The sequence below is a fragment of the Clavelina lepadiformis genome, chromosome 3, assembly GCF_947623445.1.
Source record: "Clavelina lepadiformis chromosome 3, kaClaLepa1.1, whole genome shotgun sequence".
NCBI lineage: Eukaryota > Metazoa > Chordata > Ascidiacea > Aplousobranchia > Clavelinidae > Clavelina > Clavelina lepadiformis.
The window spans coordinates 17,474,363-17,529,361 of NC_135242.1; the positions used below are offsets into that span (position 1 = coordinate 17,474,363).

General features: G+C 39.4%; 2 protein-coding genes across 11 annotated transcripts; one reads left to right on the forward strand and one right to left on the reverse strand.

The window, feature by feature from the left end:
- Positions 1 to 10,594: 10,594 nt before the first annotated feature.
- On the reverse strand, positions 10,595 to 54,661 carry LOC143449285 (myosin-binding protein C, fast-type-like). 10 transcript variants are annotated; one of them, XM_076949416.1, is made up of 31 exons: positions 54,524 to 54,661; positions 54,295 to 54,426; positions 53,596 to 53,733; positions 53,347 to 53,391; positions 50,877 to 50,918; positions 50,336 to 50,584; positions 49,816 to 49,864; positions 49,675 to 49,728; positions 49,482 to 49,511; positions 49,042 to 49,217; positions 48,710 to 48,862; positions 48,484 to 48,588; positions 48,205 to 48,281; positions 47,962 to 48,075; positions 47,732 to 47,845; positions 47,319 to 47,435; positions 47,097 to 47,244; positions 46,833 to 46,966; positions 46,073 to 46,289; positions 45,494 to 45,598; positions 45,145 to 45,333; positions 43,899 to 44,011; positions 43,524 to 43,728; positions 38,720 to 38,808; positions 38,166 to 38,358; positions 37,043 to 37,187; positions 33,211 to 33,362; positions 32,590 to 32,799; positions 32,063 to 32,185; positions 13,290 to 13,371; positions 10,595 to 10,871 (listed from the first exon to the last, which is right to left on the reverse strand). In XM_076949416.1, the coding sequence occupies exons 1-30, from the start codon at positions 54,543 to 54,545 to the stop codon at positions 13,328 to 13,330; spliced, it is 3,684 nt and encodes a 1,227-aa protein (XP_076805531.1). In that variant the 5' UTR covers positions 54,546 to 54,661; the 3' UTR covers positions 10,595 to 10,871; positions 13,290 to 13,327. The 10 variants fall into 10 exon arrangements, with proteins under 10 accessions (XP_076805531.1, XP_076805530.1, XP_076805532.1 ...); XM_076949415.1 differs by having other exon boundaries at positions 10,595 to 13,371; XM_076949417.1 differs by lacking the exons at positions 10,595 to 10,871; positions 13,290 to 13,371 and adding an exon at positions 30,750 to 31,562.
- On the forward strand, positions 15,166 to 27,170 carry LOC143448912 (uncharacterized). The gene is made up of 4 exons (XM_076948846.1): positions 15,166 to 17,124; positions 23,927 to 24,096; positions 24,185 to 24,736; positions 24,848 to 27,170. The coding sequence occupies exons 1-4, from the start codon at positions 15,300 to 15,302 to the stop codon at positions 26,552 to 26,554; spliced, it is 4,254 nt and encodes a 1,417-aa protein (XP_076804961.1). The 5' UTR covers positions 15,166 to 15,299; the 3' UTR covers positions 26,555 to 27,170.
- Positions 54,662 to 54,999: the final 338 nt, after the last annotated feature.

Consider the following 54,999-nt stretch of genomic DNA (forward strand, 5'->3'; position numbering starts at 1 on the left):
CTTTTTTGGAAAATGACGTTAGTCTGAGGTACAGGAGGAAGTATTCTTATCGATGTCGTTAAAAATCAGTCACGCTCACTTTTATGTAACCTTGATGTGTTGCGCGAAACCTTAACGACATGGCAGGGCCGTCTCATAGCAGATAATCTTCGACCTGTCACAATTGTAGTGCAATGTGACGTCATTAAGTAAAATGTGAAAGCCGAAATGTTAAACTTTGATCCAAGTTAACTCACTGTGGTTTATGATGCAGCCGACTAGAGGCTGAAACAACCGATAACCGGCTGGTGAGTTCCGCTTCACGGGCGATTAATGAGGATTTTATAGGAGCCAGCTTAATCTTTTTTCATGATAAGACTGCACAGCCACATATAGATGGTGCTGCGGCTTGAACGTGTATTCCTGTATCGCGACTTGGTAAATTGAGCTATACATTCCCCTATGGTGGACTTTATCCAACCGCGAAACAAAGTTTATGAAAGGTGTCGTGTTATGTGCAAGTGCCGCATATATGCACCGTAACTACTTGAACAAACTACTTGCTGATATCCCTGCAAACCGTCGAAAAACGTTTTAAAAAACCTTTATCCAAATAACCTGGAGGTTGATTATACCCTTAGCTGAGTGGAAATAAGCGGATTACCTCATTGAACGTGGGTATTTGGTTTGCAATTAGACGTTTGCACTCCGTAGAACTGATATATCGAGTTTCAAAATATTTGATCTCAGCTACCATGCACGGAATTATGCTCAATTAAACCTTACATGGCGCCGCATCGTGGAGTGCTAGTGAGTTTGATCAAAGCCATTTTCGATACTTATTATTACGATTATGACTTGTTTAACTACGCTTGTTTAGACATTAATTTTGCTTTAAGTGAGTAGGCAACGGCCAGTCCTGTCGATGTTATGACATACTTTCGAACTAAATATAGAGACTATTTAACTGAGTTCTGAGTTTTCCATTACCATTTAGGTTTTCTTCATCAGAATACATTCCATAGCCGAAAGTAAACGATTACGTCACAGGTCACATGGTTGATATAATAAGAAACTAAATTCCGCTTGACGTGTTGCATATACTCCACCTTTACTAAGCTAAAACTATTCGAATTCTTGTACCTAACGTCTATCCATTGCTATGATGACATGGAAGACATAATGCGGACCATTAAGTGTTTCACGTGTAGTGATGAATACTGAGGTGGTCGCAGAAACCTTCGACAAACAAAACAATGAACGCAGACAGATTCTTTCTGATATAGCTGGAATTTAAGGAGCTATTCTAGGGATTTGGATATGGGCAGATCTTTGTTCCAAGAAAGCGATTGTTTAGTTCCTTGACACGTTGACAATCGAAAGTAACCATATTAATCAGCGCAGTGATCTTTGATAAGTTGTTCAAATAAGCTGTTTACTATTTAAAGTTCGATAAAAATAGTTTTCTAGAAAGTATAAACAATTAAAATTCATTCATCCCAAATTGCCAGTTAGTTGTCGACCGTGCAAAAATTTATTGCTTGTTTCTGGTTCGTTATCTTTTTCAATCATATAAAAATAGACGCGAAAGTCAAAATTTGAAATTAACCGGAATCTAATTGAAGGCCTTAGTCATCATTTGGTCATCCGGAACATGATAAACGGTATAAGGCCTCCCTTGTCACGTAAGATAACGGCAACCACCTTGCAAACTTTATCAAGTATAGCATGATAGGTTTAACACGACTTTCTCGTTAACTGCCGACCTTTAACAAACAATAGAAGGTTGTCAATATGAAATACGGTAAATTGGTGTGTTCATTGTTGAAATTTGTACTTTTACCTGGATTTATTCCTAAATTTGTGTTACGTTTTGAATGGCGTAGATGACGGACGTGTAAATGCAAAACTAACGCGATTCGTGTATGTTTCTAAGATAAAAACCTTGAATGCATGAAAAGTAAAAACTAGAATTTCATGAAAAATGTTAAACATTTAGTGCACGACTTGCTGTCATTGTACACAATCCTGCCTATATGAATGCTTCGATCTGTAAAGGACTGATGGACACTTCAAGTTACACGCATCCATCACAGTCACGGTTTCATTGCACGCAAACGTTAATGTCGTAGATGCATTACCTGCTAGCATAAACTTCTAAACAATCATGGCGTTCGTGTTACTCGCGATAAACCAAAGTAAAAGAACGAACATCAACTAACATAGAAGATCAGACAACAAACGGCGATTTAAAGGGGGCACTTTTTGTATAAGTTTTTTGTTACATAACACTTACAGCTTTTTATCCTGAACATCAGATGTCCTGTTTCATGTGATAAGTCATTTGCAGCTGAGTTTCGTGTCAAACATGCATTCTAGAAGCAAGCCAAAGATACAGAAGATACATCCATCGTACATCGCTAAAACGAAGGAAGTCATTAGTGACACGCGATCTAGTCATGTGATAGAGTTGCCTGAAAGTTGCCCATAACGACCAGAGGAAACCGCGGGGACAGGATGCGATTTATACCGTCATTTGACATTTTCTACTTCAAATGACTTTAGACTTGAACTGAAATGACTGAAGATATGGCGAATATCACAGATTTCTATCGGATTAAAAGCCAAGATAAGTGAACAGGATCCTAAATCGTGTAACGGCTCCCCAGGAAGTGGTGCAATAAAACCCGGACACCATTCAAAGGCGATCGAACACGTTAGACGCGATGGATGAAAGCGATTTAAGATAACTGACTAAATCTTTGATAAATCTGTAACTGAAGAAAAAAGGAAGTTGGCATCCGCATCTTTGGAAACGAGGAGTAAAGAAAAAAGATTGTTTATCTTGTTCTTTTGAGCCCCTGGCGTAGGAAAAACACGTAGGCCTATTTACTGTTACGACCCGGTATAATTGGGGACGTCGCATTTCGCTCAATCCAACAAGTATGCAAAGTATTGGCATTTAATACAGCCCTGATAATTCTATCCATTTCATCACTGGCTGATATGAATGACTATTCAATTCCGGTTATGTAACTTGACTTGAAAGTATTAGAATGATGATACGATATGCAGAACCGTTTTATAGATTTTTTGCTAATTATAACTCAAAATGTGTCAGCAATCCGAAAAGAGATCTATGTTTTACAAAAAATAGAAATTATGGAGCTAAATTTGGTAATCTACAATCTAAGTTCTCCTTATCAGGATATTGAGTTTCACTTGCATTCCACGACGAAATTTCATCCTTTGCATATTTAGGTGCGCCTGAAATATTTTTAGGATAATCCGATAAAATTTATCCGAAAACATCAACAGATTGTCAAATGGAGTGATCGGAGAAGAGCGTACGTACGTGCTCAAGAAACTGATGGTAAAAGGTAGAATATTTTAAAGACTGGTGATGAGTACTGCGTGGCACGATGGAACATATAAGCAGTCTTAGATTTAGAGCATGTTGGCTGTTTTGTTTGATGGTTGGCTCAATCCACAATGATAACATTTCATATATCTATATTACTTGATGACAAAAAAACTCTAACGCAAAATCTGAAAAATGAATAAATAAAATTAGTACGGTTTAACAACTGAAGTCTTAATACAAAGCAAGCGAGAAGAAAACGCGCGATCCGCTAAGTGCATCGCTACCTGGGGGCGGCCATCTTCGAATCAGGATAAACCTGGCCGATATGGTTTCGCTGAGCTGACGGTATATTTTTATTATCTTCTAGATAAACAGTTAAAGTAACTTGGTTGGCAAATGTGTCAAAGGTAGAAACAAAGTGTCAATTCAAAGTGGATTGAAAATCTCTTATCTTCTAAAATCGAGTCGTGCAATGCACTACATCATGCCACAAAGATTAACCGCAGGCACTTTTCCCAGTGCTTACTTGTAATGGACCGACAAAGCGTTTGAAGTCCTCTTGTATGCGACTGTGATCGGTTTATGAAACAATAATCTTGAAAAAGAGATTTGGTATGTTGATAAAGCATCCTACAGCAGCATATCGAAGATGCAGATCGAATCGCGTGTTTTCCATCTTCTTCAAGATATCCCCACGCCGTGTAAAGCGATAACTAGCGGCGCGGGCACAATGTAATCTTGCATACCCATCTCTTCCCTTCAAACTTCTATCTTCAAACAATTGATTCAGCTCTCCATCCTCCAGCTGATTGACGTGCAATGGATGCGAAGACATGGATACGATACGAACGCAACCATCAAAGAATTATTTGATTTATGGCAATCACAAAAGTTTACAATCGCAATCGTAGGCATAGCTTGGTTTTCTTATAGTTTCTACAAACATTTACGATTACATCAACGGTTACTGGGTATGAAATTTGTTATGCGCATAAATTGATTTTGGTTATTGAGGCTGTTCCTATAGTTTATGTTTTCGCCAAACCCTTTGCTTTTTTGAACATATCCACAGAATAAGTTTCTAGCAGGATTGATTACAAATTCCATTTTTTTGAGGTAAACGACAAGACAGCGACTAAACTCGTTGGACTTAAATCCGCATTGTACGGACCTCACATAGATTGCGACTGAGGCTATTGTGGTAAGACAGTCGGCATGTCTATAGGCCGAATTAAGTAAGTCGTATGTAGTGAGGTTATCTGTTTAATGAAAAGCCCTGGATTTTGTGTCCTTCATCTGTTGCCATTGTGCTTGCGGAAAAGGAAAAGTTTCTCCTATACAAGGTTTGCTTTAACAATTAACAACCTAACACTAGATCCACTCAAGAACTTTGTCAAGCCTTTTTTATTCGATAACGCTTTGTTTGTTGACGTGTTACCACAATCCACCATCCGGCTCAATCGCACGCCTATATTGTGTCAGCCCATGCGCTGGTCGCCACGTTACTTTACATTGTTGTGCTACTGCGCACGGGAAAAGATCTGACGTGATTTCAATGTTTTGATGTTATTGGCTCGACTATGTTTTCTGTTTACTTACACAACAATAGATGCACTTCAAGCTTTCATTTTCTAAGCAACAGCTGAAAACAACTAATAGACAGGCTTTCGATATATCTTTCTCCATTCGTCTGAGGAAAACGTTAACTCCAAAGTAGTAAATACTCAGTATGTGAATTACGAAAATCCTAAGAAATTCAAAAGCTTGCTTAACAGTTTAGCAATGTATTTAAAAAACGTTTACCCAGCACTTAAGTTCAAGTTGTAGGGTACAATCACTCGAAATCTAATCTCCTCACAAACATTGATTGGTAGAAAAATATAGGCTTGGACCGAGTCAATAGTTCAAAGTATCAACATGAGAGTTTCTTTAAATAACTTGTTAAGCTAATACTGTCTTGTGTTTGTAATGTCTCCATAGTTTTCGGCAACAGGCAGAACAAACATCCATATGGCGGTTGTGTTTTTACAGGAATAGCGCGTTGAGGCAAAGTTTTAACGTGTATCAATTGGCTTTTCAAAACGTCTTTCGAGTAAGGTTCCCGAAGAAACATTTCTTTTAATGGCGTTTTGGAGCGTGTACATAGGAACTGCAACAAATATTTGTAGTTAAAATTTCCCATTTCAATTTCATCTTGGTATGGCATAGGCATGCCGCATAGACTATAAAAGTACTACGTGCTTGAATACGTTACGACGATTTCGTCAAAGGGTTTGTGTATACATTGCGTTAAGGGCGGGTCCGAAAATTTCCCATATAGTTTTACCTCAAAACGGATGTGGAAAAAAAATTTAAGACGATCAAACTGTCATCTAGTGTCACTATGGCTGTAAGGGGTTAGTAACAATTGGTCTGCGCTTAACTGTTGTGGTTGCCCATCAGCAACACACGTCAGGCAAAATGCAAAAGTTCACTCTAATAAGCTTTCGTCACGTGTTATTCGGCGTTAAATGAGCCAGACTTCTGTCGCCTTCGCCACAACATTTAGCGCGTTTCAGCACCTCACTATAACAAAGATGTATACTTAGCGCAGTAATTATAAACCCTCTTGACGTCATTTCGTGGGAACAAAGGAAAGAGCAACATGGCAGCAACCGGTCAATGCTGGTTGTGATTTCTGGCTGGATTTTTATGTCACCCTTATATCTATATTCAAGCTTTGTCGAACGCTTTCTTGTTTCAAACCATCTACCTACCATTTTCTCTTAAATTATTTCCAGTTATAAACAATCAAAGCACGGCGGTCGTTCGGCGCGAGAAAAAGGGTGAATGTACGTAGGTCGTGGAAGCTAATCTTTTAAAGTGAAGAATAGATTTATTAGCATGCTAAAAAGATTGACAACATGGGACGAAACAAATTTAGAAAAACTGATTTCACGCGTCATTTTCAAGCACCTTATTGTTTGACTAAATTTGTAAAAAGCCTTATCACGTCACGAATTCCCTGTGAATTCCCCACAAATCCGTTATTGGATAATTAGTCGTAGCGGCAAACATCAGCAATTATTTATCAAAGACTCTAACGCATTTAGAGCTATTGAGCGGTTAAATGCCGTTAAAGGTGTGTCAGATATTCCACGAAAAGCAATTAACCACAAATTTCTGAATATTACTCTTTGCGTTATGTCTTATAAAGGAAACTGCGGAATAAGTCTTGGCTTGACAAAACGAACTTTGTCAATTGCTGAAAAAATTTAGAAAATCATTTTTGCAAATTGTACATAAAACAGTCATCTTTTCGAAAATGTATCTAGCCACAAATCTGTTTTCATTGATCGCGAATAAACTCCTCCAAAACTGTAAATTGGTAACATTAAACCGCTGAAAGGTGACGTCAAATGAAAGAATGCGGAGGCAGATGTTAGTCGTGGTCTCATTTCATCTCAAACGAACTTCGACTGTTCGAAATCCTTTGTATATGTGTGTGTGTCCGTTAAATCCGATATGTTAAGCCAGGTCAAAGATTTGGGGTTTCGAGCGTGTTTGTTGCATGTTTCCAAGAACTCGTCTGTTGGTGAAATTTACTTTTTAACCTATTTTCTTAACTCAAAGCGTTTGGTACGAGCCATGACGGTATCACAGCGTTCGCTGAATCAACATTGGATAAAGACGTGCAACTCAAAACAGTAGCAAGGGACCTGAAATAAGGTCTCAAATATCCAATAAGGTAATGACGCCCAACATTGCACAAACAACGATTATTAAACGAATAGTCACACACGTCTGGTGTACAACTGTATACGTGCTCAACAAGTTGGTGCAATGATATGAAATATCACGTGTAATAGAACGATGTCAACTATTAATCAGTATTATAGGTTCTCCAATAAAACGACCACAGTTAAAAGCGATTTCATTCCAAGCAAAGCATTAACAATCTACAAAGTTGCACATAGCATTAAAATTAATAACAATCTGTCGTATAGTGTGAACGACTCATACACTAATTTTGATTGTTCACAACTTATTTTCAGCGTGCCGCGTTATGCTTTGTTTCACAGTTTACAAGAAAGGTCGCTTTTTCTAATACAGACAACACATAATAACATGAAGATAAAATCAAGGTAAAAGCTAAGCCTAGACTGTATGCCATCCTTCACTCCGAGCACACATTGCACGACGTTACATAAATTCCACAGAGTCTGATTTGGCGAGTTTTACATGTTCCTTCTACGAATCTATAGTATGATATGCAAAATTGGAGGTTTGCGATGAGCAATAAATCGAGAGCCAAATGTAACATTGTTAAAATTTGACAAATGATGAATTTACTGCGCCAGTTAGCTCCTTGGAATATTGATTCTACTGCGAGACAGACTGTAAATTGAATCTCTTTCCGTGTTTCGTGTAAGTAGGCTCAAGTTTTCGACACCCTGTCTCCAGCCTTGCGCAATTAACATGTTCTTTGTTGGGGCACACACGGATATGCGGAGGATTCGTGTCGTAGGCAAAACAATAGTCAGTTTATTAACGTGCTTTACTACAAACTAAGGTCTTATTATCTTGGTCTAATTACACTGCGTAGTCGAACGGGGCTCCACACATGAGTGAGTTGGCTCTCCGTTGAAAAGATACATTTGTCTGGACGCTGTACGTATAATGTTTACTGTAAATTATTAGCGCAGTCATAATCATGCTGTTAAATAGAGTACACGATTTGTTTTTGCTATATTCTCGGCGAAAAACTGAATTCGCCGGCGTCAGGTCGTTTGCGCTCTAACGATCCGCTCCACACTTCGCAAGCGACAAAACAGTCGATGCGTGAAAGACCCAAGCCTGCCATGTGAAAGACTGCGTGGGCAAGAAGTTCTTGTTTGCTGTGAAATGCAACTACCGTGGACGACTATGCCGCATGTCACATGTAAGGCTTTTATTACAGGTGATGTCGTGAGAACATTCCGCTCCTCACTAGACTGCCATTTGAAACAAATTTGTATTTGTATTTTTACAGCTAATTAATGCTTGGCTGAGTATATCTCGACTGTATTTACCAAACATTCTGTTGCTTTCTGAACACGGTAAAACAAACGTCAGTTAGCTTATGACCACTGTTAGTTATATTTAATAGATTTTGTCATTAAGCTTGTTTACGAGCATGATGTAACGTACAGGTACCTTTAATTTCCTAGAAAAGCAAAATTTTAAGTTTAATTACCAGTTTAGAGGTGGCAATTAAATCCTATATTTAATAACGTTCGCTTAAAATGAATTGGAAGTATCTGGTCAGTAAATTTTGCTTTAAAATACTCCACCACAAAGCACTTTAAAACCAGATTGCGTCACCATGTCGCCACTGTCGTCGAACTCGTATAACGTAGCGGTGCCTACGCGTATCCTGACATAAATAAAAGCAATGTAACGTGAACTCCCATTTTGCGCTACACAAGCTTTCACCGTGCTGGTCGGGAAAAGACAACTTTCTTCTTTCACCGATGGAAATTTTCTGCAGATCATGCCACCCAGACCCGAATGACGTAAGATGCCCATGCGCCGCTATTCATTGTTTATTTTCCGTAAAACACGATGCATGGGGCGTTTGAGTTCGCGATGAATGACGTATGACGTTTCTCAAACTTTAATTTTTTCATTTTAGATAACCCGCTAAACCGAAATTGGGAGCCGTTTAACTAAACGTTTTTGCCTGAACTCGAAAGCATCAGATAGAATGTCCTGCCTTGATCACTTGAGCAGAGACGTTCAAGTGGTAGTTGTCAATATGGATGGTGAATTCGACTTGTCAAAATATCAGCCTATGCTATAGTCTTACTAAAAGCAACAGGAAGGGATTTTAGCGTTCCTTCAGGCGTAGAAGTTTCAGGGAAGGTTAATCTTCTTCACAATTTTAAATTGTCTTTGCTATCTACATTGTACAACCACACACAAAAAGAAACATGTATGTAGAAAATTCAAAATAAATAGAGCTTGCACGCTTGCATGTCTCAGCACATATTGGAGTACAAATATACTCAGGGTTGCCATCGGTCTCAACTCAAAAATAAGGACGACTAGGAAACGAAAGACGAATACCATCTTAAACAGTGCACAACAGGAGAAAGCAACCAATGTTCCTAAAAAAAACACTATCTGCATGTTCTTAATTTTGGTATCTCTTTGGTACAATATGGTATACTAAAGGTGTCAAAATGCCCAAAATACGAACCTCTGCCCTAAAAATAAGGAGGCAAATGAAAATAAGGATATTTCTTAGAAAAAAATATCATATTTTCTAAGACACGGACACTGATATTTTCTAAGACACGGACAAACATATTTTCTAAGACACGGACCTTTAAAATAAGGACAAATCTTAGAAATAAGGACTGTATGGCAATCCTAAATATACAGTATGTCTCCAAAGCTACATATCACCAAATTATACGTTGACAAAGAATGGTTTGCATGAACGTGTTCGACCCGTTATTTACTTTACTTTAATATGACGCAGATAGCCGATACCGGGCTGTGACACCAAAATTATATGAATCATGCTTTTCTCATATACCATTAACTTATTTTCAAACGACTTTACTCCGGCAGAAAATATACATTTTTAGTGTAATTGAACACCTGCTTATTTGTAGACAGTTAAACGAAGTAATACTTTTTCCCCGTTGACTGTTACAAATAAGGTAATCGCACGTTTACTTTAGTTACGGGTTTAGGACATTTGGCAAATGAGAAAGTGCTTTCAGCAGTATCAACGTAACTAAACCACGCCACTATAACCAAAAATATTCTGCAGGATATATGGGTCATTTGTATTACTCACTACCATGACACGCTTTAAGGATGCGATCAATGCAGTTTCAAATGGAGTCTTACCCAGTAAAATATCCCATAAATTTCAAAGGTTCAACGCTTCACTTGGAAGAAGATTAATGTTACTCGGTGTTAAATCTGGAAGGCTATTCGTGCGTGTAGCCAAACAGGTCGTTTTAGTTCGTAGGCTATATAATTAACCGGCATGGGGGTAATCCTTTATAGACAGGGAAATACAACAAAAGAAGCCCAAATGGGCACTTATGGGTGAAAGGAACCATGTTCCAAGGTTCGCTCCATTTGCACCTCCTTGTGAGGTTTATATGCGTGAGCGGAACGTCAGTAATGAGAAACACCTTGTAATCCGGATGTTTTACAAGATGAAATGCTTGATTCTTACTGTGCGTTTAAATAACCGACTTTCAAACGTGCTCAAGTCGAACGATGCATCCTTTATTACCAACATGAGCGCAGGTGCGTAATTAAGTAGTAGAACATGCATAATTCATAATAAGAAGTGAGCAAACAAACGTAGGTAAACATTGAAAATGAAAGGGCCACCATGAAAACCACTGGGATTGTCCTTCCATTCGTTGCTGTTTTAATTGCATCAAAACACCGCAGAATTCCTCAAGTTAGCGAGGCCAGGGTAAAGTTTGCTAATCCTTCGTCGCGACGCCATATCGTTAAAGACTCATTCGTAAGAATTCTGTCAACACATTCGGTTACCCTTTATTCATATCGCACAAAGCGAATGGGTATGATTTAGGTCACATCATATAAGATTTTTATCCAGCGAAATTTGACCTGTAATGAAGGTTAGGTCGCATCTTTCGTAGAATCATTGGGTCAAATTGCTTACTGGGCACTAACTGCTTTGAATAATTGCAACTAGGAACGGTCGTCAGACAGTTTTATTTTGCCTATAAATTGACAACTGTCTTGAATTGACTTACACTTTTGCAGTGTATTTGTATATCTAATCTGGTTCTTGCTGATCCAGGCCAGGATAACATTTACTTTTCAGCCAACAATTTTTGATAACGGAAATTGCGAAGAAGCTGCACGCAAATTACAAGCTCTCTGGATTCCTAGCTATGATCGCTTGCGAGAACTTATATACAAACATGCAAATTGAATCTGCTGTAAGACACCGACAGTATTTATACTCTTGCATAGAAACCGTTTTTTATTCTTCCTTAGAATCGCAATCTGGGCGGTTTCTAATCGAGGGCCCTTTTTATAATCAAGTAAATATGGTATTACCTATAGTGAATGTTTTTCAGTGACTCAAACGAGCATTTAAAATTGTATAAGAAGTTAAATGCGATGACATAAACAACAGCATGCTCGAGTAATTAGCATCGTGACATACAAACGATGCATTGTGAGCGACTATAGGGTCTTTTGTCCATTCGCGATCTTCTATCTTTCAACACGTGGCAAGCCCTGTTTCTTTAACAGCATGTTGCATCTTGCTGGGTGATGAGTGTATCGGTCAGATCGATGAGAAAGGGCACTGTGAAGTGTGCCCCATATCGGGTTACAGACTCTTTGTGGGTTAGGGCATAAACAAGGGACCTAGGTTACAACATTTTCAGCATAATTGTTTTATAACGATAATCAGTTTTCAACATACATATCTTGGACTCAAGGGACGCTATATCAAATCTTTAAAATCGAAAAACAAATATTGTAGTACTGCAATCGGCAAAATGACTTGGAAGACACTGACAGTTTCTATCATTCTCGGGTCCACCAGCGACAATAAGCAAGTTTAGGTTCCAATTAATGATGAAGATATCGTATCAGTTTATAACCGTTTGAAAGTTCAGTTAATTAATCGGCAGTTAACGTTTAAACGTTTTGTATGTCTTCAACGTGTAACAAAGTGTTCATGTGATGATCGTTAATTAACGTGGTGAAACTTTCGAGAAAATCGTTCTTCAGAATATGACCAACAGTATTCGCATCAAAAAAGATAGCGAGTCCACACCGTAATTATATTTTAGATTAAGATAACAGATGGACTTCGCGCATCTTTGTCATGCATAGCAAGTAGTTGGATTCCCGGGAAGGAACTTGAATGCGCAATACAAAAGGAATCTAGGGAATTTCTTGTATGGCACAGATTCCGCATGCTACTTCAGCATTCAGAGAATTGGTTTGAGTAGTAGACAGGTTGCCAAAGTCGGCGTTTAAGCAAAAATTACAAGTGAACAAGTGATTGCGTTGAAACATACGCAACCAGCAGAGAATTGACGTCATGGCTATTGATAATTGAAGGCTGCTGAAACTTGCGAAAGACATCTCGCTGCGCTTATCACTGAGTGGATGACACGTTAAATCTAGGAAGATTCTAAGAGCTTACCAGGTAAGCTAGCACAGCAGCATACAATAGACCTTGTTAGCACATAACTCTATTTATTTGTTAGTAGCAAGACATCTTGCCTGTAGGAGCATCGAATAAAAAGGGTTCTATCACGCTATCTAGGCACAACGAAGCTCTGCGACCCCATGCCACGGCAAAATTTATCCGTTGATTGATAGCTTTGGTGGGTAAATTAGGGCGGTTCGCCCCATAAAATCTGAGCACGTCCAGATTTTTATCCCTAAATCGCATAATTGTGAATGATTTTGCATTTTCTACAGGGAGAGCCGACTTATTTCTTTCTAAAATTGCTCGCACAAACCCTTGATAACGCGCTTATCAAATCATTCATTATAAGAATGAGCGGTATTGTAATTCCTAGTTGGTGCAGGTTATTTGTCGCGCAATTATGACGTTAATCCATTTTAAAGGCGGGTGCGACCTATAATTTTGATAATTCGTTATTTGCAGTATTTCGCGCTTTGACGCCATACAAGGTTTTAAGCACAATGCACTCTGCACTCGGAAAAAAGATGTACGTAGGACCCATGCAACTTAGCAAGATAAACCATAGTAATGATAAAATAAGTTTCAAAATATTAATAGAGATGGTGCTGATGTATGATGCTGATAAAATACTATTAGATACAAGGAAAAGAGGCACTTGTAAGGCACCTGATAATAGTAAAACAACCACAAAAAATCACGCTCAGTGACAATTTGTCAAAAGTTCTAAGGTTTATGGTGTATTCCTACTTTGATCTGTACTTTTCACGAAATACAGGACAGTACTCTTACTTCCGCTTCCGTTGGTAATGGTTGTTCACAATCCAAAAAACTGAAAATCAACAAATAATTTGCATTAGACAGTGACTCATTAAAACAAACGTCGCTTCGCGTCGCTTAAGGTAGTTTAGGGGCTCAGTCGCTGCGATTATTATCAGTAGAAAGTAAAAGCGATGTGATTGCTTTTCCGTTGTAAGACAAAGGCAGTAGTTATCATCATTAGGAAAACGATCGAAAAAATTGTCTATCCCGCTACTGTTATGCACGGCTTACGAGGGGAACGGTAATTATTGTCGTTATGACAGGACTGCTTTCAGTCGTCGACGACCATTTGCACAACTTCTATGCGGGGCACGATAATTCGCTCCCATATGCTGCTCTAATTACATTTGACGATTGAGATCGCAGCGGGTCGTCTTCAAAAAAGGCAAGGTTGATGTGTGGATAAACCTAACCACACATCGTAATTACGATTACTACCGTGAAGTGAGAATACGGCTTGCAGACTGTCAACTGGCACCCGAATGCTTTAGTAGGAATTACAACTTTTTGCAGCGGTAGTACTGAGTGAGTGGCAGCGTGTGATGAACTGATGACTATCTCCAATCAACATTATTGCAAGCAAGGTCTGGAATCAGCTGAATTTAACTTGTATTTTGACAAACCTTGTTTATTGACCGTTAATAACTTGAGTTCTTGGTTTATTACGGCAAATGTTTTGTTTTATGAATTTATTAAGGGATATATGTAAGGTCGGTTAGGTCAATGCCCGTTTATTGTCTTACTTATACGTCTACGCTCTACTTACTCATACGTCTACTGTTCCATTGTAATTTAGCTCATCGTGGATAGTACGTAATTTGAAACAGATTTATTGGCTACTGTACACAAGACGTTGAGAGCGGAGAGTGGAAAAAACATTGTTGGCAAAGATATCTTCCGTCTTCAGCAAATACAGCTCGAAGTTGTGGTTACAAAAATAAACGTTGTCAAATAAGCACAAGAATACTGAACCAAGCAGTTAAAAACAGTAAGTTACGTAATCAAATAAGGTTATCACGCATCATGATGATGTATTACTTAATAACACAATACTTTTATGTTTAAATATATGCTTGTAGAAACGATAATGTTTGAAAGGATTGTTCACCTGCCAAGCTGTAAATCGCAATCGTGCAAAATTTATGCGCTAGGCGACTTTCTAAAGAGTGATTATGACATTGGTAGTGCTGGAGACGAGGAAAAAAGGCAAATGAAAACTGAGAGAGCAGTGGCGAGGGGGAAAAAATTCTCCAGCTAAGTTCACAACAAATTTGCCAAAAAACGATTCACTCGTCGTCACTCGCTTGAGAATGAGTAGTCGGAGTTATATGTAGCTGGAAGTTCAAGCCAAAAATGACCTAAATCCACCATGAGGCCTATGTTAAGAAAGTGCGAGATAAGACAGACTAGAGGCGGCGCGAAATTAAATTTTCACCAATTCCGCTGATGTCTAAAATTTATCCGTCCTTCTGGAAAGGATCATACAATGGTAAGCTACAACAGCCCAAACTAAAAGCGTGCAAAGAGGATTAAATTTCGCTTGAAGTCAGAAATTATCTCAATTCAAATTATTGGTCTTCGATGCGCCCGACCTCACTTGAATGGATTATTTCAGGGCGAGAGCAAAAAGTTTGCGCAGATAGAAGTGAGAAGTCTGGCGACAATGTTATTATTTTTGACGATGGTAAACCCTCGTCATTTATGTAAGCAAGGTTTCATTCAACGTAATTATTTTGTTTTGAAGAGCTCAGATATTTCAGTTAGAATTTTTAGCAAAGTCGTAATAAATGGTTTACGTATAGTAAGCTCAAGTTATTGTTTTTATTGCAGAGCTTTGCTATTTATCACTTCATATAGCGTTTTATTTCATGCTGTTTTTACGGATATAAACTGATCAATCTGTTGACTATTTGCTGATTATTTGAAACTGATAACAGCATGGCGGCAATCACAGTACGCGTGGGCCGCGAAGAAAAAGAAATTTCTGGACTTACCCGCCGGACTACTTGCTCGGATGTACTGCAAGCTTTGTTGAAAGACAGGCAGCTGGAGAGCAATGTCGGGGCAAAGAATGGCGACGATGTGGATCTGGTCGTCACAGATTTGAAATCGCTCAAAGAACTCGCCAAAAATTACGTTATCATCGAAAATTGGAGGGGCTGCGAAAGGCCCCTGCCCCCACAGACTCGCATCTTAGCGATATGGTATGCATGGGGAAAAGAACAATGTCACGTCAAATTCTCCGTGAAGAAAGATAAAAACCGTTACCGGGATAACTCGCCTCACGTGAGCATCAAAGACGAATCCCCAAGCCAGTACAAGAACTTCATCAACATGATGAACAATAATGAACAGCAAAACAACCAGGCCGAGAATTCCCATTACACGCATAACATTACACATGAGCAAAAGCGACGCATACTACGCAGCATGATGCAATACCACAGGGCAGTGCTGATTCAACACTCAAAAGAGACCACCGATGACAACAACAACGCTGGGAAACCGTACAAAAGTTCTAATTGTGGGGAGCGGACCTCGGCCGGTGCAGGGGAACGAAACTCATCATCTCGGCAAAAGTCAACCGAAACCACCAAGGTCACCTTCACACTCAGCGAAGAACAGTTCGTCGATGGCGTCATTACCGGACCCGATTGTCTCCTTCATCATGATGGAAAGAGTAAATTCATTCGCTCCGTTCTCGATAACAAAGAGTTCAACCGCGAACATTGCACTTACCGAAGACCTCATCACAGAAGACGTTCTTTGATGCTTGAAGATTCGGATGGGCCTTCCGATCAAAACGCAGTTCTCTCCTTGCCTAAGCGTCAAGTCAATCATTACCCCTACTGCCGCAAGTCTCGAAGGCGGTCGTCGCGTCGACGCCGGCATCGCAGTAAAACACATGGGCGACACGGCCGGGTGTCCAAGTCATCCAAAAGACATAATAAATCGCAAGGAGGACGATACAGTACAGATGACACCACAACTACGACCACATCCACGGGTACAGCGAGTGATGCATCCGACCTTGAGCTTGATTCCCACAGCCCAGGCGAAGATGCGGACGACGAGAAATCGGTCATGGCCGAGTTTGGAAGCGTTATTGCCCGCCAAAAAGTCGTCGGTTTCTCGGGGTCAATGCTTCAATACTGCAATGCTGCAGCGGCAAGTAGAGCACCGCCCGCAACGGACTCGAGTAGTGCAACAACGACATGCAGTGAAACTTCAAACACAAGTTCAAGTAGCTTTAGCAGTGAAACATCCAGTGGCACAGACTATTTTGGTGAAAGCTATTTTGCCAAGAAAGCGGCAGCCGCTGCAGCAGCGGCGGCAAACGCCAAGGCAAACGAGAAGTCCAAATCTGGAAGCAGCAGCGGGCCTGCTAAGCTTTTCAGAAAAGTAAAGGGTCCCTCACTCACAAAACCCGCTCAGAGCTTGATCGGTTCCTTCAAGAAGAAAAGGCGCGCTCCTCAACCACCAACTTCTCAAGCAAGCAAGTCAACAGACAATGAAAACTGTACAACAAACAATAAATCTTCCTCAAAACGTGCCGTCACTTTTCTGCCTGCCCCAAGTTGTGGTAAAGAGAAGCAAGCTAGTAAAGAAACTAAGACGTCAGAAGACAAACTGATTGACGAACCACTGGCAACCGCATCGACTATCTCCAACGAGAGCAAGTCCACAGACAGCGGAATATCATTACAAGACAACCGATGCTCACCAAAAACTGTCTTCAATGAAAGCAGGAAAGCAACTGATGGTAAGAACTTGAATATCTTTAGGAAAACCTTAGTTGATTTTGTATCACAAATTATTTAAAATACCATGCAAAGTCTGAAGCACTAGTTTGTTAAAGGAAGTATCACAATGTGATTAGTCGTGTTGTAGTTAATGTATAGGTGCTTCCGAACCTCACAGGGTTATATGGTTGCAGGCTTTTAAAAAGAGAAAACTTGGTAAACTGTCGATTAATTTTGATAAATGATATATGGAAAACGCGTGCGATGGAAATTTCGTTATAATATCTTGACTCGAATTGTTTAGTTATTGAGACAGATTTGTATAAGTAATTATGGTAGCGCTGATAATTTCGCACAAATAAAACAGAAACCAAAGGATTATTTGGAGCAATAGTTAATACTTTAATCACTTGCTTGCTCCGACCCGCTCTGTAACAAAAGACCAGTGAAGAGAATTATGCAGAAAACATCTTTTGTAACGAGTTTCGTCTGGCGCTGGATGGCAATTCTATAAAATCTTGTGCGTTTAATTGTCAGCAGACAACAGAAGCGGCTTTTAGAAATCAAAACAAGCTCGCCTGTCTCCCCGTTTCGGCGCCCTTGTATCGAATTTTTTGATCTTTCATGACGTTTAAAACTCTACCTTTGTGGTGTAGAGTTTTGGTGGTGAATCATAGTAGAAAGTTTATATATTTACTATAAAAAGAGCATTTTCTGCATTTCAAGTTTAGCGGCATCAGGTTCGGGTTAATCCGCAAACTTAAGAGCGATGAAAAGGGTTTTGAAGTCGAAAGGTCGGCACACTAAATAAGCAAAAGACGTTGCATTTTCAAATTAAACACGTACTAAAACTCAACCTAGCTCCCCACAAGTCGAACATATAAGCTAATGCAAATGCACGTTCAACTCGCGTTGTTGCAAGCACTCAGAGCCCCTGGAAATCCATCTTATTACTAGTTGCCCTTGACGCTTTGCCAGGTCCAGTTACACACCGTGCAAACGGTAAGCGTGCGTTTTAAGTCTTCGCATTTGAGGTGAGCTGGCTTTATTTGCGCTCAAGCACCCCAGCGAAAATGATCCTTTTGGCCTCACAAACCGCAAACTGGCAATAGGATAGCATTTCCAAGAAGAGATAAGATGGGTTAAAACTCTTTGAAAAGTCTACCAGCTAAACCAAGCTTCTGTTTGAGAATATGTTATGCTTTGGCTTGTGACTTTTATCAATGTGAGACAAATTGACAAACAAAGAAGCCTTTGGTGACATCTAGCGGAACATCTTATACGTTGTACAAAGCGAAATTCTTACAGCTGCTATTTGCTCAATAAATTACCTCGAGCTTGACTGTAGGTCGTGAACTAGTATCAAGTTATTGCTCCGACTAGTGTACAAATTCAGTGAAGCACAGCATTTTTCTTAAAACACTAAACAAGTTCTGTACTTGTGGTTGGCAAGACACATAGTAGAGTGGCTTGGATCAGTTCTCGATCAAGTTCACTGAAAAGATTGAGTGAAACACAATTACACAACAACGATTAACCTTTTTTGAAAATTTTCTGATTCGAAAAGAGCCATGGAAAAGTTTTCGACAAACCGTGGCAGCTAACAAAGCCGCCTAAAGTGTTTATTTGTCTTTTCGAGACAAGGTGCTGTGTTTAATTGTACCAACGGGAAATAACCAACCGACTGTTAAGTTTGACAGCGCAAACTAAATAAACGAAAGCTTTTTTAGAAGAGTTTGTTATAGTGTATCTGCGTTGTTGGTTGGATATGGTACGTAATTGATTACGTTCTAAAACCGTTTGCGATTCACGTGACAAGCAGAGACAAGGTCTAACAGGATCATATGCTGACGTCATACTGTGAAAGCAAGATAACGCTGGCAATGATGGATCATATGTTAAGAGCGGCCTTCGGTAACCATAATACAGAATGAATATACCTCAAAACCATAGTGTGGAAAGTTCTACCAGTAGCATCTTGTAAAAACATTGTAGCAGGATATGTGTAGGCGGCCGCATATAAAAGCGAGAAAGCTACAAGATCATGCTTATTGTTAAGGAATCCAACGCCCAATAAAATCAGCGTCGCCAGGGAGAAAATGGTAAACACAAAGAAAATATTTTCCTAATTCATCCGTAAGCGAATACTTTCGAAATTCGACAGAAGCAGGTTTCAACACCTCGTAGCAACAACTTTAAGCAAAGCGTTTCGTGTCTAGCTTTGCGTAAATACAGGTTGGCATCTCACTAAATCTTTGGCCCATTTTAAGATTGTCTTATCAACATTGTGCCATTTCACACCGCATTACTTTCCAATTAATCGATTTTTTATAAGAATCGTTATCAGCGTTATATTAGCAAAAGCGCGACCTAGGGTCAATATTGAACATTTGTGGTTAGTGTCATCCATGATCCAATCTGTCTCAGAAATACCATATGCAGTTGTGAGATTCACGTTATAAAAGTGTGATTAAAACAAGATACGTGCTAGTCTTGGTACCTACTGGTGGCGCCAAGTTGGGTTTATATTGTGGGTTGGTCTTTGTTACATTTTATTTGCTCGACTTAAATTCTATCTGCGTTCCGGTCATCCCTCGATCCCGGCGAGCACAGAATTAATTCCTGGACCGCGGAATTTGTGGAGTCGTTACACTGTTAGCATTACGGTTTGTCAACGCAATTAGTTTGCCATAGAATTGTTGACACATTAAATGCGAGCTCGCATTAGGTGGGAATTACAGTACTTCGTGGCTGGCACGTAGCGGAAGCAGCTCAAATAGAACGCTAATGAATGGGCGTGAAGTGCTTTGTGAGCGAAATGGAATGGGCAGGTCGCCCAAAAGAACTGTTAACTTCGATTGCGATGCACACTGAGTATCGTACTTTTCGGGTTTGGTACTCCGCTAGGTCGAATGTTAAATTAATCCTCCCGCTGAAAGCCACCGCTTTCATTGCGGCAAAGAACCGTGTAGGCGTAAATACCGCTTTTCTTCCGGTTAATCCCAAAAGTGACACAAAGCGGAAAAAGAAGCACGCGATACGCTACAATACGGTCATCAGTATATCTGCGCTCTTCCGCGTTTGTTCAAAGATTTCATTTCCTCTCATCAAGTGACACGTCTTTCCTATGAAATATTCGTAACCTGGCGCCGACAAGACTATAAAAACATTGAAGTTTTAGAAAGGTATAGTTTACGTGATAACGGTAGTGTTTACTTCGGTTACCTATAGATATTGCGCGATTTTCTAACGTGTTTTCACTTGTCGGTATATTTAGAACACGGAGTAAGCACGTTAGGTATACATAACCGTGCGACAAGTTATTTTGCGCAACATTTTTGTATATCGCGTGCTTTGTAAACGACGTTATCCACACAAGCCACCAATGTTGAGGATTGTAACGTCCTCTGGTCTGCATACTTTCCATATCAGCAATTCTTGTAGTTCGCCGTATCATCGTACGAATTTTCGTCATTTTGCCTGACACGAGAACTCACGTTGTGAGCAAATATTGCTCCCATACCGGTTCTTCTATTAGGTTTCCATAACGCGCTTATCTCCCACGGTAATTGTTGAGTTTTTCTTATCAAACACTGGGCAACTTCTGCTATGACAACCGTTACTAATTTGGTCCCACGCTTCTTCACTACAAGACCAGCGACTTAACCAAGAGAACAGATTTGGTAAGACAAGAAAAGTGATTTTAAACCGGAAACGCTGTTTGGGATCCTGCACGAAACATCACGAACAGATTTTCAGTTTGGTTATGAACGTAATCTTAACCTCATGCGTGCTCTCCCCTATCGAGGGCAACAGCTGGTAAAAGGGGGTTAAATATTGCAATTTAGCTTCGTCGTGGGTTGTCCTTTTTCACAAGGCGGCGATCGGTCTCTCCTTAGACAAAGAGCGCAGCTGCCTCCCCACTTCACTGTGGGAGTGGAAGGAATTGAAATTAATGATCTTTCCGAAGCTGGTGGTCTGGAGAACCGACTAAGTGTTTTCCAAAGAAACATGCGAGTTATTTTAAGAAATAAGAAATCAAACGTAGCAGGCCATTATCTAACTCATAACATTATGATGTTTGGCAAAAGTCAAAGTAGGAGGTAATAGCATGTACCTTACCAATTAACTGCTGGAAGGAACATTTTCATATATCTCAAACTTCATCCAATGTATCATAAGGCTTACGTCGTTTGGCAAATATCATCCAAATGACGTTAGTCGTTTCACGCTTCAACTAAAATTGTATTTGTACCCACATTTGCTTTAGAAAAATGGTATAGCAAATAACTCTATTTAACAGGATCTATTTGAGGTTTACCGATACATTAAACTTCGCCTAAATTACAGTACGTCGGATCGTATTACGTAGCATGTGGATATATTTGGCAAGTTGGGAACTGATGGCCTGAGTGTCATAAAAGCATAGCATCTAAATATCCAATACATTTTAAATGTTAATACTGCAATGGAGCAAATATTTCGCGAGACAGCAGCAGCGTTGTTTGGTTAAACTGCGTTTGAGAATGATTGACGTGTAACCTTTCCAAGATAACACAAAGCGCTTGTGGCAGCTACTTGCTTGCATTAATAACTGCGATCTATGAGATTTTGCTTAAAGTAATACCAGTGACTACGATAACAAGCAAATTGCGCACGCACTGGAAGTTGCCACTTAAATGGGCATTAAACGTTGACGGTTGCAAGAAATCAAAGCGGCCACCCATACACCTTAAAATAAAGTTAATCGACCAAACCCGGATTACAGTCGGCGCATGACACGACCCAGTGTATAATTTGTAAATTTTTCTGCACATAAGAACCAGCATCGGGAAAATTGTTCCCACGCAAAACGTCTCGCATTTTCATTCTATATATTACCAGGCCCGTGGTTTTGAAACGAGCATTCAATAGCTTGCTAGTGACGCATTTCAATGAAAAATCAAAAGAATATTTTTCACCCCTTTAATCTTGCCTCATTGTAGTACAACGATGCGGCAAGTGCTATTTGACGGCGTTTGAATAAGACGGCAAATAAGTCCATAAAAGTCAACGAGTTGACCGTCTTATTATTATCTTGTTCGTGATCTTGAGTTATATTGGGAAATCATATACTTTGTCGTGGCACGCGATTGGGCGTACGAGCTTCACAGCTTGACCGCGGCACGCCTGCCTCAATATTGTGTAGACTGTTGGGCATAATCAAAAGACAGTGGGGAATTTTAACAAGCACCTCGCCAACAAAGCTGCCGATTAATTGGCTTATTAATTATAACCCTGCAAAAAGCGCCAGCTATTTTTTAGTACCAGAGCTTCTTCGATACAAGTGGAGCCGTTTGATTGTTCTGGGTCGATTGTTGACAGCGTAACGAGATGCGAACGCCGCTTGACCTAATATTGTCACACAGTAGACTCCTGGTCGCCGGTTTAATCGTCAGTTTCAAAAATCTATCCACAAGTCATACGGCAGGCGTTCTCTGATCAAAACACCTCCCGATTTTCCAATCAAGCATTCGTGGATTACGTAATGCACAAACGCGGTTATAGTAAGGCTCTTTACATCCGTTAACTATTCACAACCACACCGATTAAGATCATAAATTGCAGCGGCCATTACCGTAATGTACTACATCGCTATTATGCGCTTGTTAACTCCAACAAATACACTAAAATCTGACCTAATTTTTAAGCATTTTGTTGCTGCAAGTTTACAAAAACATACCCGAAACAGTGAACACATTGATAAAATACCAGCAGTGGTAAAATGACGCAATTACAGAAAATTTGCGATAACACACGTGGGATAAAACTTTAATTCTTAAAGGAGTAAAGCTGTTTGTTGTTACGGATACTGTGGTTAGGTCATACATTCCACTTATAAAAGAGAGCTCTTTTCAAGTTTTCACGAAAGGGTTTTGAAGTTTTCCTGCGTTTTATGAGGTATTGTAAGTTCTGATGTTACGGTTGTTGTCGACTCTCGTCGGTATAAATATCAGTGCTTCATATCGAAGAAATCTTTGGGTTGCTACAACACGCCTCAAGCTACCTTCTGATTGACCTATGTACTCACGTCTTCGGCAGCCGTTTGCATAATAGCATCTTGCGCCTTGATCGACAATGCGCGATGTGAAGCGACGAAAAACGATAAAAAGTCCCTTGTAATCCCAGGCCATAAGTTTTCTTTAAAGATTCTATCTAGCACTGCGAAGCTTTTATCAATTTTGCAGACGATATACAAATTGTCTGTTACGGCAAAAGGTGCATATACTGCAAACCGCCTTATCGTGAATTCGTTTGACAGTGAGCTACGTACAACTGTTGCAAACTGACCCAAAATCTCGCTGCCAAACCGCTAAGCCAAGTTTCAGAGAAAGGAATTTAATAGAGAGGAACCGCAAAAGGCCAATTTGAAATATCTTGCCTAATAAAGGGTCTCTAGATAAGTACAAGCATGGATTAGCGGTTTCTATGCAATTGTAGTTCGGCATGAAATCTTAAGCTTATTTCAATCGCAGTATATGTTAGGGCCGATATTGTACTTTAAAAGGTCTACTGCGTCAGCAGCCAACACCAACCATGAACTTTCAGACATCCACATTTCTTTAAATAATTCTAACGAATTTAATTTGTGTTGGGTTCGAAAGAGCATGACATGGTAATGATAAGGCACGAGTTCGATTTATCTCCCAAGTTTTATTTCTCCTTGTGGTTTGGAAGCACCTAACATAGAAAAGGAACGCTCGAAATGTTTCATTTGCACTTGTATATTTGCTAGCACTCTCGTTTGTCTTCTTGCAGTTGATTGGATTCAATTTTTTGCAGATGCAGAAAACCAGAAATCCTTTGAGCAGCTGAAACAACTTATTTTGTCTCAAGAACAAATTCTGTCGTCTAAGTGCAAAAAAGTGACGTCAACGGATGATGAAATTGAAAGGATCGAGGCGCAAGTCCATGCATGGAGAACCCAGGCGCATGGAAAGAATTACGTGCAGGTGAGGCTTGATTGCCGGGCTTTCGAAAAAGTTTCCCAGCACGATGTATCGTATCTTAATGTTCTGAAACAAATTTGATCTTTTGTAGGACACATATCTTTCTGGAATGGGCGATCCCAGCAAAGGGGCCAATGGTTCTTCTGAAAACGGATGCCAAAAATCTTTGTCTTCCACAATGCGCGCACCTCAGTGGTTATCAGAATGCCAAGATGTCCAGATGCTAAGCGAGTTCGTCGACAGATGCACTGAGATTGTAGAGACTCAGATGCGTATTGAGGAATGCAAACGACGCTTCGAAATCGTCCTCCAGGACATGCAGGATGAAGTGTGGAAGGCATCCAGCGACCCAAGTGCGGTAGGAAGCAATCCGCTTACTGCTTCAGCATTGGGATTAATATCGGGAGATGGTGATGCGGATTCTAGTGATGATGAAGCCGGATCAAGATTGGAATCACTTTCCATATCTAAACCAAAAAATAAGGTACCAGCAAGTCCTTCACCAAAAGAGTCCGCTCAAGGAACTTTAGAACTTGAAAGATCGCGAACTGAGCTCGAAGCAAATCTCTACCTCAGCCTTCGTTTGTCGACCGAGCTTGATGAGGTTGAGCAGAGAACTACAGCATCGCAAAGATTGGTTCAGGTAAAAGCGCATTACTTTCTTTGTGATTCTGGTCCATAGCAAGCAGTTAGTACATTGTGCTCGAGTAATTAACTCGGTTTGTGTATTTAAACATTCTATTTTTCAACACAGACGAAAGGTGAAGCACTCCTGACCCTCGTTCGCGATCTCGCCCAGTCAGAAGAAGGAATCCCTTCAGAGTTATGGGAAGAATACGGAGACCTCTTGGTGGCATACGACAACGAGCTTGCGTTGAAACATCATTTGGCAGCTAGTACGAATCCGGACATTGCCACGGGATCTATGTCTTGTGGAGAGACTAACTCCAGCATCGTCGTAGAATCTAAGCCTGATATATCGCTTATGAATGAGCTAAACGAGATTGACCCTAATTCACCGACCACTTCCGCTCTACATCACGCTCTCTCGCCATGGTTGTGGTGCGATCACTGCAAGCACGAACTAGAACAACAACAACGTGGTCACATGCTTCATATCGACACACCGCCCATGTCACCACATTGGCACTCGGCCATACCACCGACCTTTTCCGATCTACCACTGCCTTCTCCTGCAGTTGTTAGAGAGCCTCCAGCGTCTCCCACAAGACCTGGAAGCTCAATGACCACACTTCTTCCGATGCCACCGATCCCGGACTGCAATGATAGTGATTATGAAGATCTGCCCGATATGACAAAAACAAACGAGAGCAACACAACTTCAACTATGATTTCCACCGAAGACGCAGTACCGGTGGTTTTAAGACATCCGAGTGGAAGAAGTCAAGTTCACGCGTCCTCAAATCCCCACCAGGTAAAGGACTACCTATCCGTGCAGCGATCAAACAGTGCGAGTACCACCGATGATTCGGGCAACGCATCGGCCGCCAGCACCAGCAGCTTCGCAAGCACTAACAGTGACAGCGCCAGCACTGATATGGGCAGTAGAAACGGAAGTTGTGATGGTGGAAGTCCGCGACCTCCGTCATTCAACATCGAAAGTCAAGATTCTGCCAAATTCTCACCTTTTTTCGTTCGAGACTCAGCCAAACGAAGCAGTTGGAAACCGAAATTCGTATTCCCCCCTCAAGATCTTAAACCCTTCTCTAAAACCTCTGCCAAATCACCAACAAAAACAAACCAACCCAAAAGTCGACCAAATTTTCCCATAAAGCCATCGGTACCTATTAAACCGGGCACTATCGCGTCTGCACCAGCTTCTCCCGCTGACCTCAAGAGACAAACCCCGCCAATCCTGGCTGACAATGATCGCTTAGCGCAACAACAAAAGCTTTTCCGTCGAAACAGCGGAAGAAGACGAAGTCCGCTTCTCCAGAACAACGTTTTTGAGCCCAGTCAACAAAACGATCAGTTTGGAAAGAGGGGTAGCAGTTTCGGCAAAGGTGGTATACGCGTCAATTCCGTGCCAGCAAATCTCAGTGGGATGATGAAGCAACCGATCGTGCACAATTCTCACTGCGATCTGGCGCACAGAAAGTCGGAGAGTGACGATATGACCACTGTTATGCTGAACAACCTCAAGAATAAACACTTCAGAAACGTGCCGTCTCCGCTCAATCTTCCAACAGTCGGAGTCGCACCTCCAAACATCCGGTCTCCAGTATCCGCTCCTTGTTCTCCGTTTGTGGGACACGGAAAACTCAACATGCGTGATCAACGACGTCCAAACATCCAGTCGGTAACTGGTGACAAAAAGAAAAACAATCCATTCACCACAGATAATATAAACAACTACGATAATGATTCTGACACTGGTTTAAGTTCCCTTCATAGCGCAGATTCCACTGATATGTTGATGTATTCCGAAACGTTGGTTTGAGATGCGCTACGTTGTACGTAATAGGTTGTAGCAATTTATTTTCTTATCATATATATAGCTATTTATTCCAGCGAAAAATGTTGATTAAACTGAACCCCCAAACGCATTAACAGACAGCTAGTTGTTTACATACTGTGATTGCTGGATTAAGTTTCTGAAATGCTGCATGTTCTTGCTAAGCATTTCGGTCCATATTGGTGATAGTGTAAGGCACTTTGCAATTCAAGACGACGTGCGTGCCCGATTTGAACTGACCACTAATTACCTCGCTGCATTTTACAGCAATAATTTTATTCCATTTTTCATTGAAGTGTTACTTTTCCGCCTTGGCTATTTACATTGATCTTTACTTGTCATATCTATAAGAACGTTAATAACATTGTATTCTTTTTACGAAAGATTGTTATCATCCAGTTCCAGCAAAGTCAAGGAGAGCCTTTGAACTGGGACACTTTTCTTATATGTTACACAGTTACGAGACATGCTTTTAGTTTTCTTTTTGTATTTTATATTTCGATTTCCCTTTTTCTGTTAAATGCAGTTATTATTTTATTGTGTTTTGTGTCACGAATTTCACATTGCTCGCAGTAATATCATTAAACAAAAAATGAACTGACATACACGATATTCTGTTTTCGTAGAGGTTATTCAGCAAGGAATGCGCGAAGCCTCAGGACTAACAACAAATTAAGACCTGGCTTAAGACTTTGTAATTATAGCCAAGACATGTCAGGCAGCAGAGCTTCAACAAACTATGAAATAAGTTTTCTTGCAACGATTTAAAGCTTTGACGTGAGTAAGTAGATAGCACTTAGCAAGGCGCCAATTTCAAGCCACGTTCTACAATAACTGGACGCAAGTCACACAGAAAAAACAAAATCAGCTTTGGTTCTGCAAAAAGTTTCAAACCGCGTTAGAGCAAATAGATTTATGTTTGTGACCGTTCGTGAGTCTGTGGCCATCTTTGTTTAGATGAGCGTGAACATGACACTCGGATAACATTGCCAAAGCCAAATCGAACAGCGAGGTAATACGGGAAGGTCCAATCTTTGAATAAGAGTGTGTCGCCATGGTTTCGATAATTAGTGCAGTACAAACACCAAATCCATTAATTTTATCCCAATCAGGTTTACAGTAAGGTTATGCGAACCGGTTTGTTCATTCTTCACGATACCACCACCAGCTTTCTGTCTTGCCGATTTGCTGCAATTATTTCATACCAATACATCTGGACATGGCATTTTCGCAATCGTCACGAACCCGCTTATTGAGTTAAAGTCAAGCTTTCTAGAAATTTCATTAATTTTCAACCTCAAATTAATAAGTGCGCGAGATCCGGCCTTCGAACTTGTTCAAAGCCGACCACAAATGCGCTGGGTTGTACTATAGCGGCTAATCCTCTGCCGTTATACGTCATAAATCATCATAAACAAGACTTGAGGCAACCTCGAACGAGGTGAGCCGTAAATCGTAACAGATTGAAACAAGTTCAATGGAATTCATATATCACACTTTGCAATGCCGAACGTAAATATTGAAGATCGGGCAAACGCGGAATACAAGATTGTTTTCAATAATTTCATGCGTTTGGCGGCGTACTGTGGAAAAACCGCTTACCAATCATGATATATGCATGCTCAAAGCTATATTGCACACCGGGGGAACAAGAAAGTATACTTTGGAGAGGAAAACATACAGAGAAATGAGTGAAGAAAAAGGGGGCAAAGACTCCTTAAGTAAACAGCTTTCTCGTATTTTCGGTAACGAATTCACGGTAAATCGTTTGCTATCAAATGAGAAAAGTTCTGGTAAAATTTAATCCACGTTCGAATTATAGGCCCATTGTATACTCGTGCTAAACAATAAACCTTTAGAGCAGAAACTGTAATCAGAAGATTGCAACATTCATCTTATATATCAAATTAATAGGCTGGGTGGCAAAGCAATAAAGTCACGTTTTAATTACAACTCTGAAAGATGAATGGAGAATGCGTCTTGAGTCTTCATATACAACCACTTGGAAACGGAAGCGATGGCTTTGTGACTGATTCAAGTGTTGCGTTTCGACGTTAAAGTAGTAAAGCGCATGTTCAGTGACAGGATGGAGTATCTTGTCCACAATTTGCGACATCCACAGACGCTATGTAAATACTAAACCTCGAAAACAAGTTGAGCCACGACAAGGATTATTGACAATTGATCGTGTAGCGCCTTTTTGATTAACTACCAACCGTAATACCTATGCTGTCTGGGACTACGGCAAGCAATTTGACGGGTCAGCTGACTAGCTAAGTGTCACCACCCGTGGTGATGCAACATTGTTTCAATACATAATAACACATGTTCTTGATGTCGAGATCTGTAAAATGTCATCTACCGCAAACTTGTGACCGCTAAAAAGAATGCACTACGTGTTATGCCTGATGGGATATCGGGATACATATATAGGCCAGTTTAACGTAGAGCTTACGTATCTCGTGGCTTCACTTAGCTTCGCAGTATTTATGTACAAAATAAATATTAACTTCTGTCTACATTCATTTTGAACAAGTTCGACCCCAAACTTGGCCTGCTCGTTGAACAAATTGTTTTTGATGCGATTTACTGTACAAGTTAGCATAAAACCAGTCCCTCTAATGCCAGACTTCGGACGCTGGTAGGGGCTCGAATTGCAAACGGAATTTGTCTCGGTGCATTTCCCATGACTTTGCGAGGGTATAATATGGAGTTCTTTTTCATGTGGCGCGTTTGCATTTTCTCAGATCAACTCAAAGCTGGCTCTAATCCAAGGCCACGTTAACATTTACGGTAAAATTAATCAGTTTTTTCAAATTGAAAAAAGAACTTTTTATGTCGGCTAGTTTATTTACTGCGCAGTTGTACTGGCGTATAGGTTAAGCGGGAAATTCAAGAAACCGACCGTCGTCAAGCAATGTCGTAGAAAACAAAAAACACAAGCAAGAAAACGTTTGGTCCACTTGGCATGGAATTAACCGATTAATGTAGGAATTAAAATATTAATCTTTGGATCGTTTGAACTTTATACAAGCTGTGTGTGACGTTAACTTGTTTTGTGGAAATATAGCGGCGGCATTCGTGTTGGTAAATAAAATAGAAAAATATGACGCCATGGCTTCATCTGTTTTGCTTAATTTTGTTGAAAATGTCGTTCGAGTAAATAGATTAACCAGGGCAAAGGTATAACTTTATCCACGTTCTCCAGGTAGAGATTAGAAAATCTGCCATGTTATTAACACATGCCTGATAACTTGTATAAAAACCTTAAATTTTGTGTTGAGCATATACTTACCTTTTGCATGCTACTTTTATAATGCAATTTGCACGCTGTTCAAACACACTTAACGTGTTCTCTGCTTCAACAGCACACCATAATAAAGCAAGCAGCAACTAACGACACGGCAACCTTACAACCAGCCATGTTGAAGAATGACCTCACACACTGTGTATGATTTTGCCACCATCGACAACATAGTACGTGTGTGGTGTGACTGCTTCAAATTTTTTCCTGCCATGTTCCTCTTACCGATCTTATGACCTCTTTAAGTGTTGTCTATACGATGTTAAAGTTTAAGTTAGGATATTTGATTACACTTTAATGATGTCCCGAGGGTATTGTCTATAAAATAATATGTTTCGCTTTGTTAAGTTTCGGGCAGGTTTACATTTTCTTGTTTCACTAAAAGTGATTAATTTCCTCTGGCATTGTTACAGATACATTTGCGTTTCTAACAAGGCACCCAATCAGCTAGGGATTGCAAAATGTCGCACAGTATTTAGTAATAAATCCGTAAGATGTATTTTTCATGAAGCAATTTTACACACTTGATATTTGTCTGAAACAAGACCGTCACATTGTACTCTCCTATATGGAGATACGAGCTCGTATAAAGCTGCAGAAAACTTTACAACGTTGTAATTATGACTCCAGATAAGCTAATATCTAGACTTCTAGAGGTATATCTTTTGGCTAATTTTCGTGACATTTACTCGACGCCGGATTTAAGTAAAGTTAAAAACTTGCTTGTATATTACTGGAGCGCCGTGCACAATGAGCAATTGTAGGTTTCTTGCTCAGTTTTTAATATCAAGCATAAGAAAGGAAAATTTTAGCTTGCAAAACAACGTTATCACGACCATGCCTGCATAATCCCCCAATTCGTCAACAAATAGCCAGTTTGCCGTACACAATATAGTTTGTATTTGAATACATTAATGTTATACATATGTAAACGCACGAGTCATCTTCGTGTAGCAAAAACTGGAAAGTTTCCAGACAGTAAATTGGCGAATTCAAAAGCCCGAGGCCACGCAATGGAGTTCATTTTAGGACGCTTCAACATATACAGAATTGTGCGCTTTTTATTTAACAGCGTTAACAACTGCTGTAATGAAAGTACTGATACATTTTAACTATTACAGCCACTTACATGGCAAAGCAAGCAAATCGTATAACTTGTAACTATATTTACAGTATTTTCACATGTTTCAATAAGGTTTTGCAGTCAAGTCTGCAACGGGTTACATCTGTCTCAGTGCAGTACACAGTCGAAGTCGCGATAGTAACAATTAACAGAAACGAAACAATCATGCTTATGTACATTTATTCACATTCGAAAATACAGACTTTGTCCATTGCTTTGCTCGAACAATTTCAGTTGGTAGGTTTCAGTATTTTACTACTGTGGTTAATATGAGTGTAAGGCTTTGATTAATCTAAGCATTATGGGGTGTACAAGAAACTGTGTACTATATGTTTTACAATGGGGTATAATTACATATTACAAGGCTAAGTGCCGATATATCAAAGAGTTATGTGTAATATGTACACGATAGAATTCATTGGGTAAGATGTATAGAAAGTCCACGTGATTGAGCTTTCTAACTTCATAGCGGTCCGGTTGCTCAAAATTGAAAGGAAAAAAGTCCATGAAGAGTAAAAGAAGAAGCAGAAGAATTTTAAAAGAGCAGAAAGAAGTTCAAGCTGGAGCTGAAAATAAAATGCAATAAAGCTTCGGTCGCATGACTTTGAAACCACTGAAACCTGACAGCTGAAAAATTCTCGTATTAAAAGCAAACCGGTAGTGGCTTTTTAATAAGTAACAATTAAACGACGGTAGCAGGTGCTATGAGCTGCGCCGAAGGCGCAATTTTCGTTCCTTGGATAAAGCAGAGAACAATTTCTGTATTATTGCGGAAGGCGAAAGCACAACATGGCAGATGTGTGTAATACCTGCCGGACAAAGATAAAAGCAAAACCATAAAGGACGGGTTTGTTTGCACAAGGCTTTGCGAGATTCGTGTTCAAAGCGATTCTACTATTTGTGCAGCATTATAAAAAGCGCCCACATTTTCGTCGAGCGGAAAAATTAAAATATACTGCTTAATGAAAACCTCCAGGTATATTATTAAGTTTTCACGCGCAAATTTTGTTCCAAATGGTAAGTCTACAGCCGACACAATAAGAGTTTTAATAGGTTCTGAACTCACATTTTATTTCCTTCACGGTGACGTCACAAGAACAAGAGGCTTCACCGAGTTCATTAGCTGCTGTCACCGTGTAAGTTCCAGCGTCACCTACGCGAGCTCTGCGTATTTCAAGCTGAACAATGCCTGTTGAAACAAGCAGGGGAATTCCAGATCAAAAAGACACCAAAACAACTTTTCGTTAGCAGTCTAGAAAATGGCTTCCCTTAAAAATACTCTTGCCCATTATTTAAGCAAGGTATTTTTGTAAATTCATTGCGGAAAACCAACTTATGAATAGTGCTGGATAACAAAGTAGCTTATTTTGTAATGTTTCAAATCAATCATTTTTGGAAGCATTCTCTTATCACTACGATATATATGATTGTTATCTAATGTTAATGGTATTGGAAATGTTTCACCGTTCTTTTTGCAAGTACGACCAGACATCACTGTGATTAATCAGCCTGTAATGCAAGCGTTAAACCATGCATTTTCTTAAGCCAGCAATTTTAGAAGCAGTTACGCAAGAGTTTGACCTTTCAACTCACCCATCGCTTGTGTCATCTTATACTTGGGGTTATCAATGATCTCGGTTTTGTTTTTGAACCATCTGATCTTGGGCCTTGGGTTGCACTTGAGCGCGCAGCTAAGCGTGCCGTTGTAGTTTTCCACGATTCGACGGCCGTTGAGCGCCTGCGTGAACTCAGGCTTAATGCGGAAGTCCATCGGAGCGTAATCCGGCTTCTTATAAACGGTTTCTGCAAAAAGACATGACATTGGCCGTTTGTGTGGTCGGATAAGGCGGTCAGAAAAATGATTGCTGTAGATCTTTGCTTGACAATAAGCTTCCAAAAAGCAGGTATTAATAATGCAGTAGTTTCTGTTGAAAGCTCATGAGAATGATGTCACGATAAAATAATCCCTATCGTCTTAATAACACCAAATGAGCAACAACATTCCATGCACGTGTGACAACAAACGTCATCATTTTTACTCGACTTTGGTACTGTTCCATTAAATGTGTACTGGCTTCCTATGGTGTATAGGCTACCACGTGAAGGTTTTTGATGCGTGGCTGCATCATAATAGAAAGTACGAATACAATTAAAAGATATACCGACCAAAAATAATTCAATTACCCTACAGACAATTCGTGGGAAATTACTTACTTTCTTTCGGTATGTTGGCACTGTCCTTTGTACCGTTCGATTCCCCCACTCCAACTTCGTTGAATGCCTTGACTCTGAAAAAGTAATTGTTTCCCAACACCAGATCGCTCACCTGACATTGCTTGTGACGTAATTTGTCGTAGACGACAAACCTGGATATTAAAACCAGATTGGAAATTAATAGACCAACATTATTTTACACTATTAGACGAAAATTATTATTTATAAATGAAGCCGGTCTTTACTATAATGTAATCACCCAGGTGATTTATAAGTGATAATTGGGAATCGAACTAAAAGTAACGGTTTCTTGAAAGAATGCTGAGAAAATAATTAATTTGCCAGCTTTGAAGTAACAGATTCTTTATTTTTAGAATTTTTTTGCAGTTTGGATTTTACGAGCCGTGAAATCGCATACGGCCTAATGTCACGTCCAGGTAAAGGTCTGATCCGGGTTAATATCGCTTTGTCTCTGATAAGGCAAAGTGTCATTTATTATAGGCAGTTTAACGCTTGCTGATGATCTGTTTATACAAATTTCCTATGGGGCTTGCCATAAAACCTCGTTTACATGCAGTTTCATGACACGCTTGCGTTGTTGTAAGCGGTACTTTCAAGGAGATTAAATCGGAGATTGACGCTAGCATGCAATTGATGAACAGCTTTTACGAAACCGCATAATTACTCCAAAAATAAAAACGCATCCGGGAATCTATAGAAACACCAGTTTAATCGATTACAACTTGCGGTTACGGCTCGGGGCATAAACAGGGATATAAGGTTACAAATACATGAGTACGAATGGGAATACCGTGGAGGTCGAACCCATTGCGATCGAAAATTGGGTTTTGAACTTTCAAACGCAAATTTTTGTTGTGCTTTGAAACAGAAAACATTAACAAAGATTTAGCCAAGGCAATGTTTTGAAGGGGCCGTAAATTGACCGAATACGGACGCTAAAGATTGCGAGATATACTTAAATTTAAGATGGCGTGCATCGACCGCGCTTTTGTCAAATGACCTTTGTCGTTTATCAAGTGGTTTTGACACGTTAGTGGCGAAAATGCTGTAGAAGCAAATCTATAGCGGGTGTATTGGTTCAGGCGCATGCCCATCTCGACAACCACCTGCTCACAAAAAGATCGGCTCTTTTTGATGACAAGAGAAATATGAATGTCAAGTATGGTGATGTATAATATCAGGAAAAGGTAGGCGTTTGAGTGCCCTGTGGATGATGGCTACGAGGGCTTGTCGCCCCGCTTTACGGCTTAATTCAAACATTTATAAGCTCCTATCAAACGTTATTTACCAAAAACAATTGCCCTAGATACTGCTGTAAACCGAAGTTATGTCAGTTATGATATCATAGGATGACAAAAACAGTTATGGTTATGATGGATACGGGGCACGAGCTGTCATAGTCCCTTGCGAACGTCTTGGCATTGTTGCGGTCGTCATTAACGTAAAAAGCCAAATCACAACTCGGTAAACAGTGTCACAGCTGAGTTCAATTTCGCGCTAATTAAAATTTCGTGGAAAACGAGATTCGATGAAATAACGCTGCAGCTACACACGTCACCTGGTTGGCAGTTAGCACAACGTGTTTTAGCGTACTATGAGGCCAGAAATGTTCGTCCATATCACCGAGTGTTTTTCTTCTCCGAATTGCAATAAAAATGGATTTTTCCACATGACAAACATGTTCTCAGGACCTGGTAGCCAACAATCATCCGTTCAAACGCTGCCAGAAACCGTGTCAACAAACTATAGACAACCTATTATCAATCAAGCCAACTGTCGTTGGAGAATGCCATAGAAAAGCCCGCTTAGACTGGCTGAAAAATCTGTTACAGAACACTTTGATCAACGAGAACAAGAAAAGCTCTTATTCTAGCAGGTTTTTCTTTCACCAAGATTACGTTTGTTTTTTTCATAAAAGCACAAATCGGATTTCTGTGCTTTGGTTTGGTTGGAAACTAAATACATCCACACTACAGCCATTTATCAAGCTTAGATATTCAGCTCATATCTACCGTATTGTTTATCAAGATATGTGTAGCGAAAATATAGCGACAATATATTCTCAGTTAGTGATACAACATAGCATAAAACAAGAAGTAAAAAATAAATTTCAATGCACTTCTGAACAAAGTACTATGCAGTCTCATCACACTTGTCGAAACTGATGTATTTTACGAATCACCTAATCGGGCCATAATACGTACCTTGTCATTGTGGCATGTCATTGAGTTATGTAATGTTGGTTTACTGGATTTATACGGTAACTAGAAATGAACCGGAATGAATGGAACCGGACATGTAAGTCAATGATACGTATAGTATTGTGTGAATGTGTAACGGTGATGGTTCTTTAGCTCTCATTCGCTGACAGTCGATAATGTTTCTTAATGAACGCCATTAAATATAAATGTAACGTAAACTGACAACAGATTAACGGCAGGTACCAGCAGAACCGGATTTATGCAACGAGCAGAACCCAACTTCGAATAGAAAAATGTTCAATGACGTGCGTATAGAGCGCGATTTTTGTGGCCAAAATAACCGCAATATTTCCGACCAATTCAGGTGACATGCGTATGTATAAAGCGATAGATCGTATAAACAGTCCAGAAATTTGCAAAGATCAGCACGTTTTCCATACACACATCTACGATGGAAAGAATATCAAGGTCACGGAAATAACTTGCAGTTATTTGTGGAAGCGCCCGGTGTCACGACAGCGGATTAGCGGGCAAAGACGGAATGACGGGGCAACGACATTTCCAGTACTTTCTCATATATCCGGGTTCTCGTTAATTGAGCAACGGTTAATCCTCGATCGATTCGGCGTCTGACCAATTTTGGGCGTGGAGTACGAGAGATGTGCATTGTTGAACGAACAATAACGTAAGGAACTGGATAGACCAAATAACGGCCGATTAACATCGACGTCTATTCAGTTGGTTTGCTTGAGAGACATAAAGCGCAACATTTTTCTGGTGGCAGCGCATAGAAAAAGAACTATTATTTATAAAACTAATTTTCTTTTTAATGCTTTTCATTTCACACTTAATTTAGTGTATTAATGTTTACAGCCGTATATTACAAAAAAACGACGTTTTATATCGATGCAATCATTAATATTTTGCAATGCAGAAATTTAAAGCGTTAACAGGGTTCTTTTTCTAGAACAACATGGTCCTGTACTAGCATATCAACAACGATGATGAACTTTGAACGGAAAAGAATAAGGCGGTTTTTCATATTATTAGCTAACGCTATATGTGGCTAACGCAATATTATTATGAAGCTTTAGTTTTTTTCATCTTTAGTAAACCCTACAAATGGTACCTTACTGAATAACCTTTGCATTACTCTGAAGATGGACGATAGATGTTGATTGTCAACATGTCAGATTTTGTTTGTAACTAAGAAATATTATGGAAATTCTGTATGTTATACATAAAAAACATTATGCTTTTGTTGTACTGATTGCAACAAATTGGTTTATGATGGAGCTGCAACCCGCAGCAATTGCACTGAGAGTTTCGATGAAATATCGGTTCCAAATTGAGGGCATCAGGGGTTAAGCGTAAGCCATAAATTGTTACAAGGAGACAACACAAACATGCCTTTTAGAGTTACTAATTATGCTGCGGTTCATGATTGTTTTCGCTTCGTGCTTAACATGTTTTTACCCGAAACAACCTATGTATGTGATGGTGAAGCTATTTAACGACGGGTCAAGCATTGTGTTTGGAGATGCAACAGTAGCCTATCTGCGAGCAAAATTGTAAAGGTCGAAAGTTTTAATATTTATGAGCATACTCACCAGTCCTCACTACGAGCGTCACGCTTTTCGACAATATATCCAAGAATGTCGGTGTTACCGGAATCGTTTGGTTCCTCCCATTTTAAGGAAGCAGAATTTCCAACAACTTCGACCAATTTGACCTGACGTGGCTTCGATGGGATATCTGTGGTAGAAACACAGCTGAATTAACAATTTTCATTGCTGCATTAGTTGATGTTTCAACTTTTTACATGTACATGTATTTAACTGTTTCTTGCACATAAAGTGGTTTTATGACATTTAGCTGATTTGGTATTGTGTAACTCCTTTTACAAACTATAGCAGTTCAAATGGTTAGTCATAATTATCGTACCTGCGCATAAAAACACCTTTATAATATTTACACCTTTTCGGCCTGCTGGAGTTTACCTTTTTACGAAGGTCGCAAATAGAACCAATTTTACGCCCTTTACTGTCGCAAAGTGTAAAAACACAACAAACAACATGAGTTTCCTCAATTATCGGAACAATAATATGTCGTCAGAGCAATATCATCGGTTAATTAACGTCCTTCTCCATTGTAGTAATTTAGGAGCCGATTGCAAATTGCCCGTTAAACGTTTTTTTAGCTTCATATCAAAAAACATGACAGGTAAGGGACCAGATTTTAACTTTCAGTAACAAAATGATTGATGAAAGCTTTATCACGCGAGAACTATCACACATAAGCTTTGTGATTTGTTCCTGTTAAAATAGTACACGAAATGTATAAAAATATCTTTCAAGGGTTAAAAGAGCAAAGTTAATGGCAGCTTAAATTAGCTGACCTACAGCCTATTCCAAGAGTTACTCAAATGAAATGGGCGCAATTAGTATAGCGAGCAGTTATCCATTTGAGATAAACGTTATGAGTCAGGTAATCGGTTCAGTAAAAAGGTTCAGTGACACTGAAGCGGTGGGGAATTAAAGTTGGCCACACTTTTAAGTCAAGACATTGTTAATGTATCTCAAGGGTTTGTGATTCACCTCGTGTAAAGATGTAATTGTGATGATACTTTCTCAAGGGCACACTTCCCCCGTGGGCAAAATGTTTGACAAAGAGCGCTCTTACAAGTAAAGGTGTTAAAATATAGCTTTTAACATAGCTTAGGCTTGTCCGTACCGATGACTGCCACTTCTATCTTGGAGATAACTAGATCATCACCGACTCTGAGCTGGAGGTCATAACATCCGGAGTCCCATCTCTCCGCTTGCCTGATGAAGAGCACTGACGAATCCAGCGAGTTGCGGATTGCAACGTGATCCTCCAGCTCTTTGCCGTCCTTCGTCCAAGTCAATTGAGGTTTAGGTCTTCCCTGTGGTGTCATCAGTCGTGAATCGTTATGAGTAAAAGAAACAAATCAAACACGAGTGTTGCTGATAGGATTAGGATGACGATTATATTAACAAGATATTTTCGACTCATTTTTGAAATGGTGTAAATTAAATTGGAATTGCTCGACAACATAAAATCAAGCGAGCGCTTTGGAATTGGCAGAACACGGAGAGGATTTTTTTCATACACTAACACAGTTTGCGGTTCTTAAACGTCAACTTCGTTTTCATTGTCGATTAATCGCCAAAAATAAGGCTGATTGATAGTACTAAAAGAGAAATGCTTCGGCGTGATACAATGAAGTCTGTAACAAATATAAGGAGATCCGTTAAGTCTCTGACCTGGTACGGGACGTTAACGTGAAGTTTTTCGCCGACTTTGACCTTGACCGGTTTGAGAAGATGTCGCGGTAAGACAATCTTGGCTTCCTCTGTAAACAATGTCGCAAAAAACAAACAGTTAAACCATCGCAAAAAAGGCAGCGAAATGCGTCACTTGTTAATATAGCGGCCCTTGTTAAGCCCAATTAATCTCAATCAGAGCTGCGTAGTGGATTGTTTTTGCTAAAGCTGTCGCTGACGTTTGTACGGTTCCACACGATCCATATTAAGCATGTAGTGTAGAAGTAAAGGTGGGCGTGCTTGAATACTTGGCTCTGGTATTAAAGCGAGGGCTAGTGTCGCATGACGTGAATGTGTCAACTCGTAGCGGTACCAACTTTGTCTATGTAATGATGTAACAATTAATTACGGGTGTTTCGCAATCTGTTACACAACAAGCAACTAAATAATAACAACATTGCTCATGTCAAAGCTTTGTGGGTATCCCCAAAGGACCGGTTGGAATTGACGAAAACAGACGGTCGTATTAAAGCGCCACCTCGTGGGAAATTACGCTGCCTATCACATCAAAGCAAGGTTCTTAAAAGAGCTACTTAGCGAAGCTTCCCTCTTTAGCCAGCGACCTATCAAGAACCGATTTATCAAAGACATAATTGTGCAGGAAAAACTATAAAGTAGGCGCCGCAATCTGCGTACCGTGACATTATATCAGCTCAATCATGAGTGGACGTGTTATTCTGTCACTTTCTTGTCAGATTAAACCCATTACCAGCGGGCGAGAGTACTGCAAGTTTAGGCCGGGGATAAATCGCAAGCGATCGAAAAAATAAATAAACACAAAAAGTAGTTTAACGATTCGCGATGGGCCGACAAACAAGTCAGCAATTTCCGCGCAATTTCGCTTGCTTGTTTAACACGACAAGATCTCAAGTACGTAATATGTGACGTTTGGGGATATTATTTGCAAATCCATGCCATGTTCATGCACGAAAAGTTTAACGTTATTTTGTCACGGGGATAATATCCGATAGCAGATGGTGCCATCACAAGCAGGCCCAAAACGCTAATTTGGCGATGGTGTAAAGTTTAAAATTAAAGTTTAGGACTCTGTGCGCAGTGGATGCGGTTTTTGTCCATTAAAAATAAGTTGTTGTTCGATAATAATTTCCTTACGTTACTTTCGTATTGACGTATGTTGTAGTCATTGTAATTGGTCAACTGGCATGGTAACTGATTGAAAATCGACGTAAAATCGATTACTATGCTTAAGGACTCCAAGAAACCTTGCGACGATTCATACAGCACAGCAGGTGTGTTGTTGCATTTCACGTGGTAGTTGGTGGTATCTTTGCCCAATTGGCGATCAACCTCTGTTTATTTTTTAAACAAATTTCGATGATTTACCGGTCTAATATGGGTTTTTGAATTTACAATTCGCTAATTACCGTGATGATATGGACTTGTTTTTCGTGGCACTTACAACAAAACTCAAACTTATCTGACGAAAACTAAATTTTATCTGTCTATCAACAGATCTGTTCAGTTAAAAAGACGTGCAAGGAAACACTAATGAAAAATTCCGCTGGTCTTACCATAATCAATATGGGATTTGTTGTTCCTGACAATAAAGTCCAGAGAGATTTATCTTCTGACGTCACATTACGTAATTTTAAGCCAGCTAATATTTTACCCCACATAAATCACCAAAAGCGACATTCTTTTCTAAAAACGGAAAATATTTTCCTATTCATGCATGGAAAAGGAATTGTGAAAAAATTGTTACGATGAGACAGATTATTGTAACCTCTATACACGTAAGTTAGTTAGAATTTCCTGTTTGTTTGCGTAAGTCAGATAAAAAGTTGTCCGGGCGAAAATATCCGGTGGTATGTGTTTATATTCGGAAACCCGACGATGAATATCAAACGGTCAAACCGATACCATCAGCAATGGGAGCTACTTTAACTTTGACAATGATCACCGAGTCGCCTGTTTCATAGGAAAAATAATAATCGAAATAATGAACTTGTCGCGCTCGAGGCGGTGCTGAGTGTTTGCGACGTAATGCGGATTAGAAAACGTCACACAGAGCGACATCAACCGTAACGGCATTTCTATCTTCAATACAGCTTCTTATTCTCCTAACAGATATATTATAATTTGTGTTTATTTATTTTTACACTTTCCCGTGGGGTCTCTATTCGCTGCAGAGTTGAAGTTCTAATCGGTTTAGTTCGACTAAACCCCGCACAAATCCAGACTGTACATAACAAATACAGCGATGAGTGTATAGGGAGCATATATATCGAATGTCGAAGGTAAAAACTGCACTAGTTGCATATCTACTATGTACAAAATACAAGGAAACAAAGGTGGTCCTCAAATAACGAGCATGCGCGGGAATGGAAGAAGTTTCTAGTCGTTTGTGCAATTTTAGAGATTATTCTTATAGACATGGTATTCTTTTTCGAATGACTAGAATTAGTTTGATATAAGGATTTAAATTTGTCCTCAATACATGGTGACTCAAGTCGTTTGTTGTCAGTATCACCATAAATGCAATTTGAAAACGTCATTGCATTTTCAGTACAGTACAACGGTCATTCTTACAGTAAAATCAATGTTATCGTAAACTCTCAGCCCGGTATAACTTATAGCTGAGAATAACCGAGCAAAAATCTTGGACGCGTATGATTTACTTCTACAACAGGCAAACGAGGGCGCAACTCGCAAAACGTCAATGGATCGTCAATGTCGCTTAACGTTGGGTAAAAGTGATCTGAAAATGTCCTATCAACAAACAAGGACGTCATATTGGGCACAGTTATTCGTTAGCGGAATGAAAATGAAGAAAACAATCCAGTGACTTTACAATGTTTCGAACGTCTCTTGGGAACGGATAGCACAGGTTTTAAGAGCAATCGCTCGATATCACAGTCGCTTTGTTTAGCCTAACAACAAACGATTTAATGATTCATTAAGTTGACGACAGGTGAGGGTGCGAAACACGTGTTTATGAAGCCATAAAAACATTCATTTTAAGCACGCCACGTTGTTTACCAATTAGCAGATGTTGCCAAGTAGGAAAAACGTTTCGGAACATAGTTTTTGCGGAAACAGTCGTCTTGCTTTGAGGCAAAAACTTAAATCCATTATTTCCTTGCCCGCATTTGTCAAACTTGAAACAATTCAAAGGCAAACTGCATAAACAATGTCGATTTGATCAGCATTATTTTCTATTTATCCAATAAACCAGGTTGTTTTAATTCCCCATTTCATTCACTTTCATATGAACCTTCACAAGGCTATGGCTTTACATGGCAACTGCCCTGATGATGTTCGTGGTTGTACATGCGGCGATCTCTAAGTGCTCCCAATATCAGCGTCGTATCAGAAACCAGCATTTATAATGAACTTCTTTTTGTCCAAACTAAATCGCATGTTATAACCAAGTTTCAGTTACGATTGATTTCGCTGGATTTAGTGTAAGTCAAAGTGATTTTGAAGAGTTTTGACTCACCTCTGAGCCTGTAGTCGCTACACACTGGCATAGATAATCATAAAACTACGTTAACACCGTGACTTATCTGTGTTTGCTGTTTTTCAGCTTATCACTATTTGCACTTAGGAAACCGGGACTCGTATCCGACAAGACACACCCACGCAATGGAATTACAGTTAGACGAGGACATCATTTGCGCTTAAGCCAATTTGTGGTGAGCGTCATGAGATGTCGATGGTTTGAAACTTGCTTTGAGTCAAAGATCATAGTTTTAACCTTGTTTTGTCGTTAGAAAAGTTTTTTTGTTGTGGTGAAGAGAATTTATCACTTATGTTTTTGGCTTGGTTGTTTTCTATGTGTGATTTCCTTCATATGAGTGTAGGTTAAACAATCATTTGGGAAAACGTCACTATGACTTTACGTTTTACGTAGTACGGTAAAGGAAAATACATGTTAGTCATGAAAGCCATCAATCAGTGTCGGCATGTTGCAAACAACGTAAGGTTTTTGTAGTGAAAGTTTTTTCTCCTGTAACTTTGACATTCGGCCAGAGATCGGTGTTGTATCAGTTTATCGTGTACATTAAAATGCATGTCGGTCATACAAACTACTGTAAAAGAGTATCGCTGATGATGAGATAGTGCTTAACATCAACAAGATTTTGTTCAGCATGATGAGGTGATGATTGATGATACGAGTACCACGAAGTAATTATCGGGCCTTAGTACGCAAGCTAAAACATGATCAGTATGCATAAGGGCTTAAGCAATAATAACGGAAGCGCGATTAACCACAAAGTATTCCTTATAATGGGTTTATAACCTCGGTTATCTTCCCTTTAATGTAATAGATTCATACCATGATAGAGATTGGTAGTTATCTATTAACGGGCCGAACGGTCATCATTCAGCCTTACGCCAGGAATCTACAACTACAAAGCAAACCTGACTGTGCTCAAATGATTAAGTAGTTTTCCATAAGTAATCTACCAAATACCGAACATTTTTCTAACGCATGTACGCAATCAGTGTCCCTGCCAGCCACGAATTTGTTTATGTTATGGGAATTTTAATTGCTCTATTTACAATGAAGCGTCGTTTTACTCTGCCAAGCAGAAAAGAGGAGAAGCGCCCTTTCTCGGTCTATCTAGAAAGATAATTGAAGCATCTTGATATTAACACGGTATGCTAGAACCAAACTAAACTAGAAAAATGATTTTCTTCGCAGTGATAATGAGATGTTTACGAGTAACTCCAGATATTGCTGTTATCTACGCTAAGTATTCCCAATAGCGCCACTTACCGACCACAGCTGCGCAAACAACAGGACCAACTTCTGAATAAGAACTGCTACCAGCACGGTTGACGGCTGCAAGTCGAAAACGATATTTCTTTCCGGTTATCAACTTGTCAAGTGTTATCTTGGCGAGTTGGTTAGAGAGCAAATTACTATTGCTATTGACCGATTGCCATTTCTCGTCATTCCCGCCAACCATTTGCTGCTCCAGCTGAATGCAAACGAATTTCATTATATCACAAAAATACGTTAATATCCACATCACTGTTAACCTATAACAATTTTACACCTTATTTAATGCGTTTTACGTTTAAATGTACACCGTTGATGGGGTTTATATGTTTAGACTTAATTTTATGTGGAGTGGAAGGGAAAATTCACCAAGTAACCATCCAGGCCGGCTGCTCCGATCTCAAGAGGAGGAAGCCATGAGAGTTCGATTGCTTCATCGGTGGTGGTTGAAACACGGAATCCCGTCGGCTCAGTGCACGGCGCTGTGAAGAGAATGCAAAATGATATCTGTTTAATAGCCACTAAATGGGCATCATCTTAAAGACACATAAAGTTATTTGTTACGACCAGGCAATACCATCTAGACCTGGTACCGACTGAGCTGGGCGGAATCATGTGACGTAATAACAGCAAGAAAATCGTCAAAAACTGCATCATGTGGCCAGGATTCATCAACATTCATTACTTGTGCAGGCAAGAATGTGTTTACAGAAAAAGTTTAAGAATTTCAGAAAACAGCAATAAATTAATGAAAACAAGATGTGTATATGATTTCGATGCCTAGCGTATGCAAAGGCACCAGGAAAAAACTAAGGCAGAAAACAACAAACCCCACGTTTTAGGCTTTGTTCACTTTGTTTGTTGGAAAGTCTAACCGAAATGTTAACAATGCGTTTGGGCAATTAACGATAGGTTATATTCTCTCGGGCAAAAGATTTGTTATCACCACTCGTGGGTAAATGAAAAGGAACTACAAAAACAAAGAGTAAGCCTATACACAGGGTGAATTTTGCCAAACTTTTCACACGAATAACTTAGTTGATCCTTGCAGTGCCATATGAATGATGGGAGGGCAAAATCGCTAGCTTAAAAATGAGCGTTCAGGTCGCTAGATCGCTTCAGCCAAATGCGTTCAACCATTAAAGCATGCTCCATAATTTTATTACCTACCACAAAGCGGTATTTGATATACCTTAGTAGCAAGAATTTCATTCAACATAGTTCATTTGACGTTGTCAAAACAGACTCGTAGCACCTACAGCTAAGTGAGCCACATAAGAGAGTTTACGTAAACTTTACAAAGATTGGGTAAATCTAGATGGATCACTTGCGCATTGGAAAGCAAGTCAGCATAAACAAGCAAAACCGTGCACGTGCAGTTGCTGGGAAAGCGAGGCACTTTTTCCGCCTAATTAGTTTGTTTTCACCACCTCAAAAAGAAAGGATGTTTGGAATGCACGGCGTCCCAATACGTGTCGATATGAGTATTTCCAACAAAAACCACACAAGGCGAAGCATTTAAGGGACATTTTCAACAACCTAAAGATGCTAGAATTGTACCCAATAACACGTTTCGGCACTCAGTCACACAGGCGAATGGCAAAGCTGTACCTACCCAACGGTGTAAATGGGGTAGAAGGTTCGCTTGCTTCTCCAAGGCCGACTTGGTTCACGGCTCTCACCCGCAGCTGGTATTCAGTACCTTCGATCATTCTTCGAGCCTCGAAGTCCAACAGGGACAGAGGTTCCACGTTCAATCGGATCCAACGATCGGATTTGGTCTTTTTGCGTTCAATAACATATCCTGCCAATAATGAGCTAAATTCGTGAGAAGATTTCTTTTGCAATCATTCCAGTGCAAACGATTACCTCACTTAGAGCGTGCTACTATCCGTCCGTTTACTAAATGGTAGATGTAGTCATTGAAAAAGGCCAAGTTTACACCATTTCGTAATATACAGTACCTTTGATAGGACACCCCCCGTTGCAAGATGGAGGGTTCCAGGTTGCGTAGCATGTCTCTGCCGTCACGTTGGAAACTTGTGGAACACTTGGTGCAGTAGGAATATCTATATCAAAATGTATACATAACTGCCAATTGGAATAAGTCGTCAGTATCCGTAGTTTTACACGTTTGTGTTCTTCTCCAGTACAGTTAACAATGCAAGACAGTGTAACAGTTACTACTCCAGGCACAGTGATGGATGCAATTGAGCGACAAGGTAAAAATTTGAATATCTAGCACCACCATGCGGAACGCTAGGTATCGTTTCGAGAAAACTTAATAAACTGGCGGACCGTAATTTGTTGTGTGAAGAAAGTTGTTTTAAGCTAAAGTAACTTGGCTACATTACTGGGACTTGTTTCTTTTAAATTCTCAAACCACATCAAACCATGCACCAAAAAGAAATAAGGCATTATTGTAAATATAGTGGACAAGACTGGACACACGTCACCGAAACACAACAAAGCAAACTGGTTAAATTCAACCAAGACACGTTGACATTTCACGCTGGTTGGTGAACGCAGAAATCGGATCTTACTGCAAACTTGTATTTTAAATTCCAGTTCCTGACGCTTGATGTATTCTGAGTCGGCGCCTTCAACGTGTTCTTTTTTATCCCATACCAAGTCACAAATAAAACTGTCAGAATCGTCTAGGTGCGCGGCAGAGATGCATAAAGAAGTGACAGCGTGCTCGGTGCTTGTATTAACCCATACACGCGTGCCAGTGCTAGGAATCGCAATCTGTTTGCCGTTCTGCGTTTAAATGGAAGTATTGAGATGAAGTTTTACGCATGTAAAAAGAAGTTATGAGCTGTTTCAAATTCCTATTTGGAATATAACAGAGGAAAAAGTTAAGATCATAGAATGGAAAATGTGTCGATAAAATGAACGCGAATCCGACTTAGCAAACTAAACAGCATGCAGTAATCGTGATTAAAGCCGAGAGCTGGTGATGATACCAAGGCATTACAGTGTAGCTTTAAGAACCTAAAGTATAAGAAGCAAGCCTGCAATGCATCTAAACGGGCAAAGTGATTAATTAGGTACTCTCTCAATACCGATAACTTTGACAGTAAAAGTCGCAGATTCGTTGCCCTCATCGCTGGAAAGTGATAAGGTATAGTCTCCTGAGTCTGTTCTTCTCGCTTTGTCAATAATTAAGCTTGTGTACTTGCCACTAGCGGCAGTGTCGCTACGCACGCGAAGCTTACTGGAACCTTCTTCAACCAACTGTTTACATAGACATGGATAGCTCAATGGTAGGTGGTGACAGACATACGACGTCATATTTCTTACCTTTGGTCCTTTCTTCCATTCAGGAACGGGAGCGGGCTCACCCGATATTGGGATGTCTAACTTAAGTTTGTTTCCAGCTCTGATTACTATCGCCCGATCCTTCAAAGTATGATCCAAATAAATGGACGGTGGTACTGAATAAAAAAACAAAACTGGTCAAAACAAAGCGGATGGACGTTGTCTAACGGTTTAGCAAGACAGTATAGATATTACTGTATATTACATGATAGAATCTTGTTCAATTTATTGAAAAGGGGCGGTTACCTTTCTTTCTTTCAACAGTAATATGTCCCCCAGTCATTTCCAGAGCAGCAGTGATGCTGCAAGCAGGATGATCGTCGGCTACAAATTTGTATTCCGCTTGATCGCTATCCTGGACTTGCTTGATGATAAGTCTGCGTGCCTTTCCAGACTATAATAAAAATTTAGAATGTGTAACTAAAGAGCAAATTTAATGCAGCAAGCAACACAATAATACTAGCCTACCTCAACAATTTGGACACGATCATCTGCTTTTATAGGTTTTCCATCTTTGAGCCAATTTCCCTTGGTGTCTTCTTTATTAACCTCGCAAAAGAACTCAGCGGTATCTTTGAAGTTAACCTGTAAAAATTTTTTTCTTGGTATTACAGCATAAGACACAGCACTCCTTTGCATAACCTGATCTATACAAAATTGATAAATACAGTTTTAGACATATTTCCGTTAGAGATAAACACTCATTCTGTGCACATGAAGTAGTACAATAATTGCTTATCAAGGTTGTTTTTTGTGGATTTTTTTCTTTTAGTTGCTCATTTTACAAACTGCTCATTATAGTTTTTATTATACGGCACTGAAAGAGGTATACGCATGGCAGTTTATTGGATAATTGAACAATTACATGAAATAAATCTTACTTTCAAGTCAGAAAATGGGCGAACAATGACGCTCTCCGACTGTACCATCAGTTCTGCGGTACTTGCTCCCCCGTTTGTCATAAATTGATAGAATCCTTCATCTTCGGGTTCGCACTGCGCAGTGAAGACGTTTTATTTATGAAAATATAGTATTACCATTGATCAAATACGGATATAACACCAAATTGTATGGTGGGGAAGAAATATATCGTTATCATGTCTTGTCATACCTTCAATATATTGAGTGTAACTTTGCAACCTTCTTTCTGGATTTTAAACCTATCATTCAAGATGATCTCATTGCCATCTCTTAGTATCTTAAATCTAGCAGCCTCGCTTGACATCTGTCAGCAAGTGATAAATTTTAATCAAAGTAAAGCGAAAAAAATCATGGAAAACGAATCGTTAGTTTTACAACCCTGTAAAACAAGTTCTAATTGGTTCCAACAAATATCTGATAACGAATTGCCTACCTCTGCAGTAAATTCTGCATCTTCCCCACTCATAAGCTGAATATCTTGGAATCCTCTTACAATCGTTACCGGAGGTGCTGCACATACAGTTATGATAGTTTTGATTACCACGTACCGCAATTGTCTATTTTAATATAATGTTAAATTTTTTTTTGAAGCGCTGCCACTAATTAACCAATAAAGATATATGTGTTGCAAAAACTCATATAATGTCACCGTTTATGCTGTAATTCTTCGCCAGCATATTTTTATGACAGCAGCAAAGAAAAACTAGTTTACCTTGGACGAAGACCTCGCAGGTGGTGATGTCCTTGCCGACTACACAAGAAAACGAAGAGCTGTCCGCCATTGATGCTTGATCGATGATCAAGAATCGCTTGTTTGCTGAAAGTATCGAAAAAAGTAGTAAAGATTGTCATTTGGTATATTAAAGTGATGTTTATTTTCTCGAGTAATATTTATACAATATCAATGAGCTACATGACCTTCAAATAACTAAGTAAACCTTTGGTCATTATTTGGTAGTGTTTTCCAGGTGTAATTTCTTCGCCATTTCTCTGCCACTTCACTGTCATTTGTTCGTTGGCGACTTCAGCTTCCAGAACAATCTTCTCGCTCAAGTTTACCGATAAAGTTTCTGGTAACTTCTGGGTGAAGGCTGTGAAAATGAAGACACTTCTCTGAAGGATATATGCTCAGATATACGAGACGAGCTAGAAATACACGCTTGTGGATTCTGTCAATATTACCATTTCAGATTTAACACTCTTAACAATGGTTTTAGGAACATTAAGAAACTGATTTAACAAGATATACCCAACGGCAATAACAACGTACAGGGGCATTTCTTGGTAGATGCTTTGCTCAACTGCGACACCCTACGAAGCATCGCCCGCATATCCAAAATACCATACTTGAAAGCGATCGTATCATAGTCACGTGTTGACGCTGTCTTAAGAAGAGCCCAGATGTCAAACCTTGTTAAAGAGTGACCCGTCTTCTTTAGACGTTCGCTGTGGAATGCGTGGAAATGTTGTTAACTGTCGTTACTATTGATTGGATTTGAAAACGTACAACTTCACAGCAGCAACATCATGCGCCAAAACAACTGCACAGTAACACGGTTCAACATCCCAACATATTTTTTAATTAGGCAATTCAGAAAATTACATAGTCTACTTTTAAATATTTTAAAATGGCAAAAAGTGGCAAACGGTTTTGCACAATTGCATTCCATACCACACTGAAGTTACCAATTATGCAACACATTGTCTCACCTGGAGCCCAGTGGGTTTATACTTTTCTGCCTATAATTATTTACAATCAAGTAAAGTTTATCTAGCTGGTGCCAAAAGATTTGTTGCAGAATGGTGAAAAATGTATGTACAATAAAGCAATAGCTACAAAAAAGCGTTTGCTGGCAGCAAAAATATTTTGACAAGCAACAGTAGCCTATATACGATAACTCACACTTTCTTTAGTCGGTTTCTAAAGTCCACATCACGTTCAATATCTTTTTCATCTCTGCATTACCAATAACAATGTTGTGCATAAAACGTTTTGGCTTTAGCGCAATCAGGCAAAAAGTATTAAATTTGAAAAAGTACTAACGGGACATATCCTTTCTTTATTTCAATCTTGTGCTCTTCAACGACAGGTGCTATAAAATAATGAAGAATTTGTTACACTGTCCTGTTTACCATCACCATAAACAAAATAACTTAACAGAAATCACAACAACATTGAAATATGGCAACAAACTTCAATGCTTCGTGACCAAGCCATCTTAGTGAAGTGCAACTTGTGTGAAGAAGCCCTTGTAGCAACGTATCGCAAAACAAGGCAAACTAAGCCACGTGTGAAACATATTGAGCTTAGTGCGCTTATATTTTTACAAAATATGAAACATTATCCCGCACTAAGGGTCTTACTGTGGTGGTTAGTAAGCTGTAGCAGAAAGCGTAATGGTTTTGGAATTATATGAGCCACAGTCGAATAGCTACTGAAAGTGCAATTAGTACCAGGGTACATTACTTCATAATAGCGATCGAAGTGAAATGTGCAGGCGATCTACAGTGTTAGAGTGATTGTTTTAAATTGCCAATGACTAGCTGTGCGCTGTGAAACATACGTCCAACTTTCAGCTCGAAGGAGCATTCGTCTTCGCCTTTCTGTGATACGGCCTTAACCCGGTAGACGCCGCTATCAACCTGTTTCGGGTGACGAAATTTAAGGAAATACTCTCCGGTACGCTCGTGGCACCACATTTCAAAGCGGTCGCCTTTCGTCAGCTCGTTCCATTTGCCCTTAATCCACGTCACATTGACGGCATGCAATACGTCAGCACCTAATACTTTGACGCGGGCTGTCACCTCCCTACCTACACAGTACAGTAAAAAAGTATAGCACGGAAAAGGCCCGTGAGTTGCAATTCCTGAAGCTGTTAATGAGTTATTTCAAATACACTGAAATGACGTTTGATATATTCGTACTCAAAGAAGACCCTAAAATCATATTTTATTATTTAGCTGTTTTAACAAATTTATCGTCAAAAGCTTCGCTTATACAATAAACCTAACAGTTCTATTACATTAAAAGTATATGATACGGTAACAACACGCAAAGAAAAGAGATTATATAAAAACGTTAACGTGGGAATACGAAAAAGTTACCTTCGTTTGTGAAGAGGTTTTCAGGTTCTTCCAAGATTGCTCCTAAAATTTAAAAAATATAGAAACATAAATACGTTATACATCCGATTATTAATCAGAGACGTCGTTAACTGAAATCAACAACAGATTGATGATATTATCACTGCAATACATGTCAAAATTTCCTGAATACTAGCATCTATAATGATTAAGTCCACACAGTTTAGCTACAGGTAGCTTAACAGGCGGTTGACCTTATTCCATTTTCCGACGGATTAACTCCAATATCTATACATTTTTTGAGATACGATATATTTAATTTTCTTTTGTGAGTTTTTGTTGCTTGTTGAAAAAGCAACACTATGGTATAAGTGTTAGTGTAGTCTACAATTTGTACGTAACAGCACTTCAGCAGTCTACGTACTATGCCATGCGTTGAAAAGCCGTGATAAAGTTATGAAGCAATTACACAAAAAAAACTGAAGTAAGCCATGCGTTTTTCCGTATTGCTTGTCTGGTGAAAACAAAAAAAAGCTTACACAGGGGCGGATCCTGAGGGGGCGATTGGAGCAACTGCCTTCCCTAAAATGAAAGTTAAGTACAGCTTCGATTTGTCGCAACAATAAGAGTCTACAGTCTTACATTATCTTAATGAAGTTTTTGTTTAGTTTGTGCATTGAAACAGTAAGACGGAGTATAATAAATCTTGTTAAAGACAATGATGTTGACTTGATAAACGATGTTAGAATGAAAAACAAAACTTTATCATGTAATTAAACGCACTGCATAGAAATGCAGTACTAGCTCTTTTTCAAACATAAATTAATCATATAGCTCCCTACAGACGGACCTAACTTTCAGTCCAAGATTCGTTCATTTTTATTCATTCAGATTTAGGCCTACAACAACGATAGATCATTATTCTATTTAAAATTTCTTTTAAAGAATTCGCCACAAAATGACGATCTTATACTTACAGCATATAAGCTGTTTGCTTGTTTGTTAAGTTGTTAGGTATAAGTTGTTTATTTGAAAAATAATATTTTCTGTTTCGTACCACTATTTTCCGGTACCAATCCAGTTTGCGGAATGTGAATAATAGAAGTCTGATATTATTGCCACATAGAGTCCGAAGAGTTAATTTAGTTAACTTTTGCAAGCCCAAATTAGGATTAATTAAGTATTTAGGGATTATTACTTCAGAAATTTCATCCAATTTCAACTTTCATACAAACGTGCATTCCTTTACTTGACCCCAAACAGCTACAGATTTTGGCCTTTGTTTGTTCAGTGAGATTCTCGCTTAGAAAGAAAAGAAAGGTATTATCCAAAGCTGTTTCAGTTTTGCTTTCAAAACGTTTACGAAGTGACTATTTCACTGAGTGTCGGTCACGCAGCCTGTTGTTAAAGATTGGCGGTTAGATTAGAAGAATCTGCACGCAAAAGTCTATTTAAGCTATGTAAGGTTTTATTGGAGTTAGCTTTAATTAGGTTAGAAGATAGATTTAGGTTAGCATTTAACATTTAAGTTAAGTTATGAAGAAACTGTGAAAACAAACTTCGAACGCACGATTTTTTCTGGTGAAATAGTAGCAGCCAAACGTTAACATGGAAGGTATGATGATGGAAGTTGAAAAGAAAAACAACCGGATAATTTGCGCATTGGCGATCACAAAATATTGTACAATGTACATAGTTCTATATGACAATACATTATGCAGTTTAAGGTTTCATTAAGCGATAACATTTTTCGGAACTGAAATGGCGCACGTAGGAGGCGTATGTCCCAAAATATAAGATTTCTCAGATTTCGTTACATGCTTTACGGAGGGCTTTGAAAAAACTTGTTTAGACCAATCAGAATGCAGCATAGTTGGTGTTGTTTTTTAGCCTGGCAATTCCCCTAGCGTGCGTTGGCGCGTTTCAAAGTTTCAAGTTGCGGTGAAAGCTTGGATAGGAATTAGCATGAAAAAGTAGGAAATATAATCTTTTTATGCCCAAAATTCCACGTTTGATTTTGGGCCTATGTAACAGGATATAGAAATATGTGATTTTTGCCATAGTCCAGCATGAGATAGTATCAGGCAAGCCTAGTTCACATACATAATTTCAGGGATTCCCATGGGTCGATGTTTGCATTTTTAATAATTCTATTATTTTGCTGCATATAACTTAGAAAAAAAAACAAAGAATTTTACCCTTTTTGAAGCCCATTCGCCTCCTATATAAGCTACCCTAACTTTATAAAATGACTACGGCCAGGTTGCATATATCTGGATATCGTTCCCCCGACAGGCTAATACACATTTTTGGATCCGCCCTTGCGCTATATTCTACTACGCCAAGGGCAACGATTATTCCAGGCTGCATATGTGCGTGAGCCATGGTATAGCGGCGCATTACGAAACATAAGATGATGACTTTGTCTCGTGGTTTACAAGTGCCGTTGATAAGTTTTGCGGTGCCATGAGCTAGTTAGACTACGCCTTACTTCCAGTATGTGGATGCTTCATATCGATAACCTTGCTCGCACTATCTAAAGTTATAAATAATAATGATTAATGAAGGTTTGAAAATAGTAAGGTACACTCTATTAATTTGGTCAAGTACATTGATATAAGAATATCAGGCTGGGGCAGGTGTGGCCTTTATACTGTACAAAACAAAAGCAAGTTTCCTGCTTCAAAATATTAATAAATATACGTATGATACACTTATTTTATAGTGAAAGTAGGCCTACCTTTAGTAGCTGGTGTGGCCGGTTGTTGTACAGCTGCAGGTGCGTCATTGTCTTCTACCTTCTTCGCTTCGGGTTTGTCTACCTGAGGTGACTCCACTGGCGCGACAGCTTCTTTTGGCTTTTCCTGAGGCGGTTGCTCTTCAAAACAAATACAAAATGTTGTTAAGTAAACAGCTTCTAACGTTGAACGATTACACAAGAACAACAAAAACAAAAAAACATTTTGTGAAAATCTGCGTGACGATGACTGTGTATGTCATCTGTCAAAATGACATTCCTCGGGTAGATGTATGGTACAGTACATCAAAAAAATTTGCTAATGCTATATCTAATCGTAGTTTTACGTAATAATCTGTCATTATCACTTTTACAATAATTAACCAGACGTCCAGGCAACTCAGCAATTTATGGTAGTCGTCATGACGTAACCTTGCTTGAGAATTTAGATAAAATAAACTTGTAGCTATACAGGTCTTAGGAGTAGCCTGAGTAACGGAGTATAGGCCTACTACGCCGTTATCACTTGACGTCGAAATGACTTCATCCAAATGGAATTACAAAACGTTGCGAAGCAAAAACGCCTATGCAGAGTAGGAGAAGAACGTAACAGGCTCCTCTGACAAGGAACTTTGCTTGTATGTTAACTTGCAAAAAAGATTTGGGCAAAAGTGTCACAATTTCAAGTATGCTATGACGTACCAGGCTGCGGAGATGCCTTTGGTTCAGTTGGTTTCAGTGTTTTTAGCGCTTGAGCTTCTTGCGAGTCTTGTTTCTTTTTCTTAACAACCTTCTTAACGACCTTCTTTTTCACCACTTTCTTGCCGCTAAGGTCTGTGTTGTTTTAGTTCCGTTGAAATATGTCTTTACGTTTGTTCATGGAAGTACTCTTTCATGGTAATTAAGCTAAATACAACATTACACAACTTACCACCGCTTCCAATACTTGGCATCTTGACCTATCTGTACGAAAAACTATCACTTGAGGCTTGCAGTTTGCCTAAACTTAGACACTGCCAAAAAATGCAATTTCTAATTATAGGCTATATACACCAGCCTGTACGAACTTGGTAAGACATATTAATCAGGAAGTAGGCTATAATAATAATTAAATTGCTACGGTTGCAAACTGGTTTTCAGATTTGTTATTAGCTAACCACTGCTGAAGTACAGCTCTATTGTTTGTCATTATCGAATTCTGTGTAAGACCACCGACCCAACTGTCTTGTGCATTCTTAAAACTACCATAGTAATACAGCACTGTAACCAAGAAAGGCTTGCCTGCCCAAATATCGATAACGACTGTCTCGTTGTCTGGTTTGCTGTTTATACCGTCACGAACTGAACTGATAGGCTCTAAGCGATCACCTCAGTACTTAAAATTGCAAAGTCATGTAAAAGAAGCCT

Coding starts and splice junctions, on each gene's coding strand:
- LOC143449285 (XM_076949411.1), bottom strand. CDS start 54,545: ATGCCAAGTATTGGAAGCGGTG. Junction 48,589..48,709: donor CTACCAAATAATGACCAAAG/GTTTACTTAGTT, acceptor CGATACTTTCAG/CAAACAAGCGATTCTTGATC. Junction 32,186..32,589: donor TAAGATGACACAAGCGATGG/GTGAGTTGAAAG, acceptor TTGTTTCAACAG/GCATTGTTCAGCTTGAAATA.
- LOC143448912 (XM_076948846.1), top strand. CDS start 15,300: ATGGCGGCAATCACAGTACGCGTGGGCCGCGAAGAAAAAGAAATTTCT. Junction 17,125..23,926: donor AAGCAGGAAAGCAACTGATG/GTAAGAACTTGA, acceptor AATTTTTTGCAG/ATGCAGAAAACCAGAAATCC. Junction 24,097..24,184: donor ATGGAAAGAATTACGTGCAG/GTGAGGCTTGAT, acceptor GATCTTTTGTAG/GACACATATCTTTCTGGAAT.